General features: G+C 47.4%; 1 protein-coding gene across 1 annotated transcript; it reads left to right on the forward strand.

The window, feature by feature from the left end:
* Positions 1-29,729: 29,729 nt before the first annotated feature.
* Positions 29,730-43,328, forward strand: LOC121838353. Its single transcript, XM_042294548.1, has 3 exons — positions 29,730-30,048; positions 38,525-38,670; positions 43,278-43,328. Exons 1-3 carry the CDS (start codon positions 29,730-29,732, stop codon positions 43,326-43,328), a joined length of 516 nt encoding a protein of 171 aa, XP_042150482.1.
* Positions 43,329-72,089: the final 28,761 nt, after the last annotated feature.

The following is a 72,089-nucleotide window of genomic DNA, read 5'->3' on the forward strand; positions in this document are numbered from 1 at the left end:
TCCGCCATCTTGTTAGCGGCGAGAAAACGAAACCAGAGACCCCACCGGCAAAGACCCCATGTAAACCAGCGACCGCGCTTCATGCGAGAGATGCGATGCCAATGATTGCTGCGTTCCTCTGCGGATACAGCGATAAACCTTTTATTCGTACGTGACGTAAACGCAAACGTGAACAGGGTTCACGTTTTGTTTTCCTATTTTTATTTGTTACTTGAGACACAGCTTTTGACAAAAATAATCGGTGAAAACGCGAAAAAGCATGCGGATGTTCTCGTGCGGCGTGTAGACACTTACAACTATTGAACTGGGCCCTAATCTTTTCACGAAGTTGTACCAAGCTTGTTTAGGACCCTCTTTTTTCGTTTATGTACGTTGTAGTGTCGGCCTGCCTTTTTCTTAATGCGCAAGCCGCTCTATGCATGCTGACGAGACCAAGGCTGTCCAGCGAGGCAAAAAGATGGTAGTTTTAATAATCTACGTCATCAACCATAATTGGAGATGTGCATGGTTAACAGTGGTATGGTTAGGTTCATCGCAGTCGCTAAAACTTCGATGTCGGCGGCAGCAAAAACTTACGTTGCGGACGTCGAACGAAGCAACACGGGCGGTGGCAACTTCATTTTACAACCTCCTTTCTTTCTTCTTTCTTTCTGTGTTGCAGCCTAGGTAGAAATTTTGCTTAGTGCAAAGAAGCTGGGGGTAGTTTTGAGAAAGTCACTGCATTTATTCTATCCGGGTTGAACAAATCTAAATTAATATCGCAACATTCGTTAACTGTACTTGTGGTCAATGCTATCTGAAACCATATTTAGCATTTGCAATGCTTGAAAAATATTGCCCAGGGCACACTTTCTTTTTGAAGAACACAGAGCGTTCCACCAAAAAACCTTCCGCCAGTAACAACTAAAAAAAACTTATTTTGAGTCATGTACGACTTTAAGCGTATTTGCATTGAACAAAAGATTTAAAAATGTTTTCAAATATAAAAGGCATGGCGGCCTAGTCCTTTCGGAGGCCTGTCCACACGCTGGCGACAGCCCGCAGTCTTCCACAGCGAAGGCGTAGGACTCGGTCTGCTGCTTCGACGAGGTTTTCGCCTGCGTGCACAGGTCTCTGAGAGTTTTGTCAGACAATTGCGGTATGTTGTTTAAACTGTTCGTCCACATTCCATGGTCGGAAGGTGGAAAGCAGTTGCTGCGCTATCGCACATTGCCCGTACGGCTCTCTCCGATGCCTCAACCGTGCTTCGGTACCGACGACGCTTGCCAACATTAAAATGTCGACGCTCTCACTGTTGTCACACCACAAAACAATTTCGCATAAGGTCTATTGTCTTACTAAGTCCCCAAATGAATAAATAGCCGCTCCGGTGTCCCAGAGGGCTGGAACCTTTTGGCCGGTGAGGACTACAATAATATATATGATTCGTCTGACCTGTTCTTGCCAAGAGCCAGATTGACTGGGGGCATTCAGTTAAGTTGAGGGGTCGACGCTTTATACCTTGGGTAATCCGCGCCGGAGCTGCTGCACGCTAGACCAGAGGAGATTCGTTAGGACACACCATGTCTAAGATATGCATATGGAGGCCTTGTTCTGGAGATATTATTCCCATAAAACCGACCTTCAGCGACACCACAACACCTATTTTTCGAGGCCTCCGATGGCTTCTTACCGTGGTCAAGGAGCGGAAGGGTCGTCGGTCCATGTAGCTACAGTCGTTGTGTGTGTTAGGTCAGGCATCGTGTAATCTGCCCCTTAAACTGCGTCCAGAGTGACTTGGCAGGTGACCCCAAGAGCTGCACCACATGTTTTATGATCGGGAGCCTTCTTGGTTTTTGGTTTGCTCCCGAGAGCTCCACTGCATGTTTCATGAGGGGGAGTCTCATCTGCTTCTGAAGTGGGCACCGTCTTGTGTTGGCAGGTGCCCCCGACTGCTTTACCGCATATTCTGTGAGCGGGAGACTCATCGGTTATTGAAGTAGGCACCGTCTTGTACGGTGATAAGTCAGGCATAATGGTTGTTTATATATGTGAGCAGGACGATGATTAGAAGATACAAGGAAGTCGAGACATTGCTGAGGTTCTCGCCCAGGAACGCCTTAACGTCATCTTACCTAGTGTCTCTGATTCATTCACAGTAGCGTCGTGGGGCAAGGGAAGTGTGTCGGCTGGCACAGTACGTCAGGCGTCATGAAAGGCGTACCGTGCATGCGGGAAGACGGCCAGAAGATGAGGGAATTCAGAGACCTGCGTGTAACGTTCACTAGTGATGGGCAAGCCCTTATCAGCGCCGGCTCATCTCGTTTACCGGGTTGCGGGGGATCTCAGCGGATGATCAAGCTCGTCGGAAGTGGCCCAGTCCGCCTGATTGAAATCAAAGGGGAAGTGAGGCCTGCTCGGTCCCTCTTAACGCCTGGAATCATCTGGGGAGAGCGGCACTATTGTCGAGCCTATCGACCGTAGCTGGGTCTGGAGCGTCGTGCTGTGTTCCTGCTTGCTAAGTCGTGGGCCACCAAGTAGAGACTCGGCGACCATGAAAAGAGCAGATGCCCTGTGTGAGCGTGTACGCACGAGGGTCGAGCGCGTGCGGAACGTTTCTTTGAGTGTATTCGGAGTATGCTGACTGGTCATAGACTGGGCTATGGTAGTTTGTTCTGCTAGACCAGGCGCATAAATGCTCTAAGGGGTTTTCAGATGAGAGAGGAGGCCTATAGTTTAATCATGCCACAATGTAGGCTTGAATGTAACTTGGCCCTCGCGCCATGTAATTGAAAATTTAAAAATTATCACCACGCAGATAAGGATTTAACTGTGGGTGAGACTGTCGGATCGCTCTGGCCATCTTTTCTCCTCGTGAAGCATTTGGCTCTGCTCTGTCACAATGCGTCTGTAAGCCACTCACAAACTCGACTAACGGCTCATCCTTGTGTTATGTGTGGGTCTGAAGCTCCTTTCGGATATGTTCCAAATAACCAGTAGACAAATATTCTTCAATAAATCGGTTCGCGAAGTCTTCAAAGCTGAAAAATTCAACCTGCCTCCTGCGCTTATCCACCGCAATCCCCACGAGCGCGGCTGGAAAAGCACGGGCGAGCAGCGCAGTCTTCGATATTCTAGACGCAGCCTTGTAGTGCGCGAGCTCTAAAAGGAAGACCGTCACCGACTTCTTTCGTGTGTATCCCTTATAAATGGGGACAACAGGAAGGATTTGGGGAGGCTGTTTTTAGAAAATTCTAACGACCCGAATGAGAGAGTTTTTATGTCGATCATGACTAAGGGCGTCTGGCGAAGCTGTCGGGACACTTAAGACCAAGGTTCCGGCAGGTGCCGGTGAGGAACGGCGAACAATCGGTGATAGCCCTCGCGAACGTGCCCGGAAACCGTCCTGCGGCAGCTCTGATTTGGGGAGCGAGCCCCCCGGACCGTCCCCAGCCGTAACCGAGTCTGAGCTGACGGAGCCTTGTTTGTGGGCCCGTGCTGTTTCCGGGATACTCAGAACCGAAAATTTGGCCGGTGGTGGTGGTGGAATACAGTGCAGACGCCTAGAGCTACTGCGAACGTCCCCGCAGTCCGTCCTGTGGCAGTTTCAACACAGTGGACGGGTCACTCTTATCGTCCCCAATACGATTTGCAGTGGGCAGGAGCCCTCGCGAGCGTGTCCGTTAACCGCCCTGCGGAAGCTATAATCATCCCCAGCCATACCCGAGTTCGCGCTGACGGAACATCGTGAGGGGCTTGCGTGCGAGGCGCGTAAGGGGCTCGGACCCGCACCTAACGCGGGCGCGCCCCCCACGCGGGCCCGAGCCCACGTGATGGGTGGGGACTGTCCTCTGGTTTGCTAAATTTAAAGGAAATATAAAAAAAGATTAGTGTGCGCGATTCCTCGATGGTATTAAGGACGAGTTAGGTAGGTCAAGTCGGGCCGGCAGGAGGTCGAGCCCCACGTTGATGCGGCAGTGTAGGACGTGACCTCCGCTTTTAATGTGCGGATTGGGTCGAACTGCCTATTCGAGCCAGCGCCGAGCCCACACACCGCCCGTGCACGCGCCTCCTGGATCGGTTCTTTTTTGTCCCCACAGAGGGTCACAAATAAAATTGATCCAACAAACCGACCTCACGAAGCGTTCGCTACATCTGTGGAGTCACCGTAACTTGACTTCACAGGAGGCATGCGAGGCCCGAGGCGCCTCACGAGGTCCGAGACGCCTCGTGCTCTTGACGCGCAGAGCTTCAGCAAGGTTGTGGCACGTGCAGAAAAACTAAAGCTCCCTCGATGCACTGTTGAAGCGGTGGCGTACTCAAACTGACTGGTGATATCGGTGTATTGGGAACCCGGACTGGAGGTTCGAAATAAAGTAGTTCCGATTGGCAAAGGTAAAATGGTACCCAATTAAAAAAGTCACAATTGGGTCCCAAATAAAATAATCCCAATTGATAATCCGGGCTTGAAGTTTTCAAATAAATAAGTTCCAATTAAAAAAATGAATACAATGGTCCCATGCAATACAGTCCCAATTGAGAACCCGCATATGAAGGTCTAAAATAAAATCGTCCCATTTGAGGAACCGAATATGAGGGACCCATATAAACAGGCCCAGTTGAGAACCCGGACATCAAGTAGTCGTGTGCAACAAAAACCGCGGCCCTCTCCACGAAGCTTACACGGACATTCGTGATAAATAGCGTTGTGTTTAGGTTGAACCCTGCATTTGCTGTGTAACTACTGATGATGCCTCCCGCATGGGAGGCGAAACGTCTAATGAAGTTGTTTTTTCTGTTATGTCAAGTCGGTGTACTTATTTTAATTATCAAGTTTTTAAATAAAACAGTTACTCTATAAAACCGGGATAAGATTGTCCCAAATAAAATAGTCTGAATTGGCATCCCTAACATAAAAGCCGCAATAAAATAGTCCCATTTGAGAAACCGGATCTGGTAGTTCCAAATAAAATGGTGCCGATTCAGAACTCAAAATGAAGGTCCCAAATAAAATTGTCTGGATTAAAAAATGGGATGCGATAGTTTCAAATAGTGTTGTGCCAATTGAGAACCCGAACATGAGGGTCCCAAATTAAAATTATCCGAGTTGCTGCTGATGATGATAATATTTATTCTAGAAGGGATGGCGCTATGGCCTAAGTGGGGAAGGGGGCTCGGGAAGATCAAGTTCACATTCTGCGTTCGACGCCAGTCAAGCGCGCAAACTTCCTTAGCGAGATTAAAGTAGTGTCTCTTTAGTGTGAGCGTCGTTATTTGGGGTGACGCAGTCCTGCAGATTTTAGATTCATGGGTTTAGGCACTCGACTCTTTTTTTCCGTACGACGGTGCAGTCCCATAAGAGGTGCTGAATAGTGGGAACAACGCCGGCAGAGCACGTAGTACAAGTTACCGGCGCTTTTGATCCCGACTCTTCCTCGTTCTGCGGCGTCTGATCTGGGTGGGCACCCCGCCCTCACCACGGCTTGTAGTCTCGGCATCTGGCAAGCACATCTTCTGTGAGCGCAGGGCCGGTACGGGCTTCGCGTAACAGTTCTTCCGCACCCTTAGACCACGCGTTCCTTACGGTGCGGGGTTGTAAGCTGTCTGTTTTCGCAGCCGACGGCGATCTTCCTGGCGGGCCACAGGTTTCCGTTCTAGGGGGTCTGGGTCCGGCAATGCGAACGGGACTGAGATTCCCAGGTTGGAGCGGTCTTCCCTGTGCTCGCTCGCCCACGTGTAAGCGGCCTCGTTACCGACGCCGCCCGCGTTTTCCCGGGACCCAATCCACTCGTACTTTGATATCTTTAGCCGTTAACTAATCGGAGCACGGGCTCTTGATCCGATGGCAGAGCGTGCCTTCGCGAGGGGTCTTTCTTAGGCGTGTAAGGGCCTGCCTGCAGTCCGTAAAGATGGTTATACGAGTAAGAACGTCTGCTCGGTGGCAAAGTTCTTGTATGCGAGAGAGCGCTAGGTGTATGGCATCGAGTTCCAGACGACTCGTGCTGGGCTCCCTGTTATATTGGAGAGTCTGAGCGGTGCAGTAAAGGTTTTTCCATTTTTGCTCGTGTAGCGGTACGTAATAGCGTTTTTGCCGCGAAAGTCTGGTACGTGTTGCAGGTGTTGCACTGCTCGCGTGCCAATATCCAGCGTATGCACAGTCTGTCAGTTATTTTTATTTGGAGTCTGTTTGGAAGAGAACGAGTTGAAGCAATAGCTTTCGTCGTGTTAAAGGCGGTGGGCTGGGTCTGTGGTATCTTTTTGTCAAAAAACTTGTTAATATGTATATTTTTCTAAGGGACCAGAAGGACCCTTTCTGCGCCCTGTCATTCAGGCGCCCTTGAGCAGTAGACTTCCCGAGTTTATTTTTTCGATTGACATTGATCTCAGTCCTAATGTGCGCGGTTTTTAAAGGAGCTTCTGGCTGCTTCTCGGTTTTTGGAAGCGCGTTTTTTGCTTGAGTATTTATCCGGTGCGTCCCGGAAGTGCTTGACCAAGTTGTGATTATTTCTCTTTTTCCCACTACGTTGTAACGTTCTTCGTACAGTGCAGGACGTGGCCAGGATGTTTTGAAACACGTCTGGCGAATGAAGGTTCCGGCTTACTCGAAGACGGTTAAGAGTTGAGCTTGTTGGTACATACTTGTAATTATTTCAGCTTGAACTTTAGAAATATCTAGAACACAAAGACAGAAAAGACAGGATATGACACACAGCTGACTACCAACGATTTTTTAGTTTAAACTTCTTCCTTGCGCTTTTGCTCCTTCCTTTTGAGTCCCAAGTGGAGCACAATAACCTATTATATAAATTACCCTATTCCACTAATAAAGATCACTCCCGATATTTACACTTATACAAAAAATATGTACAAATCATTTGCCCAGTATTCCCAGCAAATTATTGTTTTTGAACTAACCCGCCACAAGCTCGTGCTGTTGTTGTTTGGGGCGTGACATTCTGTAGGTACTGTCTTTCTTTATTGTGGACGGTGATTGATGGCGTGCTGACACAGTCCTTCGCGTGCTCCTCGATGGCGAGCGCCTCGAGCATTTCGCGTGCATGAGGATTGTTGTTTCTTCCAAGAATGGTGGTGCTGTTCAAAGCTACACTGCACTGGCATGTCCTCCAATGAGCTGCCAGATGTCCTGCCGCTGTTCCCTTTAAAGACGCTGCATGCTCACGGGCTCTGTCGTTGATACATCGGCCTGTTTGGCCGATGTAGCATTTCCCGCAAGACAGGGGAATCTGGTAAACCACTCCTGTTGAGCATGGGAGATATTGCGTTCTGTGGGCCGTGTTGCAGGATTTTTTCTTTCTTTTTCGGTTCACTTCACTGCACATATAGTATGCTTTGTTGGGCGCGGAGCATTCTACTTGTACGTCATTTCTTGCTGCAATCTTTTTCAATTTGTGGGTGATCCCATGAATGTACGGTAGCACCACGATCTTCCTTCGAGTTTTGTCTGCGTCTCCGTTTTCCTGAATTGTATGCTTCAATTTTTGCAGATGTTTTCACAGACTGGCACCATAAGACTAGTTGGATATCCCGATTCTCGTCTGTCTTTGTGTTCTAGATATTTCTAAAGTTCAAGCTGAAATAATTTCAATTACACAAAGACGTCTTTTTTTTTTTAATTGTACATTCAAGTTTTGCCGGTTCAAAGTTTTTCGGAAGGCAAGGATACTCCTGTCACTTAATCGGTAAACTCTTTACTATTGAAAGTACCAGAGACAATAGATCACGCGTTCCTTAACTCCTGGGAGGCAGTGTTTTTCTGGGATGCCCTCCAAAAGACTTTGAAGAAATCTTCCATTAGCGCCTCACGGCATTCGCCATATGTTTGTGGAGAAAGCGGACAACTTTCTGCCCTATGACATGATTATGCTTTTCGGTTTTCATAGCTTGTGGCGATGCAGCATGGCCGTGTGACATGCAGACGTCGGCGTGCGTCATGCGTTTGAGTATTTTGTATAAATTACGTGTTTTTCCAAGGAAATGTTGGGGTTCCTCAACACCCTCCCGAGTTTCCGCCGCTTCTCAAGGAGCTGGCGATCATCAAAGATTTTCTTACTGTTTGCATTAACCACTGTGGTTATTATTTTTACCTTTTATTGTTTTGACGATGTGCTTTTTACCTGTGGAGGCAATAAATAAAGAAGATGTGTTTTTTACCTGTGGAGGCAATAAAGAAATATACAAAAATTACAAGAAAATTCATTGCTGGATTCCTAGGTAATGCGGTATAGTATGAGCGTTGTGAAACGACACGCGCGGCACCCTCTGGGAAATGCTAACGCTGACTTCTTCACTTTTGTGTTCCGACCTTCGCTTCTGGTTTTCTCTTTTGCTCACTTTATTTTTCTGCCTCTTTTTGGCCTCGTTACGGCGTTTGTGTTGGCGTTTGCCAAAAGAGATTGTGTGCGGCGTTTCACAAGCGTCATGCTGACGCATTCCCTAAGAATCCACCAATGGATCTTCCTGTATAAATGCAGGCTTTATAACGGGAGGTAGCTTGCGCCATTCAGCCTAGAAGTTAAAAACCAAAAGTAGGATTTCGTTTTCTTTGCCAATTTGCTTCCCTCTGCAATTTCGTAACTGTCCCCAGGCGGTGTCGAATATTACCAGGATAGCGTCTGGGAGGATCGGGCAGAAAAAATATAAACATCAGCTTAGCCTCTTTTCTCAGCAAGAGATATTTTCATGTTTTTTTGTTTTTTTTACTGTGCCTGTCAGAGTACGTCGACGCCCTTGGGTAGGGTCATTCATATCACACGTGGAAAGAACCCCACTCATACAACTCGTGAAAGGAACCGCATTTACATCACTTGAGGAGGGAATGGCATCCACCATTTTAACTGCACACACACTCACACATCACAGCACACGCGCCGCTACTACGAAAACCCAGAGCGAAGAACAAACGGCGACGGCCGAGTGGCAACTGGGCACGCCCGCATTCCACTGCTTTGCAGCGTCTCCTCCTTTCTGACCCTGTGCCTTTTGTGCGACGCTTCTTTGACGAAAACGAAAACACTCGTTTTGACGAAAACCCCGTGGTGTCTGTCAGTTTGTCAGGGCCGGGGATAAAGGGAGAGAGAGAGATAGAGAGTGACGCATGCTGATGCCAGCACATCGTACCAATGGAAGTGTCGCACACGTCACCTCCTCCCCTTCTTTCTCTCTCTCCGGACCTGCAAATGAAAGATATCGCCGGCTCTTCGTCAAAACAAGCGTTCTTAAAAAAAAGAAAAAGAAAAAAAAAAGCTGGGGTGTTGCTTGGTGGTATCGCCTCCGCTTCGCACGCCGCGACCTAGGTTCGATACCCGCTAGCGGAGGGCGATATTTTTCTAGGATTTCGATACATCGACGACGAACACTCCTACAACACCAACAACCACATCAAACACTTCAAGTACTACCACTACCACTACAGCTACAAGATTAACAAAAGAGGTCATTTCCAGCGGTGGAAAGAACCCATAGACGCCATCACTGTAAAAAGACGTTTAGGTTATGTGTGACACGTCCGCAAGTTTTAGGCGCGACTACGTCAATATGCCGAGTGCAATAAAATGAAACTAACGTATCGAATGTAACACATGTATCTGTAAATCGCCTAACTATTGCAATAAAGCACAAGAATCAAGTGGAACAGATTTATTTGTTTGTCACAGAATCAATCGATCGACGAGGCGCGTAACAAGATTGCGGCGCGTATGACATCATGTCAGCGTCGGACGTGCTATGGTAGTATTGTTGGGTGCATATGTGTTGAATAGATGGAGATATTTCGGGGATTTTTTCACCTTCGTGTTTTGCTTGATGTCTAGCTATGGTCGACATTTTAGTGATATGTAAATAATTCAAACGGATACAGAGGCCTCCACAGTCAATTTTATGTTCAAGTTTCAAATATCACGCGGAATTAGTTGCACAGTATTATCACAAGTTATACGTTAGCAACTATTGTGGAGTATATGTTTATTCAACTTTGAAATTATACCATAGACAAATAAATGGAACGACACCTTTGCTAGCAACAGCGAGTCAAACTGTACTGAGAGCACACTCGGACATATACCGAAAGCGCCGTGTCAACCCGCCCCTGCGCGGAAGGAGAGTGAATGGGCGTAATCCAAACGGTATCGTAGGCATTGTATCGAGTCAAGAATAGTAGCTACATAACGACAGGAGAACAATTATCTACTTTCTGCTTTATAGGAACAGAGCTGTATGCGTTTATGCTGGGGTTGCCTTCGTCGCACAATATTTCCGTAATACACCTCCGTGGGTAAAACGTTATCGCGTTAAATATTGTTATTTTTTAAGAGGCGTTTTTAACATTTTGTTAGAAGTTCAAAACATTGTTTTTATGTGCACATTTTGTTTTTTATGTGTCTCATTAAAATACAGTAAGTAGTTTGCAAAGAAAACTAAGTGTAAATTCCTCTATACTCGTTTTCACATCAAGAAAAGGGGAAGCTTTTGCGCGTTGTTCATACAGTCCAAGAAGTAGTTCTTACATGGCTTACATGATTTGGTTGTCGGAGGAAGAAGCGCTGTTTTTGAAATTTGAAACTTGATAAGATAGCATATGCCTAATCTAATCTACATATATTTTAATTATCCACGTAAAATGCGAAATCAGTAAAGCTCCGCAAGCAGCAGGACGTTTTTTACTACGGTTCTTGAGGTGAGTATATTATGTGGTGACGATGCAGGGTTGCACGCGTGTTTACAGGTTCTGACACGACTGAGAGCGACGGCATCTACTCGGCGTTTTTCACGGACCACACGGGGCCGGGCCGTTACCAGGTGGCTGTGAGGGCCACAGGCGGCAACTCGGCCAAGACCGTGACTCCCCCGGCCGACCGCAGCAGCTTCTCCGAACTCGGACGCCTGCCCCGTGAGTTCCACAGGGCCGGAGGGCACCGTCCGCTGCCCTTGGCGGCACCAATTCTCAAGATGCCGGAAGTACGCTAGTGGTATCAGCATCCTGCACGCAAGCTTCGTACGCCTTCTCGTAGCGTAGTTCACAACAGTGGACTTGAAAAATCGACAACTCGGGATTCTCTTCCGCCGCAAACGCTCGACACAGCTGTCCGTCGAGCTTGTTGCAATGTGAGCTCCCTATTCTATGACGCTGGCGGAATCGACCTTTTACGAAACCTGCAGCGCCCTCTGCGGCACCGAAAGGATTGCTGGTAACGTCCTGTATAGAATCAACTGTACCAGACGACGGAGGTGAACTTGAAGGCGGCGGAAGACACGCAGGCGAGTGAACGAAAGCAGGCGAGCGACTGCGCTACCCTTTCTCGCTCGCGCGTTTCTGTGTCACGTGGTACACGCTGTGTGAGCTAGAGGAACGTCGAGGACGTTCCCATAATTTGTTGTGGGCGCGGACTTTTTGAGAATTTCGCAGATGACCACTTAACATATTTCGGTGGAGGTGCGGGTCTCGTGATTTTGTGCGGCTGTGGACGCCACGTCGGCAACAAGGTAAAGCTACCGAGTGTATCTATCGCCACGTCAGCTCTTACCGCATCACCGCATACTTACCAGACCTCAGCTATCAAGTGCAGCCCCTACACTATCAACCTCAACCGACGTCTGTCCCCCTCCTCAAATCATACCAACACCCATCCACTCGAGCTAATGGTGCTACGTGACTTTTCCCTCCTTTCATTCACGTGGTCGAGATGACCGCAAAAAGATCGAAAGGGTGCCGATTCAAAAGAGAGACAATGAAGGCCGTGACTAGCCGGCGCCCAGGGCGCGCCCAAGCTCGCGCATCGCCGGGTTGTTGAAATTAACCCCACCGTTGGAAACCGTTGGGTTCGCTCCCGAATGCAGGACGTGATAACATCAATATTCTTGCAGTCGATGCTTGGTGTAGCCGAACTCTTCGTCGGAAAAAAAGGAAAACCATCGCCGCCTAATATATTACTACGACACGTGCTAAGCCTGATTGCACTGTGCTTTACCCTACTACAAATTCGGTACATCGATTAACCGCACGAGTGAAAATTTTCAGCTTTCTTCCAGATTGCCTACGAACACGTGCGATTTTCTGCGCTTAGGGGACACAATCTCGAAAGGCCGCTCAGTGTAAAGGTCACGCGTTCCTGGAGATGTCGGTTACTAGGGCAGCAGAATGAATTAGAATACCCGTAAAGTGCACCATGAGCAATACAAGGGTGTTGGGTTTAATACAATCCATACATCTTTATAGTGATTATCAATTTACGTGGGAAAAGTACAATACTTTTACCCCTATACACTAGATAACGGCCATTTTCAAAAAAACGACCTTACAAGTATATATATTGCACTTATATATTCGTACGGTCGGCGTAGTGGAGCTGCATTGATAAGCCCGCACACGTATATTGTAACCGCGATATAGGCGCGAGCAGAAGCCAGTTTGAATACTCCTGCCAAAGAATCGAACGGGAAACATCACCATCGTGGCAAACTTCGCAGTTAAAGGGATCCTTAAATAAAAAATGGAACATAGCTTGCAGGTTCAAACATAAGTTAATCGTGATCACATTGATCTGCTAATCGCACTCACAGGCTTGTATTTTGAACCAATGGCTATATAAGTGCTGACAAGCACTTATTTTGGAGGTGCACCGAGACTAAGCACGGACAAGGAAAATATCAAAATGGAACGTAAAATTACAAGCGTCAAAATTGCAATGGTGGTTTTGTATTTCAATGTGACCAAAGGCACAGTTTTTCCTCAAACGATGAACCTCGTGCCATACGTGCAGATCTAAGTGAAGAAATGTTGTAGCGGTTTCTTTTCTTCGTTTTTTATGAACGAAGAAAAATTAGAAAATTGTTTTCACTTCAAATAGAGCCAACCCTTGAGTTGACAGCAAGGCTCTAATTCTCACCAGTGTCAACTTTTCTGGTTTATAGGAAAGAAGATCATGTAGCAATATTCTACCCATGACATTTGATGCATCATTCCAAACGTAGTATCAAACCAAAATCTCATTAGTTAATTGCTCGTCTGCCAAACTCGTACCTTCCTGATTCTAATTGTCAAAACCAGCATCTACGGTACCGTCCGGCACAGCTTTTACTGACCATTCAAGGGTATTCGACCGTGTGGACGGAGCTGCGGAAACATGCTTATAAAACTGTTGTCAAATAAAATCATATTATCATTCCTCAGTACAAGTGACAAAACAATTCACCGCATTGGGCGGGAGTTGGTACCATGAGGGCGCCACAGTATTTGGTGCCCTAGTCATCTTAGGGTAGAATATTTATTTCTTCGTCAGCTACGCACAGTGATTGGGTAAGAAGATTTTCCTGAGGAGAAGTACCTGTTATACATTTGTAAGAACCTGCGCGCATTATGGAACGTAGTAAAAATTAAAAAAAAAGAATGTGGAACAAAAAGAAAAAAGGAAAATTGGAAGCGCACAGGGGTCCGCCGATAACTGGCGGCAGCGAGCTTGATTGCAAGCAAACATCGGTGAATTGCGGAGTAGCTAGGATGAACATGCGATCAGCGGTTTTCTCGCGGTTGAAGCTATACCAATTCAATTCAATTGAATTCATTTTATTTACTCCCATAATACAAAATGGGCGATGGAGGCAGCAGAAAAAGCTGCAGAAATGCAGCTTGACGAAGAACCTGCCCCCTACATTAGATCGGACAGCGGGATACAATTGCATCATTTGAAACAAAAAAAAAAGAACATTTATGCACCACACCGAAAAATATGTTATTAGGAAAATAATATTTCACGCAATCTATTCTTGTTTATATTTTCAATCAAGACACCTTTTTCTTTGAAAAAATTCAATACTGTTGGAAGTGTGTGCTGAATCATCTGTAGACCGTAATTAGTTCTTGGACGTGGTACTCTCAAGGTTCCGGCGCTGCGCATATCGTATGCAATATTTTTGCTAGTCAATTTGGAAATATGCCGTAATGGATGATTTGGAAATTTAAGTGATGCCATGTACATAGTTGCTAGCTTATATTTAAAATATTTTTTGATTTTCATTTGTTTTATGTTTAGAAAAAAGAAGTCCAGTATGTGCGCAATAAGACTCATTAGTTACGATGCGACTTGCTTTTTTCTGCAGCAAAAACAATTTATTAACGTTAGTACTTGTCGTAGTTCCCCAAACAGTATGATATACGAGGATTAAATAATGCATTGTAAATTAAAAGCTTTACACGAGATGGTAATATAAAGCGATTCTTATATATAATACCTATGATGCTTGAAAGTTTCATAGTAAGATTTTGAACATGCGAGTCCCATAACATATGTTCGTGAAAAATCACGCCTAATGTTTTAACAGTAGTTACAAACTTAACCTCCGAGGAATTCATCATTAATTTTGTGGTGGCCTTACACACTGTACCTTTCGGTTTGAAGATAATTGCATTTGTTTTACTTTCATTAATTTTCAGAGAATTGGAGACAGTCCACGAACTAAGTCTTTCAAGGCATATATTTGCATCGGTAATTAAACTATCAATCTCTTTTCCTGAAAAAAATATACTGGTATCATCTGCATAAATGTCAAATGAAGCTTTTCTTGTGATGGTGACTATATCATTTATAAATAGGTTAAACAGCAATGGTCCCAATACATTTCCTCGAGGTACTCCTGTCCAAACTGCTTTCAGCATTGAACAATATCCGTTTATTTCAACAGCTTGATGCCGGAAACTCAAGTAGCTTTCTATAAAAGCCGGGGAATGCCCTCGAATTCCATAAGAATATAGTTTTCTAACAGAACTTTATGACTCAGCCGATCAAAGGCTTTAGAAGAACCAATAAATATTCCTAAAGTTAGACACTTATTTTCAAAATTGTTTAAGATAATTTCCTTTTGCTGTAAAAGAGCCAGTTCAGTAGAGCGACCTTTCCGAAAACCATACTGAGAATCTGTAAGTAGCATATTTTTTTCACAAAAATTATTTAGTCTAACATGAATAACTTTCTCTAAACCCTTGGAAAAAACAGGCAATATTGAGGTCGGTCTGTAGTTGGACATATTATTTTTGTCTCCGGACTTGTATAAGACAGACACCTTAGCTATCTGCATACCTTTAGGAAAAACACCAGTCGAGAACGACAAATTAAAGATATGTGTAAGACAAGGCGAGATAATGTCAAGCACGTATTTTATTGGCTGCACCTGCATTCCATTAAAATCGGTACGTTTACTGTTTTTGAGGTTCAGAAATGCCGAGCTTACCTCGCTCTCGTCGGTAGGAAACTGAAAACAGTTTTGTGAAATTCCTTGAGTTGAACACGGGGAACCGCTTGTTTGCGCAGGGGAGAACAAATTCGTGAAATAATCATAAAATTTATTTGCTAGTTCAACTCCACTCAACTTATTTTGTTCTATTATAAGTTCCATTATAACGTTATCGTGATCATTTCGGTCTAATAAAATTTCAAATTTTTTCCAAATTACGTCAGTTCTATTTTCACTGTGAAACTTTCTGTAATAATATGAACATTTTGCTTTCCTTAGCATGCTGGTTATCTCGTTTCGGCACTTCTTAAACTTTTGAAATACATCTAGGTCTCTAGTGCTCAAAAAACGTGCGTAGAGCTTGTTTCTTATAGTTATCATTCTTAATATTACTTTGGTCACCCATGGTTTCTTAGACTTTTTCGATGTAGTTACTTTTTTAGGCTTAAACCTTCTTTATATATAGCATCAAATTGATCTATGAAGTAATCGTACGCTTCATCAGCCAAGCTCTTTGAGAGCACCACATTCCAGTTTTTAGACGCCACGCAGTGCGTGAACATTTCTAGCGTTTGAACGTTAACAACTTGAGTATATTATATGGTATTATAACTAGGGGCTTTCGTTAAATTATCTAAATCAGCAAGAAAATAAATTGGAAGATGGTCACTGATATCAGAACACACTACACCAGCAGAGACCCGAGTGCAAGTTATGTTTGTAATAAACAAGTCCAGTAACGTTTCACCTAAAGAAGTAACGCGAGTAGGACAAGTGATTACATTGAAGAGACCAAACGACTGAAACAAAGTAGGAAATTCAACTCGACGACCAGAAACAAAATTCATATCGATATTAAAATCACCGCCTAGAATTATTTTATAATCGTTGTCACCAACAAATTGAAATACAGTTTCAATAAAACTAAAAAAAGCTGATAAATCACCACTTGGTGGTCTATACATTAATACAAACACAATGTTACCGTACTTCACACATAGAGCTTCATAATTATCAGTCATTACAGAGTAATCTGCTATGAGATTGCATTGAATATCTTTCCTAATGTACATAGCTATTCCACCACCGCGCCGAGAAATACGATTCAGATAAAATATGTTATAATTCTCGAAGCGCAAAAATATCAGATTCTTGATTGTACCATGTCTCGCTTAGCATGATTACATAAAAAGAAAATCCAAAATCATGAAGAAGGATACCATGCTCATCACTTTTATTTCTCGCCGACCTGACGTTTAAGTGAAAAACAGAAAGTGGTTTATTTGTTTTATTATTGAACAACCTTATCACATCTGAAGGAAAGCGAAGTGCTGCGACGGTCATGTGAACAAGAAAAAATATACAAAAAACAAATTCCCCTGGCCTTATCTTCTACAGCTTGTCAAGGTCATCCAGGCATTTGATCTGAATGGCCCGTGCGCCTTCCGTCCTACGAACAATAACTTTCCCATTTGCGTACCACGCAAAAGCGTAACCTCTTTCTTTCGCCCGGTCTTTGGCTGCCCGGAGAAATTCCCTGTTATGTCGAGTGAGATTATCTTGGATAAACATACGTGGTGTACATTTCTTTAGGTTGCTTTTCTTTTTCATCCACGTGTCTTTCATTTGTTGTCTTACAAAATGAAATATTATTCCAGGGGCGTCATCTTGTCTTGCGGGCAGCCTGTGTAGAGCTACAACGTCAGATTCTGTCAGACGAGGAACCTCTAGTTTCTCGGCAACTTTGTTTAATATCTCAATCAAGTTTTCACCCTGGATCTCCGGGATACCATGAACTTCCAGATTCAGTCGCCGACTTCGAAATTCGAGGTCGTTAACCTCTTTCTGGAGTTGGTCATTTGCTGCGCTGCTAAGTTCGTCTTTCTTCTCTAGATCTGTCACCCTCCTTTTTAGTTCCTTGATTTCGGTATCGTGGACCTTGATTGCCTTCTCGAAATCATCCAATTGTTTTGACAAAAACTGGACAGACCGTTCTATGCTGTCCACTTTCTCTTTTAGCTCGGGAAGACCGGCCACTCTGTGGTTGATGGACGCGAGGAGGGCTCTGATATCAGACTCAGATTGATCTTCCCCACTATTGCTACCGCGCGATCCGGTAGCTCTGCATGTAGGACATCACCATGTCTCCTTTGAGTCTTCACTTTTCCCACTAAAGGATTTCTTAGTGACTCCTGCACACTTCCCAAAGTGATACATGCACATTCACTACACTCTACCGGCCCGTCATTCTTCTCGAGGAAGGGTGATTTACAATACGAACAGGAGTCAGACATTGCTTACAGAGGACAAGAATCTAGCACAAAATACTACTGTAATAGTGACAGTGGCAGCGGCAGCAGCGACGGCATAGGTTCAATGTATAAAAAGTATGTCAGAATTACCAACCTATAACAGACGTGCTGTCCAAATTAGCGATGTGGGCGATATGCTGCCGCCGCTGCCAATGACCGCTGCACGGAGGAACCCGTCCTTATCTGCCCTCGACGCAGGAAGAGCTGCGCTTGCGCGGAGAAGTCCGTCGCCGATCCGAAGCGGGCAGAAACCAGCAGCGTAATACCACCAACGATGGTAAGCAGAAGCTCGCCGAAAGCAGTCGCCAAGAAGTGAGCAGAAGGACTGAAGGAGCAGACGGTCGAGACTAGCACAACTTCCAAGGTGGAAACTGTAACAGACGTGTTGTCCAAATTGGCGATGTGGGCGATATGCTGCCGCCGCTGCCAATAAACCCTCAAAACTACCCCTGTAGTTTTGTAGGTGGCGAAGCGCGCTTTCGTTGCTCGCGAAGGCGCTTCCCGCCGGAAAACGCAAAATGGCCTATAAGTAGCAGTTGCTCCCGACGCGTCTCATTCGCAGGCACGTTAGATCGCAACTTGAGCAGCGGCAAACGGCTGATATGGGACTCGGATCGAAATAACTGTCTGGTTTAATTTTAATACCTTGAGATCTAAATTTTTGCCCGGGATATTTATTTCATTCCGAGAGCTTGGAACACCGGTAAACTTCCGAGTCAGTGCATGTGAGCTTGTCGTACGGAGACGGCGGTCTATACTCTCAAGATAGCCCGTGACCCCTCAGCAGCTCATTTACAGCTGTCAAGCTGTGCTAGAACACACGCGTGAAATTTGTCTTTACGCAGTTACCTTGAAAACCTAAACTCCAGAATGCCAAAATCACACGCACCAAGTTATCGGTTCCAAGAGAAACCAAAGTCGAAATTCTCCAACGTGGAGAGAGGGATAGAAAGGTTACATGTCCAAATGACGATGCTCACCTCAATTCGTCTTCACAAATGCTCCTCGTGCGCGCTGGGAATACTGTCTCTTGTGAGCGAAAATGGCTGGAATGGTGTCGTTTTGCAGGCGTGCCTTTAAACTCAGGCCCATCTTCGTGAGCCACACCTTTTTCTCGTAGGCTTCGAAAGAGTAATGCGCCGAACAGAGGACACTGTGCTTTCTTGGGCACAAAGTCCACAAAGTCATAGCAGAGGCCCATCTGTAAGGTTGGGTGACGCCACAGATTGTTTCGTTTTGTTTATTTTTTAGCGGCCACCTGTCCGCCGCTGGCGCGCCTCGGGGCAAGGCATGTTGGTCGCCCCCCCGGGGTGGTCACTGGGCGCGGGGAGAGTTTTCTTTTTGTTTGTATTTGCGGAGGCGTGCGCCACTCGGCGAATCCTCCGCCACCGGTAGGGTTTCGACCGAGGGGTCCGCTGTGATTCCGCGAAGACGGCGACCACCATCGATGTTATGGGGCTCTCCCCTCGGGTTCGTAGGGGCTTGCGCGCCTCGGTGCGAGGCAGATTGGGCAGCCCCTGGGTGGTCGCTGTTCGCGAGAAGTGTTGTCTTTTTGTTTGTTTACGAAGGCGGCTGCTGCTCGGTGCGCTCCCCCGTGGCCGATCGGGTTTCGACTAAGGGGCTCTCTATGGCGCCTCAAGGACGGCGACGACGACCACTGTCGGAGTTACGGGGCTGTCACCTCGGGTCCGTTGGGAACTTGACGAATGTGCCTGTTTGCGCCCTGTCGGTCATTGGACGGATGGCAGCACGTGACTCTGAGAGGTTTCAAGCTTATTGGCCGATCCCTTCCCGAGGGCGAGAGGGACCGAGGTTTTAAACGGTCGTGACGGGGCGGGAAGGGGCGATTTTTGCTTGCTTTGGAACGACTGTACAGAAGTTCGACGAAGATGCAAACTTCCCCCTCCTTGTAAATAAAACTGTACAAAGTTTGTAATGTAAATGAATGTCTTGAACCCGGAACCCCCAACAGCCTCCAACGTCCAACAAACTACCAAGCCGCCAGCCAAGAAGAACAACGACGAAACTTTACTCCATCGTTCGGCGATCTTGGGGCCGTAAGCACGTGCGCCCAAAGTGGAGCGCAAGTAAGGAGGGGGGGGGGGGGGGGCAACTGCACCCTCCCTCCCCCCTCGCTTAGGAATCTGGGGGTATTGACAACGAAATATTTCGGTAGCGAAGGTCGCAGTCGCATTACTAATACCTCACGCAAAAGACAACCTGCAGACACAATGTAAGGCACTATTTTTCTTGTGTGACGGTCCTATTACATGGGTTATGCAAAGACAGTCCGCAGAAATGTGCAAAGCAAGTGCCAAGCCAACATGCTTCGAAGATGCGTGAGACGCGCCGGCACATGCTTCTGTCTTTATGTCTGCGACGAATGCCGTGTCCATTGTATGGTGTAGGACTAGTCTGACGGCGGCTTGACGATTCCTGCTCGTGACGGCAAAACTAGGATTATCAAAGGTGAACGACAAGCTCGGTGGTATAAGCAACAAGCACGGCGAAAGCTTGAAGCTGTAGTAATGACACGACAAACGGGGCGCATCCTGCAATGCCCGCCATGGCGGACGAAGACACTAAGCCTACGCAGTTCTGTGCCGCCGGTATCCAGCCGCCTTCGGTTCGACTTTTCGAACCCCGGTGAGTGCAAGGAATGTGTTTTCCAGTTCTACGACTACTTCTACGCTTCTCGGCTCTACCAGGCGCCGGGCGAAGTGCAAGTCAGAACACTGATGTACGCCATGGGCTCCCGTGAGGCTCGTCGACTCCTGGACACGTTGGCCTTCACAAGCGACGACTGGTGCTCTCTTCAAGCGGTGAAGACGAAGCTCACTGACCACTTCATACACCCGGTCAACAAAGTCTACAAAAGCGTGCGCTTCCACCGTAGCGTCCAAGTTGAAGGCGAGTCGGTGGACGACTTTTACACTGCCCTACGTACGCTCGTCAAAAAGTGCACTTTCTCCTCCGCGGAAGTCCAAGAACGCCTCGTCCGCGATAGATTCGTCGTCGGTCTTCGGGTCTCTAAGCTGGTAGACAATTTATGTCGCACGCCAAGGCTCACGCTCGAAGATGCAAGACTTCAGGCCCTTACTGACGAAAACGCCGTGAAGGCCTGTACTGAAGTTTTCCACAAGGAACTAAATCCTGGCAACGTGGTCTCCGAAGCAAAAGTCCGAAAACGTCTTCCGAGGTCACGACGGCTTTCCAACCTGGCGGGGGAAGGCGCAACGAGGACTTCGAAGCTTTGCTCAAGCGACGGACGCTGCAGGTTCTGCGTCAGGGCACGTCACCCTCGCTCCGTTTGTCCTACAAAAGAGGCAAGATGCAGATGTTACAAGAAAGTTGGACACTTCAAAACCGTCTGCGAGAAAAAAGCCCTGTGCTCTATTGAGCTGCACACAGTGGCGGCAGGCGCCCGTACCAGAGTTAAGTTCGCAACGGTAACCGTCAACGGACACAACGTGAACTTCAAAGTGGACTCTGGAGCGGAGGTGACCGTGGTGTCAAGTTCATTACCTGGAGTACCGAAAAAGATTCATGCACCAGAAGGTGAGCTCACGGGTCCCAGAAACCACCCCCTGAAAGTACTGAGCACGTTCCCACAACGCTGCAATATGGAGGGACAAGTCGACCGTGCAGGACATTTACGTCATTCCTTCACAACGCCCCCCTCTTCTCGGCTTCCCAGCAATACAGGCGCTGGGTGTCGTTCAATTTGTCGACAATGTGGCTACACCAGCGGTGCTTCGGAGAAACGGGCTTCGACGGTCTGGGTGACATCCGGCTTCGACCTGGTGCCAAGCCCTTCGCTATAAGCGTGCCGAGGAGGGTCCTGATCCCGTTGCACGACGTCGTTCGTGGGGAGCTTTAGAAGCTAGAGCCTGATGCAGTCATCCGCCCCACAGACTGGTGCGCGGGCATGGTCGCCGTTCCAAAAACAGGAGGAGGCTACCGTATCTGCGTAGACCTCGCGCCTCAACGAAGTCGTACTGAGGGAGCGTCACATTTTACCTTTGGTTGAGAACATCCTCGGACGTGTCGGGCAAGCAAAGGTTTTCTCGAAGCTGGACGCCACTGCAAGCTTCCACCAAGTGAGGCTTTCTGAAGAAAGTCAAGAACTGACGACATTCATAACCCCGATTGGAAGGTTCTGTTTCCACAGGCTGCCTTTTGGCATCTGTTCAGCACCAGAGTGTTTCGAGCGTCAGATGAGTCGCATTGTAGAGGGACTAGACGGAGTTGTGAGCATGATCGACGACATTCTTGTCTTCGGCGCATCAAAGGGCGAGCACGATCGTCGACTCCAGCAAGTGCTCCAATGGCTCGACGATGCAGGCGTTAAACTGAATAAGAAGAAGTGCAGTTTCGCTGCCTCAGAAGTCAAGTTTCTCGGCGTGTTGGTCAGCGCGAGAGGAATCAGCCCGGATCCCAAAAATATCGAGGCCCTGCAGAAGTTGCCGATATCTTCGGACGTCAGCTGGGTACGAGGACTGCTGGGAATGGTGAACCACGTGAGGCGCTTCATCCCACACCTCTCGGACGTCACGTCGCCAATCAGAGAACTGCTGCACCAGCGCAACTCGTGGGACTGGGGACCAAGCCAGCAAGCTGTCTTTGAGAAGCTAAAGAGCATGCTTAGTTCTCATATCTGCTTGGCCAAGTACGACCCGTCCTACCCAACAGTAGTTTCAGCTGATGCAAATCTGTTGCGGTCTCGGGGCCGTCATGCTTCAAGATCACCCTATTGAAAAATCCGGCTAAAACTTCCTGTGACATTCAGTGGAAGCGGGTTAATTTCCACTCATTTTCACCAGAAACCAGCGTAGATTACCAGTTTTTTGGCGGAAATATTACCGGCCGCCACTTCCAGTAACCAGATTTCGCTGGACCATTCTACCGGAGCCACTTACGGTTAAAACCCGGGAAAAACTTCCTGTTAAAATCGGTGAAAATTGGTTAATTTCCACTCATTTTCACCAGAAACCAGCGTAGCCACTTTCGCTGGAAGTTATACCAGAGCCACTTTCGATTACCCGCCACTGGAATCCTACCGGAAGCCACTCTCGTTTGCCGGACATCGAACATCACTAGAAGCCGACGCAAGGGGAACGGCTAAAGTCAAGGAAGCCAAGACGAGCAGGGGGACTGTGTTTGTAATGGCGGCCGCCAGTGCAGCGGCATTCTCGTGAGTGCGTGTTTTAGCTCGAAACGACGTTGCAATTCTGCAAGAAGTGCGTGCAGCGAACTGTTTTGACAATCCAAAAAGCTGGGCAGCGATCACCGGCAACTTGATATTTGCGACAGGCAAAAGTCTGAGTCGGAACAGGTACGAGACCACTCGAGCGGCATTCTCGTGAGTGCGAGTTTTAGCTCAAGACGACGTTGCAATCCTCAAGAAATGCGTGCAGTGAACTGTTTTGACGATCCAAAAAGGTGGGCACTCTCACCCGTTTTCATCCGAAACCAGTTTACCAATCCTTGGTAGATTATTTTAAGCAGTGAGAGAGTGAAGGCGAGCTGGTAATTAATCGACATCTTGTAAACCCTGAAATGGGGAACAATAAAAAAACGGACGAACACGACAAAATCTCAAAATTGAGCTTTTCTTGTGTTCGTCCGTTTTTTATCAATCCCCATCTCAGGATTTACAAGATGTAGATTATTTGCCGGCAAACAGATTTCACTGGAATGTCACCGGCAGCCTTTTTCGTATATTATGCAGACGACACGGGTTTCCTAGAAATCTTACCCGAAACGGGTGACTCGCTTCCCTGTTTACCGACCTTCACTCGAAGCCAACGCGAGGGGAGGGGGGAGCCGAGACGAGGCGGGGGCTGGGTGTGTAATTAGGGCGCCTCGCACCAAGGACGAGTCCCCACGCACCCTCCCTCCCTCGCATTAAGTTCGTGGGGAAAATGCAAGTGGGTCGTTTTGCTGACTTAATTTTTTTTAAAGAAAACCGGTTTCTTTGTCCGTCAACGAGCAGCAACCGGCCAGGAACGAACGGATCAGTCTCGGCTTCTCGTTCCATGTGTGCGCCCGGCATCTTCCAAAGCAGCTGGGTGTGCAGATGAAAAGAATATATTTTTCAGTGACCTGCTTCTTACGCCTTTTTGTCCGTCCGTCTTCAAAAGCATCCAGCGAGCGAAAAAGACTGTGCCCAAGATTTCTCAATGTCGGCGGATGTTAGTTTCGCGCGTTCGTGGTTTTCGCTAAGCGTGCTACTGACGCCTGGTGCACCCCCAGCGACGGCATCAAGGATGACATCGTGAGTGTGCCTCGGATTTCTCAACGGCGGCGGATGTTCGTTTCACGCGTTCGTGGTTTTCGCTAAGCGTGCTACTGACGCCTGCTGCACCCGCGGCGACGGCATCAGGGACGACATCGTGAGTGTGCCTCGGATTTCTCAACGGCGGCGGATGTTCGTTTTGCGCGATCGTGGTTTTCGCTATGCGTGCTACTGACGCCTGGTGCACCCGCGGCGACGGCATCAGGGACGACATCGTGAGTGTGCCTCGGATTTCTCAACGGCGGCGGATGTTCGTTTTGCGCGATCGTGGTTTTCGCTAAGCGTGCTACTGACGCCTGGTGCACCCGCGGTGACGGCATCAGGGACGACATCGTGAGTGTGCCTCGGATTTCTCAACGGCGGCGGATGTTCGTTTTGCGCGTTCGTGGTTTTCGCTAAGCGTGCTACTGACGCCTGCTGCACCCGCGGCGACGGCATCAGGGACGACATCGTGAGTGTGCCTCGGATTTCTCAACGGCGGCGGATGTTCGTTTTGCGCGATCGTGGTTTTCGCTAAGCGTGCTACTGACGCCTGCTGCACCCGCGGTGACGGCATCAGGGACGACATCGTGAATGTGTCCGGGATTTCTCAACGGCGGCGGATGTTTGTTTCGCGCGATCGTGGTTTTCGCTAAGCGTGCTACTGACGCCTGGTGCACCCGCGGTGACGGCATCAGGGACGACATCGTGAGTGTGCCTCGGATTTCTCAACGGCGGCGGATGTTCGTTTTGGGCGATCGTGGTTTTCGCTAAGCGTGCTACTGACGCCTGGTGCACCCGCGGTGACGGCATCAGGGACGACATCGTGAGTGTGCCTCGGATTTCTCAACGGCGGCGGATGTTCGTTTTGGGCGATCGTGGTTTTCGCTAAGCGTGCTACTGACGCCTGGTGCACCCGCGGTGACGGCATCAGGGACGACATCGTGAGTGTGCCTCGGATTTCTCAACGGCGGCGGATGTTCGTTTTGGGCGATCGTGGTTTTCGCTAAGCGTGCTACTGACGCCTGGTGCACCCGCGGTGACGGCATCAGGGACGACATCGTGAGTGTGCCTCGGATTTCTCAACGGCGGCGGATGTTCGTTTTGGGCGTTCGTGGTTTTCGCTAAGCGTGCTACTGACGCCTGGTGCACCCGCGGTGACGGCATCAGGGACGACATCGTCAGTGTGCCTCGGATTTCTCAACGGCGGCGGATGTTCGTTTTGGGCGATCGTGGTTTTCGCTAAGCGTGCTACTGACGCCTGGTGCACCCGCGGCGACGGCATCAGGGACGACATCGTGAATGTGCCTCGGATTTCTCAACGGCGGCGGATGTTCGTTTTGGGCGATCGTGGTTTTCGCTAAGCGTGCTACTGACGCCTGGTGCACCCGCGGCGACGGCATCAGGGACGACATCGTGAGTGTGCCTCGGATTTCTCAACGGCGGCGGATGTTCGTTTTGCGCGATCGTGGTTTTCGCTAAGCGTGCTACTGACGCCTGGTGCACCCGCGGCGACGGCATCAGGGACGACATCGTGAATGTGCCCGGGATTTCTCAACGGCGGCGGATGTTTGTTTCGCGCGATCGTGGTTTTCGCTAAGCGTGCTACTGACGCCTGGTGCACCCGCGGCGACGGCATCAGGGACGACATCGTGAGTGTGCCTCGGATTTCTCAACGTCGGCGGATGTTCGTTTTGCGCGATCGTGGTTTTCGCTAAGCGTGCTACTGACGCCTGGTGCACCCGTGGTGACGGCATCAGGGACGACATCGTGAGTGTGCCTCGGATTTCTCAACGGCGGCGGATGTTCGTTTTGCGCGATCGTGGTTTTCGCTAAGCGTGCTACTGACGCCTGGTGCACCCGCGGCTACGGCATCAGGGACGACATCGTGAGTGTGCCTCGGATTTCTCAACGGCGGCGGATGTTCGTTTTGCGCGATCGTGGTTTTCGCTAAGCGTGCTACTGACGCCTGGTGCACCCGCGGTGACGGCATCAGGGACGACATCGTGAGTGTGCCTCGGATTTCTCAACGGCGGCGGATGTTCGTTTTGCGCGATCGTGGTTTTCGCTAAGCGTGCTACTGACGCCTGGTGCACCCGCGGTGACGGCATCAGGGACGACATCGTGAGTGTGCCTCGGATTTCTCAACGGCGGCGGATGTTCGTTTTGGGCGATCGTGGTTTTCGCTAAGCGTGCTACTGACGCCTGGTGCACCCGCGGCGACGGCATCAGGGACGACATCGTGAATGTGCCCGGGATTTCTCAACGGCGGCGGATGTTTGTTTCGCGCGTTCGTGGTTTTCGCTAAGCGTGCTACTGACGCCTGGTGCACCCGCGGCGACGGCATCAGGGACGACATCGTGAGTGTGCCTCGGATTTCTCAACGGCGGCGGATGTTCGTTTTGCGCGATCGTGGTTTTCGCTAAGCGTGCTACTGACGCCTGGTGCACCCGCGACGACGGCATCAGGGACGACATCGTGAATGTGTCCGGGATTTCTCAACGGCGGCGGATGTTTGTTTCGCGCGATCGTGGTTTTCGCTAAGCGTGCTACTGACGCCTGGTGCACCCGCGGCGACGGCATCAGGGACGACATCGTGAGTGTGCCTCGGATTTCTCAACGGCGGCGGATGTTCGTTTTGCGCGATCGTGGTTTTCGCTAAGCGTGCTACTGACGCCTGGTGCACCCGCGGCGACGGCATCAGGGACGACATCGTGAGTGTGCCTCGGATTTCTCAACGGCGGCGGATGTTCGTTTTGCGCGATCGTGGTTTTCGCTAAGCGTGCTACTGACGCCTGGTGCACCCGCGGTGACGGCATCAGGGACGACATCGTGAGTGTGCCTCGGATTTCTCAATGTCGGCGGATGTTCGTTTTGCGCGATCGTGGTTTTCGCTAAGCGTGCTACTGACGCCTGGTGCACCCGCGGCGACGGCATCAGGGACGACATCGTGAGTGTGCCTCGGATTTCTCAACGGCGGCGGATGTTCGTTTTGCGCGATCGTGGTTTTCGCTAAGCGTGCTACTGACGCCTGGTGCACCCGCGGCGACGGCATCAGGGACGACATCGTGAGTGTGCATGCCTCGGATTTCTCAACGGCGGCGGATGTTCGTTTTGCGCGATCGTGGTTTTCGCTAAGCGTGCTACTGACGCCTGGTGCACCCGCGGTGACGGCATCAGGGACGACATCGTGAGTGTGCCTCGGATTTCTCAACGGCGGCGGATGTTCGTTTTGCGCGATCGTGGTTTTCGCTAAGCGTGCTACTGACGCCTGGTGCACCCGCGGTGACGGCATCAGGGACGACATCGTGAGTGTGCCTCGGATTTCTCAACGGCGGCGGATGTTCGTTTTGGGCGATCGTGGTTTTCGCTAAGCGTGCTACTGACGCCTGGTGCACCCGCGGCGACGGCATCAGGGACGACATCGTGAATGTGCCCGGGATTTCTCAACGGCGGCGGATGTTCGTTTTGCGCGATCGTGGTTTTCGCTAAGCGTGCTACTGACGCCTGGTGCACCCGCGGCGACGGCATCAGGGACGACATCGTGAATGTGCCCGGGATTTCTCAACGGCGGCGGATGTTTGTTTCGCGCGTTCGTGGTTTTCGCTAAGCGTGCTACTGACGCCTGGTGCACCCGCGGCGACGGCATCAGGGACGACATCGTGAGTGTGCCTCGGATTTCTCAACGGCGGCGGATGTTCGTTTTGCGCGATCGTGGTTTTCGCTAAGCGTGCTACTGACGCCTGGTGCACCCGCGGCGACCGCATCTGGGACGACATCGTGAGTGTGCCCGAGATTTCTCAACGGCGGCGGATGTTCGTTCCGCGCGTTCGTGGTTTTCGCTAAGTGTGATACTGACGCCTGCTGCACCCGCGGCAACGGCATTAGGGACGACACCGTGGGTGTGCCCGGGATTTCTCAACGGCGGCGGATGTTCGCTCCGCGCGTTCGTGGTTTTCGCTAAGCGTGATACTAGGGAGTTGTAGTAGATCGTTTCTCTCTTCCGCTACGGTATCCCCGAAGAAAACGCCGCAGCTGCGCATGGGCGCCACCAGCCTTGTCTGCATAGTTCAAGGTCTTGTGGCGGATTACGGAGCGCTATCCGGGTGCTTAGCGGGCTGCGGAAACGGTCTACTACAATTCCCTATTGACGCCTGGTGCACCCGCGGCGACGGCATCTGGGACGACATCGTGAGTGTGCCCGAGATTTCTCAACGGCGGCGGATGGTCGCTCCGCGCGTTCGTGGTTTTCGCTAAGCGTGATACTAGGGAGTTGTAGTAGATCGTTTCTCTCTTCCGCTACGGTATCCCCGAAGAAAACGCCGCAGCTGCGCATGGGCGCCGCCAGCCTTGTCTGCATAGTTCAAGGTCTTGTGGCGGATTACGGAGCGCTATCCGGGTGCTTAGCGGGCTGCGGAAACGGTCTACTACAATTCCCTATTGACGCCTGGTGCACCCGCGGCGACGGCATCTGGGACGACATCGTGAGTGTGCCCGGAATTTCTCAACGGCGGCGGATGTTCGCTCCGCGCGTTCGTGGTTTTCGCTAAGCGTGATACTAGGGAGTTGTAGTAGATCGTTTCTCTCTTCCGCTACGGTATCCCCGAAGAAAACGCCGCAGCTGCGCATGGGCGCCGCCAGCCTTGTCTGCATAGTTCAAGGTCTTGTGGCGGATTACGGAGCGCTATCCGGGTGCTTAGCGGGCTGCGGAAACGGTCTACTACAATTCCCTATTGACGCCTGGTGCACCCGCGGCGACGGCATCTGGGACGACATCGTGAGTGTGCCCGAGATTTCTCAACGGCGGCGGATGTTCGTGCCGCGCGATCGTGGTTTTCGCTAAGTGTGATACTGACGCCTGCTGCACCCGGGGCGACGGCATTAAGGACGACACCGTGAGTGTGCCCGGGATTTCTCAACGGCGGCGGATGTTCGCTCAGCGCGTTCGTGGTTTTCACCAAACGTGCTGCTGATAGTAGACCTGTGAGTGTCCGTGTGGTACACCTGCGCGGTTTTATTAGTTGAAATACCGTGCGTCAAGGAATTTACCCAGTGGCATTGTGAGTACTTTGAAAGATATCTTTTGCGGCAAAGAACTTGGTTGTTCCTATTTGGTCTGATTGCTTTTGTCTACAGCTGTGCAAATTGTTTCACTGGTATCGACCCTGTTAAATAAATCGAACCTTCAGGTCTACATGGACTAACCACTTTAATTGTTACCGAATCGTCCAGCATCTAGTAAACATAACCAACCACGGTTCACAGGCTTCCTCCTAAGTGCCTTCTGTTGACGTCCAAAAAAAGGAAGAAAAAACACGGTAAATTCCGGTAAATCTGGCAATCTTCTGGTAAATTTTGGCTATACTGGAAGTGAAAAGAGTTCCATAATCCAGTAAAATAGATTTGTACTGGAAATAATCTTCCGGTAAAAATCCGGTGACATTCTGGAAACGAGCCACCTGCACTTGCTGGGCTCTAGACATTGTGGTACGTTGTCTGTTTCCGTCACAGCAGCCATTGGACACGAATCACTACCCAATGCTCGTCGAGGCGTTGATTTTCACGAAACCAAACAGAGTCTTTATGCAGTACCCGTATCTAAACTATAAGCTGATTAATATAGTCGTCATAGGGAAATTCCCGTAATTGTGATAACACCGCGATCCCCCTTACTATATCATCAAGTTTGGCGAAAGAGAAACTGATGGGAAAAGTTCGCTCTTTTTGTTGAGATTACGCAGCGACAAAGAATCTTCCTAGTCAGTGGCGTTGCGAGCGGTTCTTCTTAAGTCACAGTAGTGCCGTAAGCTTGTCTTAAGATAGAAACGTTTTAACCCTATGTAGTCGCACTGTCCCTTTAACGACGAACCCGCTCCAAAAAAAACGTTGTGACTTATTGTATCCGACATAATTAGAGCATGCAGAACCTGACCACCTCTGCGTGTCTCCTAGGGAACCTCTCGGTGCCGTTCAAGCGCGCCTACCAAATGTCCGAGCTGGCAGTGGATTCCCGTCGCGTCCACGAGAGCGCCGCCAGGGTGCGGAGCGAGCCGTGCGGGGCCTTCGAACGACACGCTCTAGTGGGAGCCTTCCAACTGTCGGGCTACGGCGAACGCAGCGGCACGGCTCCCGGCGTCGTCCAGGACCTCCTTGTCCGGGATTCCTTCTTCAGGGGATCGAGGTGGATGGTGCAGCTGTCCTGGACCGAGATGGGCGCCTACGGAGACGCGAGCACTGGTGGGTGCCCGCGGGAGAAGCCCTTGTTTACAGTACAGCAGGGGCTAGCGTCGGCGTACTTACCTGGACATGGTTGATGGTTAAATTTTGTGGTAACGTTGACCGGAAACAGTCTTGGTAAAATCATCAGGTACACCATCTATACCGTACATTTGGCACGCACCATTTGATCCCTCGTTGAAACACCTTAAAGGCCTATTTTCTTCCTCATTTAATTCGTTGTTGCACGTTAAGAAGAGCGGGACGCAGAGCCTACACTCTTTCCACTTTAGCTAGCGAACGTTGGACAGGAGTCGAGAAAAGAAACGAGTCCGTTCGTCTCGTCTACAGCCTTCGCCGCTAATATTGGAAAAGTAAAGGTATTTGATAGCCCATAGCAGGCAATGCATAATCAAAAAAGGACAAGGCATACTTAGTCATAATTTAACTAATATTCATGGCGTGTAATAAATCTACGATAATTAATTAGGCCTTATATTGATCGTAATGAGCGATATTCACTAGATATACTAAGCGGTTCAGCGGGAATCCAACCTCAAACTGTGAAATCCGCTGTCCGACGCCTTTGCTGTCCTTCGAGGAGGAGGTGAAATGATGCGCATGAAGCAAGATGAGGCATCTCTCACGGGCGACCGACGGCGTGCGCAGCTGGTTCCTGAATGACGTAGCTCACGACGTGATCTCACGATGTCGCGGGGGGGGGGGGGGGGGGGTTAAAAACCAACGAGGTAGAGGGGCTTAGTGATAAACGGGAAGCTCGGAAGTGCCACCCCCCCCCCCCCCCCCGGTTGCCGCCATGTGGTACGCAAAAGTGGCCACTCGTCACGTGACTTCACAAGAGCGGTGACGTCATCGGTAAAATGGAAGTCCCTAAAGCTGTCGAATACAAGTTTGCTCGGTGCGCGGTAGCCGTGATGTACTATCGGAAACAATATGAGCGTGAACGCGCCTCCGCGTGTCGCCGCTACCTGAGGCGCCTCCCTGCGGCGCCGTTGTGAAGTTTGGCGCATGCGTGTAGAAATCCTGTCGCTCTTCTCGCTTTGACTGTCAACCCCCGTCTGTCGTCTGCTATGCGCGCGCTGGCGGTCGCTCGTGCTGTCGTCTGCTTTGCGACTCCTGCGCGCGCTGGCGGCCGCTCAGGCTGTCGTCTCCTATGCGACTCGTGTTTGCGCTGGCGTCCGCTCGTGTTGTCGTCTGCCGCACAACATTGCGTGCTCCGGTGGACACACGCGCTTTCTACGCGAGTTGTGTTTGCCCTGGACAGCTCCTCCCTATGTGCTTGTATTATCCGGTTCACCGTTTTCAGCGGTCTTCCGGCCATGCTGGATATAGCCCTCTGAGAGTAGCCTCGGAGAAACAGCTCAACTATGTTGATCCGTTCGTCATCAGGAACTCTAGCCATTTTTCACTACACTGAATGTTTTGCGGGCTCACCGTAGTTGAACGCTAAGCTTTGCAGATATTTTGTCTTTATTCCATTTGTTTGTTGTCGCTGTATCTCGACCCAATGAAAGAAGCCAGCTACTTATCACGTATCAAATGTGGGCATTGCGTTATCGCACAGGAAACTCGTGAATCATGTTAAGTCGTTTGTCTGAGTTGTGACAGAAATACACGAGTCGCATAGCAGACGACAGCGCGAGCGGCCGCCAGCGCGCGCATAGCAGACGACAGACGGGGGTTAACAGTCAAAGCGAGAACAGCGACAGGATTTCTACACGCATGCGCAAAACTTCACAACGACGCCGCAAGGAGGCGCCTCGGTAGCGGCAACACGCGGAGGCGCGTTCACGCTCATATTGTTTCCGATAGTACAGCTGCTTTCCGACGACGCCGGGCTTCTTCCCGCTCGCTGACGAAGGTATAATGTGAAAATATGAAGGAATAAGGCTCTATACCCTTTTTGAGCAAGATTGCTCTGGATTATCTGGATATTAACACCTGTGAGACAGCATCAGCCGTATCGCTGTACCGGTGCTCGGATTCCTGAATGTGTTCGAGGATCGAAAGAACTTTGAGCGCTTGTAGCATGAAATTTTCACACTCTTTGCTTTGTTTGAACGTTGGAATGTCTGAGAATCGACGCGAAATGTATGCGTCGGACCTAGGGCCTAGCGGATTTGTTTCAACCCTAGGTGACTGCATAATCACAGCTACTTTTAGCGAGGAAGCTCCTGCGATCATTACGTTTTGTACTTATCAACAATTTTACGATTTAACTTCTAGCATAAAAGATTCGCATTATCTAGCTTCATTTGAACGTTGGAATGAGCGAAAGGTATACGTTGCAGGCCATAGGGGAAGTTTTTCAGCCCTGCGTCACCGAATAACCATAGCAACTTTTAGCGAGGAAGCTTCTACTCTCCTTAACCTTTTGGGCTAATCGACGATTCTACATTCGATCGCTATACTTTTTGAAGTGAAAAGCTGTCGTTTTCCTAACTGACGTGCACGCGAACTCTTACGAAGCATTCGAACCAATCATTCGGAAAAGAGTTCATTACTTATGTTCATAAAACTGTTTATTTGTCCCCTTGGAACTAAGAACACAGCAAGTCTTCAGATTTTTGATTGATCAGTGCACAAAATGTTGCATCCGATATCCCTTAGAAATTAGTATTCGTAGGCTCATTACCTTGCCGATTGGTAACAATAGGGAGTTTTCGTAGACCGCGTTTCTTCCTCCGTAACGAAGAAGCCGCTACTGCGCCTGCGCGCCCCTGGCCTTGACTGTAGAGTTCCAGATATCGTAGCGGGTTGCGGAGAACGTTGTGGAGCTCGGCAACGTTCTCCGCAACCGATCTACGCGACCGCAAACGATCTACGAAAACTCCCTATTAGCCCACAGTAACCTTTATGTGTATGATCATACTCCTCTCAGATAGTTGTCTAATCCATCATTCTAACATCTAGGATCTTAAAAACAATATTGCAGCCCCACTCTTTAGAGGTCCAGAAATAGAAAGAACCACACATATCAGCAATTCATTAAATGTAATGCAACTTGGAAAGAGAAGATTAACTGTACATGTTTCTCTTTCGCTGGAATTATTGCAGCAATACTTTTTTTCATCAAGAGTGCATTGTATTAGTCGATCAATTATTTACTTGTTCTAATTACCTGAACAAGATTCATATTTGTGTTCACCCCTTGCCCGAAGACCAGTCTTCTTGAAAATGTTGACTACCATTCCTTTCAGTCTCTTTAATAGACTTTTTTCAAAGGTGTGGGCTGTCTATATTTTGTTTCACCGTCAATTGGAAAAGGGCAACTGCCACAGCCACCTCGAGCAAATCAGATAGATGGAGTGAATTTGTGTGACAGATCTGTGCAGACAAGCAATCTGATGATATGTTGTCATATGCTCCAACGTGTAGCCTTTGCCGTTTGCCAAATAGTGATGAAACGAATTACCGTAGCCACTAGTCTAATTACCCAAGGCCTTCATACTTTAGGCATTTGTGCCACAAGAATGTTATGTCAGCCATCACTGTGAACGCGGCGTAGCACCTATTGGACTCGAATGCTGCATTTGCAATTGACGTGAACTGGGGCCCATTCGTGTACCTTATGGCGAAAAAAAATTATCACAGTTGTGTTCCTTGATGGGGTTTTGCGAAGGGTCTATTGTGTCATACGTACAGGAAGTGTCCACGTAATATTAACAAGATAATTAGAGGTCTGTTTGTTCTTACAATTAACAAGTTGCGGCAATAATTATTTCTTATGGGTGTTGTACTTATTTTCGGTAGCTGGGCCCGCTTTGTGCTCATTAATGACAGTGTGCTTTGATGTTATTATCATGTATGTAGATTTAAGTATCCTCTCTGCAATGCCTAGGAAGGCCCTTGGATTGAATGAATTATTAAATAACATTTTCACATCACTGGAGTTGGTTTTCGGACGCACCACATGTTCAGGATAGGTGGAACGGGTGCCGCCCCATGTAACAAGTCTGCCAGTCTGGTGTGTCCCATTAATTAATATTGAAGGGTCACAGATGCCAGTGTCCTCTTAAGGTCCAGTGCGTGCAGTGAACACAATTCTTGGTGTATAGACTCTGAAGGCGTACAGGCAAGCGGAAATATGTTTATTTGGTTATTGTATCAAATATGTTTATTTCCACTTGATTACAAAATTATTGATTATGAGCAAATGGTTCCTTAACGAGTTCTTTCTGCGACAGTCTCGCGGCAGGCGTTCAGTTGTAGTACCTGTGCTGCTTGTGGTCGGATGACGCTCCTGGCATGTCGGTGTTCAGTTTGGTCAAGTGGCAACTTTGACTGAATGATGCCTTCTTGCAATCCTACGTCATGTGTGGCCACTGACATCTAATGGTCTGAAGCTGCAAGGCTGGCTTCTATTCCGCAAATTTTTCTGGTAGTTTTCTGCGTCAATGCAGGAAGCTCGGGCGTGTATTGCTTACGTAGCTGTGTCTTTTGCTGTACCGTTGACTTGACGGCAGGCAACAATGTTTGTTTGCTATCCAAGCCATTTCACTTCCATTCCGTAACGGGAATTTCTTCTGCATTCTGGGAGCACTGCAACTTGTGTAAGTCTGGTGTGGCAAAGTGAAGTCGAGTGATTCTGGGTGTACAATTTAGAGAACCATTCTATTTCTTCAAGTCACTCAGCGGCGTTCTCCCTCAAAGTTGGAAATTGTGTGCTTCGTGGAGTGTACACAGATAATTGGTAGCAGCAAATTATTAGGAGTCCTTGGGCGACAACCGACACCAAATCAACTGTCATTGTATTGCCGCTCACCTGCTTTGTCGTGCTTACCTCCCGTCGAGGTGATGGCGATCAGGAGCTTCAAGGTGATGTCGCCACTAGGGACATAGCCCGCCGAAGTAAATCCTCAATGTCCCGCGGACGCTCCTCGAGACGTGGTCGAGGGTCGTTCCGCACGAACCCTCACAGACCAATTCATTGCTATGATCAGCTTCAGTAGACATGGTCAGCCTCATGCAGTGTTAGCAGAGTGGTTTTCGGTTGGCCATTTGCAACACCTCCGTTTTCTTCGGTGTACTTTGTTCAGTGCAGACCTACATCCGATATCGGGAATGCTTCGGCGTTGGGGTGTCTCATTGAACTGGCATTGAATACTAAGGGCCAGTCGGTGGCGGTCGTTGTGCCATTGTGGCGTAAGTACCCCTCGGTTCGCCAACTGCCGCTTCCCTCGCAGAAGTCTCCAGTTGGAATGACTGTTGAACTTGTTCCAAAACAATCTCGGCAATCAAAAAAAAAAAAAAAAAAAAAGCCGGGCAACTGGGGGCAGGAAGTAGCTTCCTGATATCCTCCCGGACAACGTTGTGGGTGATGTCGAAGTTGCAGCTGGACGACTCGAGTGTCGAGTGTGACAAGCTCGGGCGTGCAGTGCACGTTCAATGTTTGAAGCCTCGGGGATATGAGCTCTTCGACTGTTGTCGGGGGGTTGCAGACAAGGCTGCTGAAGGTGTTGTCCCTTACATGAGGGACATAGGATTCTAAGGTTTTCGTCTTCTGTAGCATCAGGGTCGGCGTGGGCGCTCGATCAGGCGCAAGACATCCTCCACGAAGGCGGTGACTTTTTCGTTGCGGCCGTGTCCTGAACAAAATCGGGAATGCGGCTCTCTTTCTTCGATGTTGGCTGACGAACGTGCGCTACAGCTCGATCTTGCAAACTTCCCGCGACGTTAAGGAGGATTCATGGTTCTCAGACCAGTGCCTGGCCGTTTCTTCCACAAAAAGTATAAGTCTTGCAGGAGCTGGTTGTCTGTCCAACCATTGTGGCGGGCGACATGGTCATATTGTTCAATCCAGTCCTCAACATCTCCATCCACCTTGCGTGAAAGGGCTTTCGAGTGTGGGGTGCGACGGGCATGCAAACAATGATGGGAGCGTACGCAGTTTGCTGCTACAGGTGTGTTATTGTTGGCTTAGTCAGCTTTGGTTTTTCTGGTAGGAGACCGAATTCCGGAAGTTCTTCCTGGTAGCAGGGACTGGCTCGGATTTCAGGTTCTTCCTGGTGTATTTGCAAGGTTCGTTCCTGTGGTGCTCTCTCGTCTTGCCTTTTTTCTGCCGGGCTCGGGATAGGACTTGGTTCACGGCTCGCTGGGGGTTTAAGGTGCGGAATACCCCGCCACCCGTGATCGTTATCGGGCAACTCAGTTGAGGAGCCGCCAGGGTGCACACAGAGTGAAGGGCTATGGGTAAGGTACCCAGCACCTCCACAAGAACATACGATGACAGCCAAGCATGGCCTTGAACTTTCCAGAATAGTAAATATTAGTAGAAGATGGGACTGGAACAAGCATCCGTGACAATATAACAAAACTGACAGGAGATTCGGTCCTGACTACTAGAGACGCTGCATTGGTTTAGTGGCGTTTTGTCGAATAAATCCTCTCCTTCGGGGTTCCGCGACTGCCGTAGATGAACTGAACTGAAATGGATGTGGCACCACTGCCGACTGTCGCCGCAAAGCGGCGTGAACGGGTGAGCTGGGTAGGTAAAACGCTTGATAAAGTGTCCATATAGCTCGGAGTTCGCGTAACGAGTGTTAATGAAAATTTGTGTCGACGAAACGTGCGACAGACCAGCGGAATCGATACCAACTACAACACCTGTGCTCCGTGAAAGTGCAGTTTACGCCAGATCAAATTAGGAAGCAGCACAGCATTATTTAGCACGGCACGGGAACTACCAGCTTAAATGCAGCTTGCTCTTCGGTGCGCCGCACACCTGTGCTCCGTGAAAGTGCACGCCTCCGCCAGAACAATTTGGGAAGCAGCACAGCACCGTTTGGCACGGTACGGGAACTACCAGCTTCAAAGCAGCTCTCCAATGCGCCGCGCAACCAAAGTGAGCCTTCGGTTATTTGAACGACGCGGCACAACGATTGCACACTGCAAGCATGACTCACGCAGTTTCCGTAGCTAAACTGTGTATTTAGATACATTGCACACGCTTCATTGCAGACCTCGAAGATTCCAATGGTCAATGAGAGCAGAGAAACCTCGCTTTGAAATTTATCCTAGCGATATCTGAAAAATCCGAGGTCCGAGCATCGCAGGGCCGATTGTCTCTTTCGTGGCAATATCCCCGTCGATCACCAGCTAAATACACACCGTTACTCCGTATTTTCACGTTATACCTTCGTGAGACACCACGCTGAACTCTGAGGTCGCTTTCGACCGGCCTCGTATGACGGCTTCCGCGTCTGAAATCAAATCGCCGAGACGAAGGACAACGAACAAAGCATCCGACAAGCTCCGGGCAATGCTTCGGCCCAGCTGGGGCCAGCTGCTGCCTGGGCGCTGCCATCTTTTTTGTGACGTCACGTATTTGGTTTGGTCACGTGACGAGGGGTCACATTTGCGTACAATGGCAGCGGCCTTATGGGAGTTACTTTCGAGTGCAGACCGGAACCCGGTTTATTGCTCTAGGCCCCTCTACCTCGTTGGTAAAAATGCACCAATAGATAGCGGGCGTATGACGTCACGGCTTGGCGTAGCGAAAAATAACATAGCGGGATCGATTAACTTTCTCCTTTGGCCGTTACTTCGTTTACCACAAGGGGCTCCTGGCAATCCATGCAAGAGCACTGAGAGATCAATCGGCTACGCGCACCCACCGAATAAGAAGCAAGAACCCATGGAAACTACTCGTTGAAGCATGCTCCTCACTCCTCACACACTCCACTCCTGAATAAGTTTAAAGTTTTCTTGATTATTACAATAAACTCCAGGATAACACGAGTGTATGGCGTGTACAATGCATCTGAAACCACCGAAAGCTACCGTGATCAAACATAACAAATCCTAACGTACACATAACTCACGCACGACAGATAATGTGCTCCCTGGGCACATAAAAATGAGATACAAATGTTTTATTTATTTACTTATATATTTTGTTTTATTTCGTTTCTTGTATACAGTATAACCTTCTTGATACCGATATAAGACATCGACTAAACGAGCATCTCCCAAAGCACATCTTCCAACAACGCAACCGCTGCATCTGTCTATCGTAAAACACTTTGTGAAGCGTATTAGTGTTACACAAAAACAAATGAACAAGAATTCTACCATGAAGTAAAATACAATAAAATAATTATTTACACTACGTAACTTGTTACCTCTTGACTGAGAGGAACAGATTAATGTGATGAAAATACTTTATTCGGGAGGTTGTTTCATGCAAGAATGGCATTGAGGAAAAATAGAGCTGCTAGAAACAGGATGTTTTGGGGAACTATCCCAAACAATGACTGGAATGGTTAATGAGCGACGATTATCTCGAAAACTTGGTTTGCAAGGCTCAATGAGACTAGCAGGCATTGTAATGAAATTTGTAGAGAAGACAGTCGCGCAATCTCACGCCAAGATTGTAGGGAGGGGAACGCCGAGTGAAGAGTGCTGACACGACGATGGTGGATGCATTGACCGGCTGCTCCCTTGTCCCGCACATTCGAGTGTTCAATCTCTGCAGCGGGCTTCTTGGACATCCGGTGCAGCCAGCACGCCAACCAGCTCGAGGAGAGCTTCGAAGAGGCCATCAGGATACGGAAGGCGGACCTGCTTCGGGGGTCTCTAAGTCCCCAAGCGCCGAACAAGAAGCACGAGCTGCTGATCAAGGTACTGCTTCTAACAAACGCTCTAGTTACTGCAGCGCTCACACTTGCCTTGGAAGGCAAGTAACTTCACCGCCTGGAACGGGCGAAAACTTTTGCGTGTGCCCTGTTTTATCTGTCTCTCTGTGTGTGTATGTGCGCGCGCGTGCGTGTGCGTGTGTGTGTTATCCCTGACCTGAAACGAAGTGACCCGAGGCCATAGTAGAAGAAAATAGGGTGTCTGAACGGCGCCGCCTCGTCATGGGGCAAGTTTGGCGAAGGTTCACTCGCGTTTCTCTTCCATCGTGTCTTAAGCACAAAAGCCGCCCGGTCGTCTCTTTGGTGGTCCAAGAAGTATTGCTCTCCCGCCCGTATTTTTCCCTCTTCATGGTCATCAGGCATCAGGAAGTATCGAACGCACAAGCGTTCATTTTACGGCGGTTTAAAAAGATAAAACGCTGGCATGGTCATCACAGGTATGCCGATGCACGATTACTGAATATTGAATGTTTCAAAACGTACGATTTTAGAGCGTTTTGTCGGGCATGTTTGCGGCCCGATCTGAGCCGCAGTGGTTATCACCTGTTCGTTCCCATAAAAAAAAAAGCATGCAAAGAAGCGATTTTGATGAGCTGTGAAGGTATGGGTGTGATGCGCTTTAAAAAAAGTGGTTTCAACAGGGCAAGGAAAGTTTGCCATATGATTGGTGCGAGTGCATTTGGCTCATGGAGGAGCACGCCGAGCAGGTGGACATATTAGATGACCTACAAGTGGTCAATATGGTAAATCAATGTGGCATTGTGCATTTCTATACAAATTCCCTAACACCGCACATTCAGCGCTTGTTTCTGAAATCCGCAGGCCTGTATCTTATGAGATATTTGAAACGCATACATTAAATTGTCTAAAGTCATTACATTATGTATAAAATTGATATAAATGTTACAGTATGTATTAAAAAAGCTGGTAGGTACGGTTGCCTATGTATTAGCAGCTCCAACATATGATCAGCACCAATAAAACGAAAATTGCGGACCTTAATTTAAAAGAATAAAACTTTGGATTTAATTTCTATTTTTAACCCCTTATTCTACTTTTTCTGGTCTACATGGCTGTCAATTTCCGTTAAAGACACGTATAATCTGACGAAGGAAAACTCGCCACTCCCCTTTTTTGTGTTTTTTTTTTTTTTTTACTTTTTGTTAAGTCTGCAGGGGCAGCTGCACTGCACTGAAAGTGAATCCGACTTCAAGTTTTATCAAAACAGTAATGTTTCTTAATTAACTATTGTTTTAACGCGGTAAGTCACGACTAAAGAGAATAGCTAATAAATTAAAGGTAGTACGAATGCATAAAATAGTTTAAAGGCGGAGTGCAAACTAGAGGAAAAATATTTAAAAAAAGATCGTGCGTCCGTTTGTGTGGGACGTTTTTATTAACAATATTTATATACATGTTTCTGAACCATACCTAGAGTAAAGGGGTTCAGTTCTACGTGAATAATCTAAAATACATCATACAACATATTGCTGAAAACATTTCAATTGGGGTCAGAAAATTCGATTTTTCGGTGTAGACTACCTGTTGCTTGTTAATTTGTGATGAATCGTACCATATACATACTTAATTTTTCATCACCTTAAATATGCCTCTGAAAAATACTCTACTGAAAAATGTATCGACGTGATTCAAATATCTCACCGGCGCGGCTTCGGCTTGGAATGCGCACGTGTTTCGTGCGCTTTATTGTGCACGTGCGGTTGTGAAGTCGACGAGAAAAGAGAGACGACGTTGTTCGGAATGCGCGGGACCACGTCTGAGTCAGCAGGGCGCGGAAGAAAAGCGCCTGTCATGAAATGTTGGGATTTTCCGATCTGTGCGGCACGAGCTAAGAGGAAAAGGAGTGCTCGCGGATCGTGACAGTTGAACGCAAATGCGAACGTGAACGGACATTAGCAAACGTCGCTTGATGCTTCCCTATTATAATAATAATAATAATAATAATTTGTTTATTTAATGTGCCCAAAAACAACCACGCGGGTCTTCACATTGGCGCACACAAAACAAAACAAAAAAACAGCACACGTACAGCTTAAAATGTACAAATTAGCGAGACAACAAATATGTCGCACACTAACACAAAATGTAATAGTTTCAACTTTTAACTAGACTTCCCAAGTTCCGGCGAAAAACTACGAGATCTCTGAAGATGTCCAAGCTAGACGATGCAATTGTATTAAATGAAATTTGCATACGGGACAGTGGTGAGAGTTTAGACATGAATTTAGTATAAAAGACAGTAACATTTCTGTTAACGCGACAAGGAACATGAAAATCGACAGAATTTAAAAGGTGGTTAGCATCAGTCCAACCATTTACCACCCTGTGCAAAAAAATCAGATCACGCTCAAATCTTCTATTTGACAAAGACTGAAGTAAAACGCTCTTAAGAAGAAATTCATAATCATAATAAAAGCGACGCTGAAAGTGTCTATCGTATAAATTGCGTATCATTCTTTTTTGCACTGGTTCAATACTTAAAGACTGTGTACTTGTTAGAGAACTCCAAACAACAGAGGCAAATTCAAGCCGTGAACGAACTAGATCACAAAATAAACGAATCGTACAAGCAGGGCGTCTGAACTTTTCAGTTATACGAGATATGATACCAAGAGTTTTCATCGCACGGCCAACAATAAAGGAAACATGAGCATTAAATGACAACGCGCTATCAAGGCACACACCGAGATCTTTCATCACAGTCACGCGTTGGATTGAAGTTCCTCCCAGAGAGTAGGTAAATTGCATAACAGTGCGTCGTCTGCCTAAAGAAAGAACCTTAGTTTTGGAAGGATCTAGGAGTAAATTATTCGCCAAAGACCATTGCAGTATGTTCACTTCGTGCTGAAGAGCATTACAATCAAGAGGAGTAGCAACGCGCATAAAAATCTTAATATCATCAGCAAAGAGTAGAAGCTCAGCTTTTTTTACGCATGAGGTTATGTCATTAACAAATATCAGAAACAAAAGAGGCCCAAAAATAGACCCCTGGGGGACACCTGAAGTTGCGTAAAATAGTTTAAAAGGGACACTAGAAATTCGAACAGGATTCGTACGACATGACAAGTAGCTTTGAAACCAGCGAAGTAGTTCAGAACAACAACCGTATAACGATAATTTGTGGAGCAATAGCTCATGATCAATTTTATCGAATGCTTTGGACATGTTAAAATATATGGCACCTACCCGTTCCCTGTTGGTAACAACTGGTGCAGCGAAATGTAAAAAGGAGCACAAGTTAATTTCAACTGACCGTCCCGTAATAAACCCGTGCTGCGAAGTCGTTAATTTTTTATGAAAGTAATGAGTTATTCGTTTATAACTACCTTTCTCAAACACCTTAGAAAAGCCGCGCAATCAAGAAACAAGCCGATAATTACTGACAACCGATGAATCGCCCCCCTTTAATATTGGCACGACAACCGCTTTCTTCCATAACGATGGGAACACCCCAGAGCGAAGTGATAAGTTGAAAATGTGTTTTAAAATCGGTGCGAACAGGGCACCACAACCTTTGATTATAAAGCTCGGAAGACAATCTACTCCAGTCGATAACTTCGGTTTACGTTTTCTGATGCTTTCCTCAATTTCATCCGTATCGACTCTGAAGCCTGATAAAACATCCTGGCAGTTTACTTCTATGCCAATAGGCTGAATAGTTGACTGACCAACTGTATAGCATTGAGTAAAATAGTCTGCAAAACGGTCTGCCACCTCTGGTGGGGACGAAAAAACCATAGTGTTTCCAGTAAAACAATCCCGCAGTGATATTTCATGTGAATTGTTACGAGTGCGCTGCTTTGCAGACTTCCATAGGCTCTAAATATGTAAATGTCCTGACCAGTATTAAATAGTACCGTTCAATATCAACGAATGTGAGAACAATAACTCCGCTACTGCTGCGATATGCTGCCGAAACCCGGGACTGCCGTAAGAGCAGGTTAAGTGGAGTGGCGAACGTCACTGATCATCGTTACTACTGCGGGATCCTTTACCAAAGTAATAGAACGACTAAAGAGGAAGCGAGCCGGCCGAAGAGTGTAAAATACTCGCGCCATAAACGAAACCACTGCTGTTCTTGCAACGGAAGATTTGGCCACCTTAACATCTCTTCTAGAACAATGAAAGACGAGCAATAACGAGCTTCCCCAAATGAACACCGAAATTGAAAATCACATTGGAGAAGGCGACTTCGTCGCGAGATATACACCATTATTTCTTATTTATTTATTTATTTGTACACCTGCATCGCCTTAAGAGGCATGATAGGAGAGAGGGGCACAGCCATCAGATTTGTACACTACGCACTGAAGGTGAAACACAATTATTCAAGAACTAATCCATAACCGTAGTTAGAAGTAACATTGAATATTTTGAAAAGTAGGACGCCAAGGCCACTGGGGTAGGACTCCAAGGCCACTGGAATAATGGCATTGCTGAGTATCAAAACGTCTACCCTGCTGCAAATAAAACATCAGCCACTGGGAATGGTCGTGCCTTTTGTAATCAGAGTGAAAATCTTGTTCAAACGCATCTGTGAAAAGGAACTTAATTGGTATGATTATCTTCCAGACTACCTCAGCCTGGACTGGCAAGTCTGGTGTACTGAGCTACCAGGGGTAGAACACATCGTGACTGATCGGTGTATCATGAACATCCCAAGCGAGTTGGATCGCACACTACAGCTACACATCGTCTGTGACGCAAGACCACAGGCTTACGGAACATGTGCATGTTTGAGTGCCAAGGACACTACTGGAGGATTAGATCTAGATCTGGTATTCTCAAAATCGCGTGAAGCGCCGATAAAACGGTTCATACTTTCTCGACTAGAACTGATGGCGGCAGTTGTCGGACGACGAATAATTGGTTGCCTTGTATTCATACTGAACCTTCCGGACACGTGTTAGTGGAAGGACAGCACCACTGTATTCCACTTGATCAAGGGGACTGCAAGCAAATAGAAGTCCTTTGTGCCGAACAGGAGACCGTGATTCAATCGCGAAGTTCACCTTCAACATGAAACTATTTCCCTTGGCTGAAGAATCCGTTAGATTTGCCAACGCGGGGAATGGCAGCAGAGGTCTTGCGAACGAAAATCGTTGTGTTGTAATGGCCCGCAATGGCTTTTATCAGGAGAAAGCATTTGGCCATTTACGCCTCTGGCTGCAACTAATCCAGATATGACCGCACGAAAAGAACAAAAGCGCGCACTCCATGACGTACAAACTATTACAGATCAAGATTTGCCCCTCTTGGATTGAGGAAGATACATCGGGCTCAACCACCTCCTTCCAGTCACCGCCTGAATTCTCAGGTTCACCAAGAATCGAAGGACCAGTCCGAATCAACCTCAAGGCCCTCTGACGGCAGACCTCAAACAGACTGATTTCTACTGGATCCGCAGAACTCAAATCGAGGATTATTCTCAAGAAATTAAAGACGTTGCCGACGGTCAAATGCTTCATAAACGATTCCTGTATATCTTCATTAAGCCCTTTCGTTTACTCGGCCGGACTTCTACGCGTGGGTCGACGACTTCAAATATAAATGAAACCGTCGAAATCAAGCACGCAATACTACTTCGCCAAGAACATCGGTTCACAGAGTTGATTGTAAACAGCTGTCATTTACGGGCCTTCCACGGTGGAATCCAAGACGCTGCGGCACAACTACGAGAACGGTTCTGAATACCGAGAAGACGACAGCTTGTCAAGGAAGTAATACACCTCAGTAACGGCTGCGCTCGACTGAGAGCAAGGAGAGCCTCGGCTCCAACAGCACCGCTGCATAAAATGCGAGTGTGTAAAGGCAACCGAATTCAAATTGTGGGAATAGATTTTGCCGGACCTTAATTTGTAAAGTCCCATCGGAACAATGAAAAGGGCTACATCGCAATGTTCACTTGCGCAGTGACTGGAGCAGTTCATTTGAAATTGGTTTCGAGTCTATTGGCTCCGGCCTTTATCGTTGCCTTTCAGCGATTCATGGCACGACGGAAACTGCTAAGAATCCTTCACACGGATAATGCCCTCACATTCCAGAAGACATAGATAGATTTCTAGAGCTTATAAAACGCGATTCCTGACTAAAGTGTTCATTGGCTCTACGCTGAACACAGAGCCTAATGGAAGTTATTTTTCTTTTTTTGAACGAGCTGCATGGCGGGAAGGATTTTGGTAAAGGATGGTACGAACGGTGGAAACCAGCTTTCGGAAGGCTTTGGGAAGAGACCGTTACAGCTCCGAAAAACTGACCACTATTCTTCTTGAGGTGGAAGCTATCATCAATTCAAGACCGCTGACGTTTCTACATTCTTCACCAGGTGAGCAGAACTTGCTCACTCCTGCACACTTTCTGACAGAAAATCGCCTCACTTCGCCTCACTCGAGTTCCCAGGTCGGTACCGCAGAGGAAATCGCGCGCTTATAAAAACATCATCAAACGCAGCTTGATCACTTCTGGAGAATGTGACGCCACGAGTACCTGCTACAGTTGCGATCTGCTCACGAGACGCCTAGCCGTCAGCTGAGCCAACTACGAGTGGGAGACTTGGAGCTAGAGAAAGAAAGCAATAGACCGCGACATTTGTGGTGGTTTGGACTGGTTCAAGATACGTTCCCAGGCAGAGACAGAACAGCAAGATCCTGCTCTTTGGTGTTGCCGGGTGGACAAGTACTTAAAAGTTCTGTGCAGCTCCTGTGTCCCCAGGAATTTATGAAATCAATGAGCGTTAAGGTGCTCATTTTGAGAGGAGATTGTTACGAATTGTTGGGATTTTCCCATCTGTGCGGCGCGAGCAAAGAGGAAAAGGAATGTTCGAGGGTCGTGACAGTGACAGTTGAACGGGAACGCGGGTATGAGCGGGCACCAACAAAAGTTGCTTGAGGCTTCTCCGTACCTATTGCCTGTAAATATGTAAATATTCTGACTATACTCTGTCTCAGGAGTTGTTTGCAGCAAAGCAAAAGGCTTAGGCACGGCTCCATAGCATTCATACATGCTTTCCTTTCGCGAGCAGTCGTGAAAGAAAAGTAAATCTGAAAGTCACGCGCTCGCGAATGTGCTTTTCCTTCTGCTGCTCGCAACTCATGAGTTGGAGTATAGTATTAAATAGCAGTGTTCAAAATCAATGGAGGCAAGAAAGATAACTCTGCTAGGGTTACGAGCCCCAGCTTTTTCAGGCTGCCTCCTGGCCTAACCTTTGTCCTTACCCTGTCCCAAGCCACCGCTGAAGGCTGGTGTGCGTGTTCCCAGGGCACCTCTAAAGACCACGGCAGCGCCAGACGGACAAGTGTCTCAATGAACATACAAGTTAATTTTTTTATGGTCTATATAAAAAGTTCGGACGGCTACTTTGAGCCCTCACGTGTTCAGCGCTTTTTTTGTTTCTTTCACAAGTCGAAGTTGTCTGTGCTTTACTTGTGAAAATAAAGTGTTTCTTTTCTGTGCAAGGAGACACGTCATGCTTCATTACAGGAATTTCATCCCCAGCAGTATTCAATTAACAACCTTGCACTTTTTTAAATCATTACATTCTCTTATAGAAGAGGCCTTCAAAGTTCGCAGATTATCCCTCAAGGCAATGTTTAAGAAACTACGTTTCACATAACAGTTCATATCACTTTAACGACTTCCCTGCACCCATATATTGTGTCTAACAAAAGTTCCAGTTCTTTTAATATTATTACCTAAGTTGTGTAATGTCAAACGTGACAACATCGACAGTGCTCAAAGACGCGTCTTTACCTTTTAATAATCGACGATTTTTGGCATTCATCTTTTTTCCGGAAGAATTTTTTTTTATTTATACTATACACTTTTTAATTTAAAATCTATCATAAGTGTCAACAAGCCACTGCTTTCTCGATCCTATCTGAAATCGCCCTACGCATATTCTTCACTGATATATAGACCGGTGTACTGAAAAAGGGCAAAAAAGAAAAGGTGAGAGAGCTGCCGGCGCTTTCCTTCTTTCCTGAGTGGTTAGGAAAGAGCGAAAGACCCGGATGAACGCCTTGGACGCCTGTGTTCCTTCGAGTTCAGTTCTTTTTCTCGCGGTTTCCTCTATTTTATTTTACTTTCAGGTGTAATTAGAGCTAGTGAAATTAATGACAACAATCCATTAGGCATCGTGACATCATTGTTGAGTAATAGGTTGCATGAATAACAACCGAAAGAGCAGAATATTATCGGATGACATCCGTATCGTGAACGGGATCCGACAAGGCAACTGCGGCTGCAATGTCTTCAAACTCCATCGCTTTCCAAATGACCGAAACCTCCAGCAGGATGGCTTGCGTTCGTAAACAGAAAAGTATTTCCCCGACGTCATCCTTTCGAGTGTGCCCGGAACATTTCGTGAATAAAGCGCGCACGGAACGTACCGCTGTACCCTTGATAAACATTGGCTACGCTCGCAAGGTGGGCGCAAATCTTTTCGTGAGAATCACTGTTTTAGCTTGTAACTTTTCGTAACTTAATTAATCTTAATGATGATATCGTGCAGTTGTAGCAAAGACTAAATTTATCACCTACAATGCTTAGTTAAAGGCTCATTTCCGCCGCTGGGTGTGGCTAGAAATTTTCAAAAAGTTAGCCCTATCAACTTTTCTTAATCGCTATCTCTTGACCTTGACTTGCACGATATCAAAGCCCTGGACTTAGTTCACCGCCACAACGCGTCTGGGTTCTTCCTATTGGAAAAAAGTGCGTAACGTAAAAAAAAAACTTCCATTTATATTTTTTTGAAACATGCTCATGCATCAATTTCGAATCATTGAAGCATTGAGAGACTCGCTCCAGCAACCGGCCCATCTCGACTTTGCTGTTTTTAATTCTAGACAAAGGAAACGCTCGACCACGTGGTATCATCAGATAAAACATCTAAACATCTATAAGCATCTGCAACCCGGAGTGAGCTGCCTTCGATCATTCCCTGGAATGCTCGTATTTCGTGCGTCATTTTTCACAATAAATACAAAAAAGAATAAAGCATGAAGGGTGACCAAAACAACAGATTTGTTCGTCCTCCATGTTCTATGCTTTCCCGTGTTTAACTTTATCACCAACGCGCTCAGCTAAAGTATATTCTTACTTTATATTTCATTGCTGTGGACGACCCGAGATGCCAAAAATATTCCTGGTGTACTGCATCAAAAACGACATAAAACCTGAAGGAAAATCCAACTGCTGTTAACTGGAACAATATTTTGAGTACTCTCCTCCGATTTCTTGCGGAGGAGCTGAACACGAAATTTTGGCTGACCACAGAATATGAGGTAAAAGGTAGATGCATCAGAATGACCGAGTCCTGAAACAAGTGTGTACCGAAATGCCCGGTTCCGAAATCACCGCGTATACCAATACGTCCACGCACAGAAGTGTCCGCACCGTATCGTCCGCTACTAAACTGTCCGGTACCGAAACTTTCGGGCCCCTCATGGTGCCGTACCGGCCACTACTTCGAAGTTTGGCTAGCTCAGTACGGCCGTTAACCACGGCTCCTAGATAGCTACTCGGACGGACGCCGGTAAAGCCAATGGTTCCATGACTCAGAGACCGTTGTGTTCAGGTCCCATCGAAGGCTCTCAGCAGCAGGGGTAGGCCCAGCTTCAACCTCTTCTTCGCCCTCAAGACGAGAAACGCCGAGGGAGACGAGTCGCCGGTCTCCAACATTGCGCGCCTGAGCTACGGGGGCCTCTTAAACCTGCGGTCGCGACCGCGCCTCGTCAAAGTTCAAGTCAGGGTCAGCCGCACTACCGCAAACCTCACGGGGTCAGAGCCGTACAGGTAAGCAACTGTCGCTTTGAGTGCAGCGACAATGTCCGCCGCTCTACTATTTCTGATCGGCATTTTATCGCTAACTCTTAGAGTGACAGCCTCTTGAACATGCTCCCCGTCTACTAGGAAAATATGCTTAACTCGAACAAATTCACCTACTTGCGGCTGTTCCTGTTGTTTTCTTCTTTTTTTTTTCTATTTGTTCGTGTTGACACCCTGTTTTGGCCAGGTTATCAACCCCAACTGTATAGCGCAACACCATCGAGGGACTTCTTATTACATCGGTAGCTTCTAGTACACTCTCTTCCGGCGAAACATAACGGCGTTCGTAAGCAAAAATCCACGTTTGTTGCTCTTGCTCATGGCAATGTGTGTGTTTTTCACTCGCAAAGTATGTACTGATCTGAAACTTTAGGTTTCCGTTCTTCTTAATGCCCTGAACTTTGAACATCTCCGTCGTCCATGGGGACGACGGACACCCCATGACCGAAAACTCGACCAGTCAGAGAAAATGTGGCGGTTACGCGTTATCGATCCTTCATCGGCTTTCACTTTCATAACATAATCGTGGAGGCCAGGGGTGGGGAGGGCATAGAGCGCGAGACAAGCGGTGGCCATTGGTCTAGTAAAACAATAGAGGACCACACCACTTTTACTTGTTCTTTCTTTCTCTCTCTCTGTCAGCACTCCTTAGATGGCGTAACACCCCCCCCCCCCCCCCTTCCCCTTTATGTTGACCATTGACTGTAAAATGATGAGTGAACTCGACCACCCTGCAAAGACAAGTAAACCAAAAGTATCGCCCATACCTTCGATGACAATGCTCTCAGCCTCGCGCCGGGCGCTTTTCAGCCGTGCCTCAAGAGTGTGCTGGAATAAAGTAGCGCACATCAACGACAAAGAGAACTCGACGCCCTCGCGCGAGGCTACATCGTCTGTTAGGCGAGTTGTGAACCCGCGAATCGAGGGGGTACGGACCCGCGTTTGATGTCTGCGCAGGTGGCGGGAGACGTCGAAGAAGTTGGAAAAGGTGAAACGGTGTAAAAGTCAAAAACAAATAGACACGAAGAGCTTTCTCCTGCACGGGAGAAGAAAAACACAATGGAAGGTGATGGAGAGCCTACTCGGCGTTGTCCAACTTGATCTTTGTCTTTCGTATATTAGTGCATGCCTTGCCCGTTTTTCTAGTGGTTCTAGTGACCGGTCATACAGAAGTTTGTGTTTTCTTTTTTGCTATACTCCCCTTCCTGATGTTTTCTATTTTGTTGAGCTTGCTCTCTTTATGCTGCTGACTGTTCTGCTTGAATTGCTCCAGTTATTGTATTATGCTCGTGTTGTTTAAAGTAACGAATAATTAAACTAGTCCGTTAGCAATATATTTGTTACGAAATTACATTAGAAATTACTTCCGAAAAAAGTAACGTGGCATTTACAAACCTACGAGGTGTGATCACAAAGTTCCGGGACTGATTTTGTAGCGTAGAAAGAGAGGGCAGTACAGTGATGCGCGCTCAGCAGTCGAAGGAAGGGACCTTCGCGTCTCGTTATACCAAAGGGCGCTGCTCTGTGAGCATTTGGAGCCGCGTTTCACGAGTTTTTGTGACCACGTACATGAGCACCAATGGTGATTTTACTACAGACTACCAACCAGAGCGAAAGCGAACATTAATTTGCGTCGACAAATATAAAGCAGAGACCTTCGATATGATTCAGCAGACTTGTGTAAAAAAGCACTGAATTTCGCGAAGCTTTTTAAGTAGCACTCGGTCTTCAGGAACGGCAGAACATCGCTGGAAGACGAAGAGCGGCAGGGCGAGTTTACCCGACCTCTCCTTAACTTCGGTGACGTACTGCCATTTTTGAGGCGCGGGTGCCACACAAAACACGTCGCACACCTCAGCTTTTTTTTTCTTTTCTTTTTTCATAAGCCTTCTAAATCATTTTAGAGGTCTCTGTTTTGCGTTTACTGAGCTTCTCGTAAAATTGGTGTTCGTTCTCGCCTTGGTTCGCAGTGTACGGAAAGATCGCCATCATGCTCGTGCATGTGGTCAAACAAACTAGTGTAGCGCAGCTCCAAATGTTCACAGAGCGACGCCCTTTGGTATAACGAGATACGAAGGCTCTTTACTTTGACTGCTGCGCGCGCATCACTGTACTGCCCTCACTCTTTACGCTACAAAATCAGTCCCGGAACTTTTTGATTACCCCTCGTACTTGAAAAAGTAACGAATTATAAGTAATCTGTTACTTGTAACTGATTACTTCCCAAGACTTGTGCTACCCACTCATTTTTGTTTTTCAATAAGCCAATAAGAGCTCGCTTTTCTGACATCATCGCAACCCCTGAGCAAGAAGCAGACAGACTTGCGCTCCGCATAGCTCTCTCTCCGGATCACGCCTACACCCAGCAGCCCGGATTTGTGAAAGTGGGGGCAGGCGGACGCGAAGAGTAACCTGCGACGCACCGAAGCCGACGTCAACGAAAAGCAGACGACACGCGCGTAACCAGGAAATGGCTACATCATTTTTCTATACTTCGTTTCAGCTTCGGTCCGAGCGTGGCCGATGTTATGAGCCAAAAGGCCAATCAAACAGCGCAAAAAGCCCAGCGTCATGGTGTGCTCTCTGCGCTTTACAGAATTAGCCGACAGAGGAGCACGCACAGAGAGACAGCGAATACCGGCTTGTCCTATCAACTGCAGAGAGCACACCATGACGTTGTGCCTCTTTCGCTGTTTGATTGGCCTTTCGGCTCATAACGTCGGCCGCGCTCGGACCGAAGCTGAAACGAAGTATAGCCGTCGGGTGCTCTCGCGACTGTCACCGTACCTAATACTTTAATGCTTACCTGCCCGCTAAATGTGCTTCTAGAGCGTCGCCTAAGTTTCCTTAGAATTAATTTTCCTGTACTGCTGTAAAACGTGAATACGAATTATCTCACTCATCCACACCCTCGCATTAATTAACGTGTTCAGCCACTTAAAAGGTGATTGATAAAAGTTTGATTACCCACTTAGTTACTCCCATTTATCGAGTTGGTTACGAGTTTCTCGTGCTAGTAGGAGACGTCGTGTCCAATTCAAATTTGGCAGAACCGAATGACACATGCTCGAGGTTTAGTTGACGCTAGTGTGTTGTTGCAAATCGAAGCAGACAGCATGTAAACAGTCGTCACTTTACCTCTGGTAATGGATTTCTACGTGGAAAAGCGGGTCCATTTTTTATCTTCGCTCCAATATAAGAGCAAACAGTACGAATAATTATAACCCGGTAAATAGCTTGGGACATTTCTTAATCACGTAAATTGAAATACTAATCGGTTGCGTGTTTTCCTTCAAATTCATTGCGTTAAATATAGTGCCATTACAGCTTCATACACCCTCGATCGCCCCTCGATCGCTCTGTTTGATAAAGAACTGGCGTACCTAGGGGCACGTGTGTGACAGTTGTAGTGCATGACAAGGCGATAAGAATTGCGACCTCTTTATTCCCGGCGATTTTTATGCGTTGCTTCCCAATAAAGTTCAGTTGACAGTCAGCTCTTTTTCTGTCTGCGTCTCCTCTTGTCCATCGTCTTGTTGGCACCGCTCTTAATTCTTCAACGTGCATTCATGTGCACTGTCGAACGGTGTTTGCGCGATCACGGCGCCGGTGCTTTTCATCGTGGCGGATATACAGGCTGTCCCCAAAAAAACTTTACGCGTTTTTTTTTTTTTTTTTCACCGCGAAAGTAGACTACGCATCGACGAACCCTCATTCTCCATTCAAAGGTGGCGCTAGAGGTCCGACCAGATATGCCAACGTTTCAGCACGAACCGATATTTTATTCTAAAGTTATGAGCATTTTTATGAAAATTTCGATAGGAAAATGGTGGCCGACGTAGCTCTCGAATACATAGTGCTTTATGGCGCTAAAATCCGGAAAAAAATGGACCCCATTTTTTTCACTGAAATTTCAAGAAAATCACTTATCTTTTAAATATCGGTTCGTGCTGAAACTTTGGCATCTGGTTTGGACCCCTAGCGCTACCTTTGGGTGGAGAATGGGCGGTCGGCGATGCGTAGTTTACTTTTGCGGTAAAAAAAAGTACGTTTTATTAGGTAACCTCTGCGTGCCAAACGAACCAAGAGAAACGGCAAGATCTACGCAGTTACGCTGGATCAGTAACTCCATGTGGACATTGACGACCAGGTAATATAGTCCGATTTGCGATAAATAAGTATTGCTTTATTCTTTTCGATCATCCATATGTGCGAACATACTTGTTCTCAGTTCGAAACATCATCGGCACGCTCCAAATCTTTGAAAACAGCTACAAGCCAAAGTGCTGGCGTCCGATAAAAGCTGCCCGGCATAGAAAATAATTAAAAAGAAACACGTTTCATGGCCCATGTACTTCATTCTTTACGTTTGGAATGTCTTTAACCGCTCAGTCTTAACGATACGCACGACTGGGTCACTTTCATATAGTGACAGAACTAGCATATTAGGAATATAGACCCCTTTCAAAAAGTCCGACAACGGCGAAAGAAAGCTACGTTTGCTTGGGTACCTGGGCAGCAGACGTCATCTTGAAGGGTGCTCGCGGTGTGTGTACGATTTTCGTGGTGTGGTGACGAGGCCATAAAAAAGAAATACAACAACCGTTTTGTTTCCTTTTTTTTTTATTTGAGAATTTTTTTTTTTTTTGCTCTGAAAGGAAACAAGAAACTGAGTGGTAGCGTTAATTAATTATAAGTTAGGGTGGACTAGTTCCTTGAACGCCCAAAGAAAACTATTTATACACTTGTTACACAATTCCCATAGAAAATCGTGTTTAGAGGTTATAGATATTCTAAAAGACACATATTCACTTTTCTAACCACAGTCTATAAATTTTCGGTGGCTTTTGTTTTCTAGTTGAACTCATTCACTCACTCACTGACTCGTAGCCAGTTAAGAAAAAAAAAAGAAAAAAATCATACCCTTATTTTAAAACTTACGGCTTGAAGAAAAAAATTCAATACTCACTCCTGGGAAAAATGATATGAAAATAGTAAAAAAAACAGTTACAGCTTTCAGCAACGTTTCTAACCTTTTCCTAAAAAGAATAAATACGTTTCTTTTTTAGAAAAAGTAATTAGGAATAATGATTATAAGTTTGTCATGATGAATTCATGGAAACGTGCACTCGCCACTTGCCTTGTGGACATACGCAGACATCACAAAGACACACCCCACGGAGCACTTATAAAACACTAGCAATTCAGTAGTGTTGACTGCTCTACCTCTATAAATTATACCCTACACTTGAAAGGCAATCACATGAGCAAAGACCATCCCACATGACAACAATATTACAAATATGTTGTTTTTTTTTTCGCTCACAATTTACACATGTGGTTTATAACGGTTGGGGAACTGCATCGGCAACTTTAAAGTATTGCAAGGGGCGATAATTATTTGACGCAGTCGAAAAATGCGGCCTCAGCAAAAAGGATCCAACTAGGTGTGATGTCGCTTTTCCGTAATGCATCTTATTATTCTATCGATTCTACTGTCTTTTATAAAGATATGGTGACAGAACGTCTATTTATACGAAGTGATATAAGCTATATAGCGGTTCTAGCGTATGTACGCTATAGACTTAAGATGAAAAAAGTCTATAGAAAGTCTATTGAAAGTAGTCGATGCGACGCGAGTGGATAGGAAGTTGAGAGTCGTTAAAATGTGGTTAGGAGTTCTATAGACTGCCTGCAATATTTTTGTAAGGCGTTCTTTACGTGTTTTCGTGATGTTATTGCAGTCACATTGTTGTGAAAGATAAGTGAGTGTTCGTGGCTACGGTCGTAGAAAGTATTGGGGTTATATCATCCTGTTATTCAAGAGTCTATTCCCGATCAGTCGCGAGCTTATGTAACACGCAGTGCACAGTTGTCAGTGATCCGGTGACTACGGGCCATCCGATTGCTAATCGCTGCTCCTACAAGTCCTCTGTCTGTCAAACTCGTTTGCAGGTTGCAAACAGCACGCGATGCAGGAAGTCTTCTTGTCTAGAAGGAGTTTTGCGAAAGCAGTGTCCCTTTCCGTTCGATTGAATGGCGCTTGAACATTAGATTTGTGTAATAGTTATTTCAAAGTCAAATTCGATTATATTGCAATTTTCACTGGGCCTTTTTAAGTTCTGTCAGATTTTAACATTTGCACACACACATAAGTAAAGTACCTACCTTAAAATCTGTTGCACGAAATTAATTTTAATTTGTTGCTCACTAAGTCGTACTCACGGCCGAATAATTTTCCTACGCCTCGTCGAACGTAGGTGCTAAAGTACCAATCCTTAAAAAACGACACTGCCACACGTTGAACTACATAAAATACTGTGATTTTGTCAGTTTAAGTTGTGCCTAGCAGTCTGAACGCTGTAATTAATCAGCTGTTCAAACCTTCCAGACCAACACGCAAGCCAAAATTAATTAATTTTTTTGTTCAATAGGTCGTATTCATGACCTAGCAATGTTCCCCCACCTTGTCGAACGTAGTTGCTAAAATGGCCAATCCTTCGAAAACGATTGGCACACGATTTAACTACAAAAACATTGTGATATTGTCACTTTGAATTGTACGAGTAGTCTGAGTGCTGTAAATAATCAGTTTAAATTTGCCAGACAAGCACGCGAGGCCGTAGTGTTACCAATTTTCCGCTCCTATAAACGCAACTTCCCATATAAACAAAGCCGTATTCAAATACCGATAGCCGCACACTTGTTATGAATAACAATACTCTATCTGTAGTGTATCAGGCTCACTTATATCCGCGTCAAACCGGCCTGGCCACCTTGGACGGACAGTCGCCATCCCCATCTTGGCTGACTCTTAATCTGGATATCACGGCAGGCTAAAAACAAGACAAAAACTGATTTTGTTGTTTTATTAATGCAGGCCACCAAACCACTCTGCATCTGAGTTTTCGCAACAAAACGTAAACGTATTGTGATTATAGTATCGCAACATTGAAACGTATCTCAGACTGGCACGAGTGAAGCAGCATCCTTCAAGATGGTGTCGGGGTCTACTTGCCTTTCTGGGCAATATATGGCGCTCGTTTATCTAAAAGATCTTTATAAGAGTAACTCCAATTCTGTTGAACCTTGAACACACTCTACATTCCTTTCGATTGTTATTTTGCTAATAACTGTCGCCCTCTTTTACACACCTGCTACGGGACGGAGGTTTGAGCCTTAAATATCGCGAAGTTTAGCATCATTCACTGATGAAGACAAATGCGCTAACTAAAGCAATTACACTTTTATGATGTTGATCAAGGTACATACTATTTGGTACGACTTAAATAACAAGTGTTTCAGGTTAGTTTCAGGCGAAGAGACCAAAGCACACGCGTTTGCCCATAGGAATGCACAGGAGCACCGCAAAAGTAGACTGGTTGCTGTTTCCTTAAATTTGCATCACGTTAGTCGCATAGATACTAGCGCCAGTTGAACCTCTAGCATTCATATAATAAGGGGGTACCGTTGGGCCAGTTGGTGATCCATAACATAAAAAGAAAGCGAAACGAGACACGGGCAAGGAAGATAGACAAAGCTGCAGCGCTGCGTCTCTGCCTATCTTCCTTGTCGGTGTCTCCCAGCGATTTATATATATATATATATATATATATATATATATATAACACGGGCACTTCACATTATCGTACGTGGTCTCCGAGGAAAATATAAACGAATATGTGCAAATGAATGAACCGTACTTAATCCAATGAATCAAAGATTCAAAGTTTTCAGGAACCCGCCGAAAGCCAAAAATCGGCGGAGCCAGGATTTGAACTCTGGGCCTCCCAATGTCCGGTCGGGTGTGCTAACACCACTCCACCTTGGCTTTCTGGCGTTTCCTACCTGTCTTATTAATGCACAAGAAACGAAATTTATCCAATTGGAGGAGTTCTGGAAACACACGCCGCCACGTGGAACGAGGCACGACGCTTAGTGTCACGTGGTACGTGCTCGTTTGTGCTCCAGAAATCCTCCCATTGTTTGTCTCGTCCCGTGTACATGTAGTATTCTTTGTTTATGAGCTTTAGAGACACGGTATCATCATCATCTGCGAGAATCAAGAGCCACGTTATTGAATATACAACACGGGCACTTTCTTTTCAATAACGTGGCTCTTGAATCTCGCAGATGATGATCATCCGTGTCTCTAAAGCTCATAAACAAAGAATATACATGTACACGGGACGAGACAAACAGTGGGAGGATTTCTGGAGCACAAACGAGCACGTAGCACGTGACACTACGCGTCGTACCGCGTTCTACGCGGCGGTGTGTGTTTCCAGTACACCTCCGATTGGATACATTTCGTTTCTTGTGCATTAATAAGACAGGTACGAAACGCCAGAAAGCCAAGGTGGAGTGGTGTAGAGGAAATAAAGAAAAGAAAAAGTGGAGTGGTGTAGAGGTTAGCACACCCGACCGGACATTGGGAGGCCCAGAGTTCAAATCCTGGCTCCGCCGATTTTTGGCTTTCGGCGGGTTCCTGAAAACTTTGAATCTTTGATTAATTGGATTAAGTACGGTTCATTCATCTGCACATATTCGTTTATATATATATATATATATTTACATATATATATATATATGTATATTACATAGACAACCTATATATATATGAACCAAACAGCGGGCACACCAAATTCGCATTCTTTAGCAAAGTGGCCGATCCGAGCGATGGCGTTGGTCACCGGCCTATTAAAAGGAAAAAAAGCACGGCGCTGCGACGCATCCAGGGATGGGCAAAATACATGCAAATATGTATCGAAATACAAATACAAAATACTTCGTCAAAAATGTATTTAATTACAAAACTAATTGCATTTCCACAAAAGCATTTAAGTACAAGATACAAATACAACCAAATGTATCTGGTCTCCTCCAAATACTTTTCCAAATACATTCCTCAAAATTGGCGTGAGCGACTTCAGGGCACCTGCAACGGGTTTCTGGGTATCTCAATTTAATTTTGCATCGCACACACGGGAGTTAGGTGCGAGGCTCCAGTAGCGTAATAGTAATACAATCACACAAAAAAATGTAATCACCTTGGACGTAATAGGTGAAAAAAGTACAGAGCTTCAAGCAGTTTTTTTTTTGGTGATTACATTTTGGTATAGACCAACAAACAACCGAGACGACCAAGACGCGCAGCACTAGCTAGAATTTTTTTTATTGTTGCAACTCGCACCAGTTACGAAAATCTGGACGACCCACGCATTTAGAATGTTCCAGGCAAAAATATGGATGGAAATTAGGCTGGAAAGCATCACATGTTGTCACAGGCACTTATTTATTTCCAGTCTGCCTGTGAACGTTAATTTCGTCACTATTCTTGCCCTGGACCGTAATCACAAAGCCACTAAACGCTTGTGCTTGATTGAGAGTGTGGGATTTTGCTAGCTACCAACAGAGGTTTCGCTAGAGTAACCAAGGGGTTGTCTCAACAGCGGCGATATCTCAAAGGAGGCGTCAAACTTAGTAGCGCTGTTCCCACATCTCCACGGCAATATAGACGACGACATTACCGCGGGTCGGTTCGATTAGTTACCTCCGTTGGTGCCAATGATCGACTACCTTGTCTCACTGTCTCGAATATAGCGGAAGGGAAGACACACGTACCAGAGCAAGGACAGAGTCCGAGAGCATTTATTAACATCCTCTTTTAAATGAACTACCAAATCCCCATCCCAAAATGCCCCCCGCGCCGGCTAGGTAAGAAAAGGTCCTTACCTGCCAGACGCGGGGTTTTGGGGAGCCAAGACCGGAGAAGCATCGGAGAAGTCGCCGACACACGTCCTATCTCTTTCGCGGTCACCCGGACGAGTCCCTTTCCCGAAAGCGGGAAAACAAGAGGCGAAACCTCCTCGCCTGTCGGCAGTGATTCGCATCCGAGCGGGGGGACGGAAAGAGGTCCCCCCGGGAGAGAGTGAGAGGAGGGCCCCCAAGCCAGGCGGCCCTCCGCCTCACGAACAGGTCAGAGCTCACGGCGAAGGCAACCGAGCGTTCCGACCCACGGCCGTTATCGCAGCCGTCGGGGAAGGGAGACCACAGAAGTCCCCGAGACACTGCGTTCGGTGCAGAACGTAGTTTTCTTCCTGCTCTGGACAGTGACGATAAATTTGAGGGATGAATTTTCGCCCACAAAATTGTATTTAATTACAATTGTATTTGAAATACCCACATTTTAGTATTTAAATACACACGTCAAATACATTACCCAATTTGTAATTAAATACAAATGCAAAATAAACAAAGTATTTGAAATACGTATTTCAAATACTTGTATTTGAAATACTGCCTATCCCTGGACACATCCAGACATCCAAACGTCCCAGATCCTCTCCGCGCCGAGCCTATTTTGTTCATCGAGAATGACCTCCAAGATGAACAATTGGGCGAGTTTGTGAGAGTTCATAATGAAATACAGCACCACTAGAACAAGGACAGAGACACGAGAAAGCGCAAAACGTGCGCTGACTGGCCCCCAACTGATTATGTGGAAACGAAACAATACATATGATGCTGCTACTCCGCGGACACATGTTCCTTCGTTGCCTTGAGCACCTCTTTCACTCAACACTAAACTAGCCGTGCTACCCTAAAGCAAAAAAAAAAAAGCCACATCTCCACGTGATGAATGATGTTGATTGGGGCGAAGCTCTGGTGGTGCTGATGATACTGATTTTATTGTTCATAGGTAGTGCTGATGGTGCTGATATTTTTAGAGTGCAGCTCTTAGGGGCCCGTTTCCAGCCCGAGCGGCGTCGGCGTCGGCGTCGGCGTAACCGGGGGGGAGGGGGGTCACGTGACCCCCCCCCCCCCCCCCCGAGGTCACGTGACCCCCCCTCTCCCGAGATCACGTGACCCCCCGACGTCACATGACTACCCGCAGGTGACGTGACCCCCCTCAGTACCCTTCCCTACTCCTCCTCAAGAGCTGCGCTCCAATTCGGCGTTGCAGGGATTTGTAAACAGCTTTCATTTTTTTTATTGCTCATAGGTAGTGCTGAGTTCCGGGTTGCCGTTTCGACTTCATTATTACTGCTTTATGATCGGTGAAATGCAGAGCCCGTGGTTTTTCTAGTGGATCAGCTTTCTAGTGGATCAGCAGATGTCAGAAACAGAATGTCTGGTATGGATCGTGGTTATATACACAGTTGAGCATTTGACCGCAGCGCCTTCTCGTCTATAAATGTTGAGCAAATGAAAGCAAAGTTTAACTTGATTATATACGCATTTGACCGCAGCGCCCTCTCCTGTATAGACGCTGAGCGGCTACATGCAACACGATTGTTTTCCTCCATGGAGACGCGAGAGGTAGGCCGTACAAAACCGAGTATTTTGCTGACGGGCTGGAGGAGGCCATAGGCATGGCGCATATGGTTGGGCTGGGAGCATTCCAGTACAACCACATGTGGGTATGTATGATGGATTCAAGAGAGAGCAAGGAAATGCTGGTTGCCGCCAAGGAGCTCGTCATTAGGTACAAGAGGTGCCTCGTGATCGACCCGAACGTCACGGAGGTTAGGATTCGCATCCATTGGCTCCCGACCTTCGTGACCGACGGGGAGATCCGCAAGGCGTTGGAAGACTACGGGACTATCGTCAAGATATCCAGGGAAATGTGGAAATCCTCGAGTGGGAACTACAAAGTGGAAACTTCGACCCGCTCCACCGCCATCGTGCTCAAGGAGGGCACCACGAACGACGAGTTACCAGACCAGACAAGCGTCAGCCTCTATCCGGTGCTAGTGCCAGGCAGGCGCCGCGGTGCCTCCGGTGTAACCAGCTGGGGCACATGCAGAGGCACTGTCGGGCGCCGTGGTGCCGCCAATGCCGGAGCTACGGCCACGGGGAGGCGGAATGCGTGCCCACGTACGCCACGAAGACCCGACGCCACGCGGAAGCGGCACGACAGTGTCATCGGAAACGAACTAATTCGAGTTATGCCTGTCTATGGACCGAGACCCCTGCGGCGCTCATCGTTGGCGGCGACTTCAACAGCGTGCTTAAAGACCGACGTACAGTTCGCGCTTTCCACTTTTTCGTGTTTCCTCCTCTCCTGCCCTCCTCTCCCTCCTTTACCGACCTTCCCCAAGGGGCCAACATGAAGAATGGATTAGAGGCCCCTCCGTTAATCCGGCTTAACCCGCCGAAGGGGGGCCCCCGCTGCTAAAAAGATTTCGCTGTTCAAAAAAGAATAAAAAACAAAAAAAAAAACAAAAAAAAAAACAAAAAAAAACGCTGCGGATAGCGACCGCTTTGCCGGATGCGCAACGCTACGTCCGCCTTGAACAAGCGTATATGCATTGGACTAGCATTTTTCGAAGCACGGCAGATTTGGTGTAGGTACAATCATACGGTTCTGCAAGACCTCCCTGTCCGCCACAAGCTCACTAACTTTTTTTTCTCCCGCGGATATGCACCAGAGATTGATTACTAGAATTATTAATTGGCAAATAAGTCAAGGACATAACGACGGCAGCGTATTCAAACAGTGTAAAATCAAATGTATATAATATTTATAAGAACACCGTTGTCTTCACTGCTTGGCTTTCACATTTTTAGCGCTGCAAATAATCGTAATCAAAATATTTTTGTTATTGAAGACCCCTCGTCGTGCATCGAACCCAGGATTATGCTTACGTGAAACATGATTAGGTGCGGGAGCGGCTCGAATCACCGTATTTCTTTTTTTTTTTTTTTTGCAACGCGGAAATTGCTTTTTAGTTTAGCTGAGGTACCATACTTGGAAGGTATATACCGTTATACACTCCATCTGAAAACTCATATAGCTGGTTGAGTGGATTGAATACTATTGCATTCGTTGAAGCTCGATTTGTTGAATCGAACTTTAACAAATCACACGCTCCCATTCTTCCTATTCGTGTTTACCCAGCCCTATTCGTTCTCTCACGATGCAATACGAGTACAGGAAACAACAGTTTATGCAATCTTGACATTGCGCATCCATGATCGCACGGTTTTAGAGGCGCCATAAAACGAGCACAAGCGTCGCTACAATTTCTGTACGCTCATTGATTTCTGTTTCCCCGCCGTGACTTCACCCCGCAGGGGGCACCTGTGAAAGCAGGTGTTTGGAGAGTGGCGTCTCCACGGACCCCGAGCCGCGCAGGGGGCGCCTGCACCTTAGGTGCTAGGTGCTTGGTGAGTAACGTCGCCACGGGCCCCAGCCACGTGGGCCACCATACCCGCACGCAGGGGGCACCTACTTTGGTTGGTGCTTGGTGAGTGGCGTCACTACGAACCCCGAGCCATGTGGGTTCGCCCACACACGTCTGGCTGTGCGTGGCTTAACACGTGTCCGGGGAAAAGGGGACCCTGGTGGTTGAACTAAGCCCGGGGTATGTTTGGACCCTTCGGGGCCCCCCGGGTGGGGCAATACACCGCTTCGACCCCTGCTTCTCGTAGACGGGTGTCCTGGCTTGGCCCGACCAGGATGATTCAGTCAGTCGCCTTTTCTACCCTCTTCTTCCTTCTTTCACTTTTCCTTCCACCTCTTTCTCTTTTCTTCTGCACTCTCCTCCTTCCTTTTTCACCTTCTTAGGCGGCAAGGGCTAACCTTGAGTGGAAACAGGTCCTGTCCCTGCATCCACACTCGGTTATAGTGCCCGGGCAGCACTGGTAGAGTAATTGTGTCAGCCCAGCCTTTCTTGTTATGGCACATTACCTACCCCCTTGTTGGGCTCCGTAGTGGGCGGTGCACCCGGGCACTGAATTTTCTTCCCATCTTTATGGGTCTGCAAACTAAAAAAACCTCTGATCGGGCCCCGAAAAGGGTCCGCACCGAAGTACCACTCCAGTCTGAAAAGTCCTCTGTCTCTGAAAAATTTCCAAGATTTCTTGTTCTTCATTCTGAGAATGAAAAGCCACTGGGCAAACTGTCCCCCTTCCTTGTTGCTAAGGCACTAGAAGGAGTTGTTGGCAAAAACTTCACTGCAAAGAAAATGGCGTCTGGAGACCTCCTCGTGGAAATCAGTACAAAGCAGCAGAGTGATGCCCTCTTGGGTCGTAACTCTGTGTCGGACTATAAAGTCACTGTTACTCCTCACCGCAAATTTAACACCGTCCAAGGAGTAATCTCCGAAGACGACCTGTTGGACACATCTGACGCAGAGCTGGTGGAGGGCCTCTCTAGCCAAGGAGTAGTCGCTGCCCGTCGAATCACAAATTGTCGTGATGGCACAGAACTCAAGACAAAACACATAGTCTTAACATTTGAGTCCGCGACACTTCCAGAGGCCGTGAAAGCTGGCTATCTCCACTGCAGGGTTCGGCCCTATGTGACTAATCCCCGAAGGTGTTTCAAATGCCAGAGGTTTGGCCATGGCTCCCAGCAATGCCGTGGAAAAGCTACATGTGCAAAATGTGCCAAGAATGACCACACCACGGACTCTTGCACCAACGACGCACACTGTGTGAACTGCGGTGATACCCACCCTGCATATTCTCGATCATGCAGAACGTGGAAGGAGGAGAAGGAGGTACTTGCACTTAAAGTCAAGGAAAGCCTCTCCTACCCAGAGGCACGCCGTCACCTCGGATTCTTACGTAAAGGCAGTTTTGCGCAGGTGGTGCAGCGGGGACCTCCACCACTGATGGTAGCAGTGGCCACCCAGATATCCTTTCTGGACCATGGGAGGCCTCGCAGTCCCCCCCGCCCCAGCTGAAGATTTAGCTTCCGGGGCGTGCAATCTCGGCTGGGCGGTCCTCCGACCTTCCCAGCCAGAGTGCGAACCCTCGCACTCCAACAGGGCAACAGCCTGTATCTTCTCAGGCTGTTTCCCAAACCCAGGATGGGCCGGTGGCGGCCGCAACCGTCCCTCCTCCACAGTCTCCTTCCAGGGAGATGGGTAGACACTCTCGCCCACATTCCCTGGAGAGAGTATCATCAAAAGAGCGGCATGGCTCTCGTGCCGCTCCTGCAGCGCCAAAGGGACAGGAACGGGTGGACTTGGGCGACGCTTCGCCCAGCACCTCCTCTGCCGCCTTGGCTGGGCCTGGTCGCGGGCGGCGCATGGCGCCCCGTTCCCCCAACCTGAAGAAACCTGCAGGAAAAGCCTCGCCTCAGGAAAGTGAAGCCATGGATGAGTGTGGAGAAGTCTCCACTCATGCGTCTGACCAAGACGACATGGAGTGGCAGACTTCTAAAAGTAAACACAAAAGCAAAAAACCTGTGATCCCTCCAACGTGAGACTGTAAATTAATTTATGCCACATGCAGCAGCTTTAGAACTGTCATTTATTCGCCCAGTGTTTCTTCTTTATTCATATTTTAATCTCATTTTTTAAACATTGACCAATTTCCATTTTATGCAGTGGAACTGCCGTGGCCTTATCAGAAATATAGATGATGTAAATTATTTTATGGACGAGTTGAGACCAATCGCCCTCAGCCTGCAAGAAACACATTTAAACGACACTCATACACAAATTTTACGTCGGCACCAAGTTTTTAGGAAAGATGGACTCTCCCCAAATACGTCGGGAGGAGTGGCACTGGTGGTGCAGAGTGGTGTTGCTTGCTCGGAGGTACCCCTTTCTACGCCCTAAGAGGCTGTAGCGGTACGCCTTCTTGTTGACCGCTTAATCACAGTTGTTTCTCTCTATTTGCCACCTAACTCTGCACTGCATATGTGTGAACTTGAATCACTTGTAAAACAATTACCTCAACTTTTTTTAATTTTAGGCGATTTTAATGCCCACCACCCTTTATGGGGTAGTGTTCGCCAGGATTCACGTGGAGGAATCATAGAGCGTTTTTTTTTTATTATCATCTGGGTTGTGTCTTTTTAATGGGAGAGATCCACATTTTTTAGTGCAGCACATCAATCATTTACATCCTTTGACCTTTCCATTGCATCACCAATTTTACTTCCATGCTTTTCATGGAAAGTTTTAAATAATCCTTTTGGAAGTGATCATTTCCTTATTGTTTTAGAAAGTACAATGCCAATTCCTTCTATTCCGACATGACTCCCAAGGTGGAAATTGAAAAAGGCTGACTGGTCTATTTTTTGTTTGGAGGCTTTTATCGATTCGTCTGTTCTTGTAAACATGAGCCCTGAAGATGCCACGCTGTATGTTACTGAAGCGATTATAAATGCTGCATCACACAGTATCCCCCAGACCTCTGGATGACTCCCCAAGAGATGCAAGCCATGGTGGAACAAGGACTGCTCCACAACACGCAAGTCGCAAAACAAGGCATGGTGCATCTTCAGACGTTATCCCACTCCTAGGAATTTACTTGAATTCAAGAAAAGAAGAGCCAAAGCTCGCTGGACGCGAAGGCGATCCAAAGGCAGTTCTTGGAGAAAGTATGTGACCTCCTTGAGTAGTTTTGTTTCTTCAAAGGAAGTGTGGAATCGTCTTAGGAAGATCAGGGGAGACTATCGGTATTTTAGGATACCCCTTTTTCCATCAGCAACATCACTTCAGGAACAAGCAAATGTTCTTGGTAAACACTTCCAGGAAGTGTCTAACTCGGCCAATTATAGTGAATCTTTTAAGAAGTTTCGATCAGTAGCAGAAAAACAAACTATTCCTTTGTCTGGTGGTCAGGGTGCTCCTTATAACAAGCCATTTACACGGTGTGAGCTTGAACTGGCTCTCGGCGTCAAAAAAGGCTCTGCGGCTGGGCCGGATAGAATACAATACGAGATACTAAGGAGACTGTCGTCTGAATCTCTAAACAGTTTGCTCACCTTTTTTAATTTATTGTGGGATGCTGCCTGTTTTCCTGACTGTTGGAAAATGGCACACATAATTCCTCTTCTGAAACCCAGCAAAGACCCCTCTTTACCGACGAGCTATCGCCCAATTGCATTGACAAGCTGCCTGGGCAAAGCCTATGAGAGACTCGTTAATCGCCGTCTTGTACACTTTTTAGAGGCAGAGGGTGTGTTTGATAGCAATCAGTGCGGCTTCCGAGCGGGTCGCTCTACGGTTGACCACCTTGTCCGCCTGGAAACTTCTATTCGGGAAGCATTTGTCCATCGCCAGCATTGTGTTTCTGTCTTTTTTGATCTCCAAAAGGCTTATGATACTACTTGGAGATATGGGATACTTCGAGACTTGCACTCATATGGTGTCAAAGGTCGCATGCTTCGCTGTATTCAAAGCTTCTTGACGGGTTGGACCTTCCAAGTGCGTTTGGGCTCCATCCTGTCGGATGTCTTTCTCCAGGAGAATGGCGTCCCTCAGGGTGGAGTATTAAGTGTTACACTCTTTGCAGTGAAGATTAATAGTGTGGCTCAAGTTATACCACCATCTGTATTTTATTCAATGTATGTTGACGATGTGCAGATATCGTATTCTTCTTGCAACTTGTCCAGTTGTGAACGGCAATTGCAGCCCTCAATCAATAAGATGAGCAAATGGGCTGATCAAAATGGCTTCAGGTTCTCTCCCGAAAAGACAATCTGTGTTCCCTTTTCACTCCGCCGTGGCTTGTCTCCAGATCCATTGTTGCACTTGAATGACATTGCTATATCTGTAAAGAAGGAACACGAGTTTTTAGGGATAATATTTGATAAAAAGCTCACCTTTATACCCCACTTGAAAGAGTTGAAGCAGAAATGCCTACGTTCATCAAACATCCTCAAAGTCCTGTCGCATACGTCCTGGGGGTCCGACAGACGGTGCCTTTTGCGACTTTATAACTCCTTGGTGCGGTCTCGCCTGGACTATGGCGCGATTGTTTATGGGTCGGCACGTCCGTCCGCCATAAAGATGTTGGACCCGGTCCCTCATCTGGGGCTCCGACTTGCCACGGGGGCATTTCGAACATCACCTGTGTTGAGCTTGTATGCTGATACACATCAAATGTCCCTGGAAAGACGAAGGCAATATTTGAGTTTTTGTTATGCTTACAAGATATACAGCTATCCTCAACATCCTACTTTTGATGCCCTCCAACCCGCTAGATCCTTCGGACTCTTTGAAAACAGGCCGAGCATTGTTCGGCCCCTGAGTTTCAGAGTGCAGACCATGGCAACAATGCTCCATCTTTCCTTTAGTGAGGCTGCTTTGCTGAGGAGCAATGAAAGAGTTGCACCTTGGGACCCTCTACCAATCTCCTGTGACTGGTCACTGTCCAAGTACAGAAAGAGAGCTGTTTCTCCATTTGTTCTGCAACAGGAGTTTTTCGAATTGGAACAAAAATACAAGCACTATTTGCACTTTTACACTGATGGGTCTAAAACATCAACTTTTGCAGGATGTGCGGTTTATTCCATTGCTTTCAGGAAAGTTCGACAACTCAACACTCTTGCAAGTATTTTTACAGCTGAATTGTATGGCATTTTAATGATTGTGGAGTATTTATTAGAGAACAATATCATAAAAGCAATTCTGTTTGTTGATTCTCAGAGCGTTCTTGTAGCAATTTTGTCCTTAACAGACAGCAAGAACCCTCTTGTGCAACGTCTTCGGGTTCGGTTAAATCACGCGCTTCAACAAGGACACTTGATCAAATTCTGCTGGGTCCCAAGCCACGTGGGTACTCCTGGCAATGAGAAAGGAGACTTGCTTGCTGCCTCTGCAAAGGAATGCCCAAAACTGCCCTTTGGCCTGCCACACCAAGACCTGAAACTGTTCATACAGAAACTGATTATGAAGTCATGGCAGCTGGATTGGGATATGGAAAACGAGAACAAGCTCCACGTTATCAAGCCCTTCTGGGGGTATGGGAGAGCTCATTTCATAAAGATCGTCACGTTGAAGTTCTTCTTTGCCGTTTAAGAATTGGGCATACCCGTTTGACTCACCTGCACCTGCTCTGCAATGAGGATGTTAAGCTTTGCGACAACTGTGGCAAAGCTGTGACTGTCTTACATATCCTGTGGCATTGTAAATCTTTAAATCAACACCGCCGATTATGTTTTCCAGAAATTTTCCGAGATCACCTTCCTTTCCATCCCTATTTTCTACTTGGCGACCAACCCTTGGTGCCGTTCAATCGAGTTATAACTTTCCTGCATAAAACTGGCCTTTTACACCAGCTGTAGCCTGCATTTCTTTTGGATTGCATCTCTAAACTCCCTATAGAAACCTCTGTTTTGGCGCAATATGGCCTAAGTTGCTCTTGCGCCATTAAACCCCCAATAATCAATCAATCAACCGCCGTGACTTCACAGCAGAAAATCAATTTTCTTCTTTCTGTGAAATTAGGAACACAGAAATCAAAATATAATCACGGTAATAAAACGAAGCGAAATGGATCTCTGCAGCCAATACCCAACCGTTCGCGAGTTGATTAGGCAAAATCATATATTACCACCGTGACTCCACTCTCTGCACACCACCAGAAGGAGTCATACAAACTCCTTGGCGCTATTATCAACACGATTGCGTTTGTAAGCCGGTTGTTTGACTCGGTTGGGATTCGTATGTTCTGGCTTTCGTAGCTATGTATGAAACCAGAAAGGTATATACTTTTCTACATTGCATGGGTTTGCCCCGGGGCCTCCCGTTATTTACGGCAAAAATCACACTGGAGGCGCTTCAGCAATGTTCACTTTGGTCGACACACGTGCTCTCTAAAATGCCTGTCCTCTACTTTCCCAAGGGATACCTGAAGGGGAGAGCGCCTTTAGAGCGCGCGACACGAGGGCGCTGCGACAGGAGCACGCTTGACACTAGAGCGCACGTCACGAGAGCGTCTGACCAGTTGAGCGCGCGACACGAGAGCGCACCTCCAGTTGAGCAAACACCGCAAATTGTGCGATGTACCCGCGGCTCCACAGACAAAACAAAATTGTGCGACCAAGGGGTTCCCTATATCCCTATCCAGGTCTAGCTTCGAGCAGCCTGTGGGAGTCTTAGTCACCAATGGCGTCGGCCTCCCGGATACAAGGAACCGAGGCCGAATTCCCCAAGGGGCCGGCGCTCCCTTGCCCACTTTGGGTGAATGTGCCACCGGCGCACCCTTGAGAGTTATAATGGACGCGACTGCTAGCGGCCTCCGCGGGCGCGTCCATTCTCCGAGGCTACATAAGCTGGCCCCGAAGCAGGGCCAGGGGCTCAGGGGAGGAAGTGGCCGAGTGGGCTAACGCGTCTCAGCTCGGAGCGTGGAGCGAAAGCTTGCGCTGGGAACCTCCTCGGCTCGATCACCGCCGCCACCGCCCGTTTCGATCTGGTTGAGTTTAGTACCGGCACGCGTTCCTGTGATCAGTACTGCTTGATGCACGCTATAAATCCCTGGTTAGCGGTTGTACTGCACTGGCTGAATTTCTCATCTACAGCTAAGAGATCGATTACCCGTTGAGGCGCATCTCCATCAAGGCTCTATAAACATAAAGAGCAACCCAGTTTTTTAGGGCCAGGGGCTCTCGTCGGCGAAAGCCCTGGCTCTACCGAGCTCGGTGTTTCTTTGTGGGCCTCCGACTTTCCGTGAATCTGTCTAATGCGACAGCGCGGGAAACCGACCGGGTGATACTGGCAATTGAGTCAGCGCCCAATCTTTTCATATCTAGGAGCGAAGCGTGTTGGCATTTGAGTCAATAAACACGTCGTTATCCGGACCGAAGGAACCTACTGTGTTTCTAAGTGGTATCCCCAAAGGGGAATACTACAACTTCGACCAGTTCTTCCCACTCGGAGGAATCCTCATCACATTTGCATGAGCCAAAACCCTGAGTCGTTCACCCACGTGTTCTTACGGCGCGATCGTATTCGTCGACCTCTTAGACCAGCTTACGATGGACCTCCACAGTGCTCGATCGCCAGGTCAAGACCTACACTCTCGATATCATTGGTCATCATGACGTTGTTGCTGCAGACCGCGTCAAACCGGCCTACCTGGACGCTGCCCTGCCTACGCCGGCCTCTGCCATCACCACCCCACTCCCGCCTTCGGCGTCTGCACCTAGACCCCAGCGCGTCACTTGGGCTCTTCCGGCATCCATCGCTTCACAGGGGGGAGCCTTATAGCGACCCTCACGGTCAGCACAAGCCGGTCTACAAAAGAAGATGAAGCAGAAGCGGGGCTCGCGCGGCGTGGGCACATGAACGTAGTTCGAATTCTACCGCTGTCTGTACTGGTTGCTCTCAATACCTCTCCTGCAAACCACACCTTCCACACGATGGCATGCATAAGTGTCTCACTGATATGGGCCTTATACACCGAACGAGATTTTATTTCCCATCCTAACTCATGACCATATCTTTGACACTTATACACGTGCATCTTTATAGTTTTATCACATCACCGGCTACTATAGCTCTTTCCTCTTTTTAGCCCTTATACTGCAATAGTTCAGGCTCTTGGCGCATTATAGCCTTATATGCTCATGTCCCTTTAACCCTCAATAAATTAATCGATCAATCAATCACTTGCTCGTCTTAAGCACCCATCAAAGTTGTACAGGTGCACTCTTCATTACCACCCACATAACTATCCGACAGTATAGTGTGGTAACTGTGGCGATGTGCAAAGGCAGTTATGGGTAACTTAACTTCGCTTAAGGGTGGCCGTGTAACATCGGTATAAGTAGTACTAAGTTTAGAAACCGAGTTGTAAAAATAGTAACACTTAAAAGTAGTTTTATTAATTTCAAAAGTAATCAGTTTCTTTTAGAGTTGCTACCTAAAAAGATATAAAGTCATTCCTCGTGACTCTCCGTGTGAGGAGAGGGATGTGCGTCACGCCGAGCAGAGTTGGCGGAAGGCCACAGCGTCACGAAAATAGCAAAGGGCTCAGGACCCAGACAATAACCCACGAAGAAAGAGTCTTTCGCACATCTCCTGCAAAAGCAAATATCCTAAAGCACATCCCTTACAGAAGCAAATAGCCTAAGCACATCGACTAAAAGCGAATATCTCAAAGCACATCTTCCAACAAAACAACAGCTGTCCATGTCAATTGCCGCACACTTCGTGCGGTCGTTTCCGGTTGTTTTGTTGTAACCGAGGTCCAGGACGCGTATTTCCGATTGCCTGGACGCCCAACGTGGCAGGGGAAACAAAAGAGGAAGAGGAGGACACCCTAGCAACGATAGACACTCTAGCTACGCCGCTCACGCTGGATTGGCTACTCGACAACGCGCGGGAACTTTGATTCAGATTCGGACGGCGCGTGAATCACTGGGGGACTCGTCAACCCCCCCCCCCCCCCCTTGCCGGGCCTGCGTTCACGCCTCTTCGCGGCGACAGTATGCGGCTGCTAATTACAAAACTATTAACCAACTTGGCGCCCCCGTACACCTCCGGAAAGGGAGCCCCATACCGTTTAGTCGAGCGAAGTTTCGTCAACAGCGTTTTTTTTTTTTTTTTTTTTTTTTTTCAGTGTTAATTGTAAAAAAGAAATGTCGTAAATATCGCCAAATGCCTCGACGAAACCAAAGGTTTCAAGAAAAAGAAATAAAGTAAGCACACACTGGAGATCAATCCGGGGTCCGTTACGTATGAGGCAGACGCGTCACCACTAGCTACGCTACCGCTTCGGACACTCGTGCTAACTGGTGATGGGACGAATCACCGGAGATTCGGATTCGGACAGATACGAAAATGCTCGAACTTCCGGCGACGAATATTCGGCAGATTCGGAGATTCGTTAGATTCGTCGCATGGTTCCAGACGGCAGCTTTGAAGTTTGTCGTAAACCTCGCAAATGCGGTCAGTTGTGTTTTTTAGGTACTGTTACTGCATATAACCAGATTTGTTGTTGTTTATTTCAACGTATGGTATGTACTGTACTGTCATTTTAAGCCCTGACATGCACCCAGGTCCAGCTGAGCTGATCGGTGTGGTTGAAGTAGGCCTAACCAATGCACGGTCTCGGTGTCTGTGCGGTTTCGCGGCGATTGGTAAAATCTAGCGAAATGCTATGTATTATTTATAATGTGGCGCAACGCACAATAAACATATTCAGACGAGGGAATGATTCGTCTTCTTCTCTAGAGCTGCGTATGTCTGCACCTGTAAGGTGCGAGAGCGAGATGAATGTTGCTTGTTCCAACTTCGACGGCGTACCGGCATTGATGGCAAGGAAAAACGTCGCACTGTCGTTTTTTTTTTTTTTTTTTTTTTTTTCATTCTTGGGTTTGGCAGCAAGTTTTGTATACGTAAAGATTAATTGATAAAAATTAAAAAAAAACACAACACAGGGGTGTGCACCGCAACTTTATTGTTCGTAAACAAGCACTAACTAAATCGGATACCATTAACCAGAAAGGTAAAAATGCAGGACAGGAGACTGTAATAGTACGGCGCAAGGAGTTTCAGATTGCTTCCCTTGTTCCGATAACAATACCTCAGTGCACACACGTTGAAGATAATCGAATCGAACATACTCACTTCCGTGGTGTGTGCCACTATGACGTGCTACACGTGCTCAACATGACATCCGGTCATCACATGCGCGATACTAATATAGCAGTAAAGCAAATCGCCTAAAAGCGAATCTTCCAAAGCACATCTTCCAACAACGCAACAGCTGCCCATGTCATTCGCAGCAAACTTTGTGTGGTCGATTGTTTTGTTTCTTTTGACGTCCAGTGAAACAAGGCGATCCAGGATGTCTACGCGCCCC

The sequence above is a fragment of the Ixodes scapularis genome, unplaced genomic scaffold, assembly GCF_016920785.2.
Source record: "Ixodes scapularis isolate PalLabHiFi unplaced genomic scaffold, ASM1692078v2 PGA_scaffold0__279_contigs__length_252992795, whole genome shotgun sequence".
Lineage (NCBI taxonomy): Eukaryota > Metazoa > Arthropoda > Arachnida > Ixodida > Ixodidae > Ixodes > Ixodes scapularis.

Bases quoted from the DNA above. Each gene is read 5' to 3' on its own strand.
- LOC121838353 (XM_042294548.1), top strand. From the start codon at position 29,730: ATGCAGAACCTGACCACCTCTGCGTGTCTCCTAGGGAACCTCTCGGTG. The intron at 30,049-38,524 runs GTGGGTGCCCGC...CAATCTCTGCAG, and splicing joins CTACGGAGACGCGAGCACTG to CGGGCTTCTTGGACATCCGG. The intron at 38,671-43,277 runs GTACTGCTTCTA...ATTATCTTCCAG, and splicing joins AGCACGAGCTGCTGATCAAG to ACTACCTCAGCCTGGACTGG.